General features: G+C 35.0%; 3 protein-coding genes across 3 annotated transcripts in view; all 3 read right to left on the bottom strand.

Moving 5' to 3' along the window:
- The window catches only part of LOC129228314 (clotting factor B-like), a 12,776-nt gene extending 1,918 nt beyond the window's left edge, over positions 1-10,858 (bottom strand). Inside the window, exons 1-4 of the mRNA XM_054862990.1 lie at positions 10,779-10,858; positions 6,048-6,157; positions 3,574-3,824; positions 1,142-1,317 (exon numbers count right to left, since the gene is read on the bottom strand). Coding sequence (XP_054718965.1) covers positions 1,142-1,317; positions 3,574-3,824; positions 6,048-6,157; positions 10,779-10,820 — 579 coding nt within the window. The 5' untranslated portion in view covers positions 10,821-10,858. The remainder of the gene's footprint in view (positions 1-1,141; positions 1,318-3,573; positions 3,825-6,047; positions 6,158-10,778) is intronic.
- Positions 10,859-35,255: 24,397 nt separating this feature from the next.
- Positions 35,256-58,646, bottom strand: LOC129227291 (clotting factor B-like). Its single transcript, XM_054861829.1, has 7 exons — positions 58,496-58,646; positions 51,874-52,134; positions 44,015-44,112; positions 40,304-40,413; positions 38,697-38,941; positions 37,688-37,863; positions 35,256-35,530 (listed from the first exon to the last, which is right to left on the bottom strand). Exons 2-7 carry the CDS (start codon positions 52,097-52,099, stop codon positions 35,360-35,362), a joined length of 1,026 nt encoding a protein of 341 aa, XP_054717804.1. The 5' UTR covers positions 52,100-52,134; positions 58,496-58,646; the 3' UTR covers positions 35,256-35,359.
- A 10,692-nt stretch (positions 58,647-69,338) lies between these two features.
- LOC129227290 (venom protease-like) overlaps positions 69,339-72,089 on the bottom strand; it is a 27,836-nt gene continuing 25,085 nt past the window's right edge. Inside the window, exon 7 of the mRNA XM_054861827.1 lies at positions 69,339-69,581. Coding sequence (XP_054717802.1) covers positions 69,411-69,581 — 171 coding nt within the window. The 3' untranslated portion in view covers positions 69,339-69,410. The remainder of the gene's footprint in view (positions 69,582-72,089) is intronic.

Below are 72,089 nucleotides of genomic sequence, written 5' to 3'. Positions count from 1 at the left end.
TGTAGTGGAACTTTTGCATGATTTTGTTTGATATACACAGCATAGCAACCATGACATGCTTATTACGTTTTTGTATGCATAGGAAATAAGTATTTGGGTTATGTTTCTACCTTAACCAACCCAAATTCATGTTGGTGTCAAATATTGCAATAGAAAATTGCAAATATATTTTTACTCTATTTTTTCACAATGAACGTAATTTTAATCGCTGGTAGCAACCTGTAAATTTTGTTCAAAATCTAGGAAACTTTTAGGTGGGTGTTTTTTCATCAAAAGGAAGCAATTAAAGGGGTGCCCCATAAGAAATTCAAAAAAATTTCAAAAAGTGCATTATAAGACGAACCCTAATGGTGAATTGTTCTTGAGAAGAGGGTATATTGCAAAAGTAAGAACTCTTACTTTTCAATTTTAAGCCAAACTGCCTCGAAGCCATTTTGAGCAAGTGATGTTCTCAAAAGTAAGCAATTTTGTCTCAATTCTAAGAAACATGTTTTAACAGTGCACGTAAGTGCATTCATACCTCGCAAATAAAAAGTTAACCGAGACGAACAAAATACTAAATATGGAGCTAAAGTGCTTATAAGGATCCATATGGTACAAAATTCCGTCAGCAATGATAATGAAATTGTTCTTTTAGGAGAAAATAACAAATGAATATGTTTGAAAAATAAGTTTTGTTTCGTTATACGTTAACTGAGTAAGCTTAGTTCTAAAAAATTTCTTCATTGAACTTCAAACTTAACCAAATTTGAAGCAAGTTTAATTTTGATTGTGCAGATAATGGAAAAATTTTGCTATTAGTAACCATCTTCACGATTTTCCTTTCCTAAATCTGTAAAATACAATGAGAATAATTGAGAAATTATCTACTGGCAGTTTGGAGACGAGTCTTTAATATATACTTTAAAAGGAATTTATCCTTTAAAGGAGTTTGGAAAGTAATATAAATTGAATGCGTGTAGCATTTTAAATTTTAGATTGTCGATAACTCATATGTAAGTAGAAATTACTTAGAAAAAACGATTTCTCATTTTTAAGAACATGATTTCTAACAGTGTGCGTTCTAGTCTCGAACGTATTTATATAGCATTTCATTTTTTCCCAGCACAGTTTTATTTCCTTTAAGAAGAAAGATGCTTACATTGCAACTGTCCTTGCCCCCTTGAGGAAATCCGGCACATAAGAAACCAGCTGTGACGCCTCTGGGAAATTGATCCCGGAATCCGGTCAGTCGTTCTCGAAACGTCCTGTTGCATTCTCTGTTAGAAATGACTGGTATGGAAGACAATCGCATCAACACGTCACTCATCATGCCTCCTACGGAAAAGTAAAAGGCTCATGAATAAACATTGCTTCAAATAGGTGATTGTATTAGTCAAATGTTCGCACATCTACAAAAAGGTAGATTGCATGGAAGTTCATTTCTTGTATCTATACCTCAGAGCAAGACAGACGCAAGTCTGATAATTTTACAGAAGAGATATATATTTTTTTCTGATACAAAGGATGGGACGCGCGCTCTTCGAACCGTGGCAAAAAATGAAAAGAATTTTTTCATTTTAAAGAATGACGCTCACATGGCTCGATGCGGAATAGGCTTCTTCATACAACGCCCTATTAAACAGAAAAGCTCAGTTTTTGGACTTGCGTTACTCTGGCTTTGAGGTACAGATATGTAGATTATGTTTCAAAGAGCGACTTTAAGAATCTACAAAAACCATCGAACCTAAACAAACGAACGATATTTTAGTGATAAAATGGTTATAATAACCATTTCAGTTACAGAATCATTCAAACAAAAATTTTAATTCGTTCATTTGAATGCTGAAGTAGTACTTGAAAAACCTTAGCACCTTCCTCTTAGCTGTTATTTTTCTTGACTGACACAGCAGAAAAATATTTTAACACCTATCCAAGCCAGGCATTCTTATTTTTTTTTCTGATTAATGCTTTTGAAAACACACCGCATTGTAATCCTCTCAAACTCCAAGGCAACTATACTAGAAATAAATTGTGAACTTGTACGAAAATAATATTTCCAGTACCGTTATGATATCCGTATGGATTTTCATTTTCCTTACTTAGGTCTTTGAAAAGGACACCATAGTGGGGAAAAAAGGAAAGTGATGACAAGTGATGTAGCGGTAAATGTGAGGAATCAGACAGTGAACCAACTTTTAACAAAACGGTTTTTGATGCACAGAAAACCCCCAAATTTTTCTCGCAAACAGGGGTTGAAATGACAATGTTTTCACCCAAAAAACATTGTCATTTCAAAAATATGAGTATAAACGAAATCAAAATCACAAAACAGTTACAAGTAAATTAATCAACTTCTTTGATACTGGCTTTCGAAACTATTCCCCGAATAGTTGCCCCGGAGTTTGAGAGTATTACAATCAGGCGTGTTTCCAAAAGCATTAATCAGGAAAAAAGGAAATAAGAAAACATGGCTAGGATAGGTGTAAATTAATTAACTTCTTCGATATTGCACAGGAAAAAAAAAACAATTACTTCTGAGGAATAAATACAGTGCTGGTAAAAAAAAAAAAAAACTGCATAGCTCTCGCATTTTCACAACAATGGGACTATGTGAGAAGTTTTGGTCGACCGATTAACGATGAATGTATGTGAAATTCTGCAAAACTTATAAAATAAACATTTGACAGCAGATATCCGATAATTGTTTACGTAGATCGGGACTGTTTGCGGTCCAAGGCAAACTGCTGACCCCATGCTCATTTTTCCATTTCTGAACCTGCGTGTGAGTTTAGAGAAAAAAAAAATATATACTTAACCCCATGACAATTTAAGTCTAATGACAGAATAAATGTTTTTAAACTGTTACTTTCCGGTTTTGCCGTATGACGCGGAGCAGGATCATTCTGGAAAATAACGTTTGGAATTGAAGTAAAGTGATCCCGGATAGTAGGAAGCAATTTTTCCTCCAAAATGCCAATATACACCTGAGCGTTTACTGTTCTTTGCACTAAGTGAAGCCCACCAACTCCTTGATCAGAAATACATCCCCAAATCATCTGAGATACGGGATGCTTAACTGTGTGTTGAATGCAGTCGGGATGATATTTCTCTCCTTTGCGGTGCGGGTGATGCAATTTTTTTTACCACCACTGTAAATACCCATGTGCAGAGAAGTAAAAGGAAATAACCAACGTTTTATCACAAAAAACTACACATCAGATACGTGTTTCGAGGTTTTGAGAAACCCCTTTTTGAACGTAAACTAGTGAGCTTTTGGATGTAAAGACATCCTAGAAAGGCACTGGATATCTTTACAATTTGTAAACTTGTGCGATAAAACGTTAGTTATTTCGTTTAACAAGTATGCGTATTTTTTTTTACGAACTCTTTTTTGACGAGAACTCGATCATTACAACGAGCAACTATTGCAGTCCCTTATAATTAAGTTCAACTGTAGAAAAAATTGAAAATGCTTGCATAGTAAAAAATAAAATAAATAAATAAAAATAAAAGATCGAATAAAATTAAAATTAGAATAAGATATCAAACATTTTAAATGAGTTATCAGGAGAAGAAGTTCTTCCGCCCTACCTGCTCTTGCGGCTCCCCAACCAGCAACTGTAGTACCTTGTGTTTCCAAATTTCGTCTGGACATCTGTTCGTCTGGCAAGCAGACGGGATTGAAGCCAGGAAATGTCACATCCCTGTCGAGCGTAAGCATTGCAATGTCATCGTAATAAAAACGGGGTCTATATCCCTGATGTTTGACAACGTTTACGACGTCGTACCGAGTTCCTTTGGCATGATAGATGTCCCCAATACGGGTAGAATAAAGTCCTCTCCTATATAATATGAGAACTTTCATTAATTGTATTTCTGTTTCGGTTAACCTGTTATTGACATCAGCTGCTCATGCAGGTTTATCAGGGTGGTTCAAAAATGCATGCAACAATTTCTTTTGCTCCTAGATAACAAAACACCCCTTAATATTTTTAGACGTGTGGATAGTAATATTCAGGAAGAATTTCAGCTTTCTATTTCAACGGAAAGAGGGTGCTCAACCCCCTCCCCCAAACATCATAAGTATGGGGAGGGGGATAAAAATACATTGAACTGAAAAAACAATGCTACATATACATTGCATTAAAATAATTATTTACAAAAAAAAAAAAAAAGCTGGGGGCATTAAATATTTCTAAATCTGTGGTATTTTCTATACTACGGCTAATGTTAAACTGAGGAGTCATTGAGCACCCTTTTAAAATAATAGGCGCAAAGACTTTTTGATTTTCCCTCGTAGCTTTAGAAAATGTGATTCCATGGAATGAAACTGTATATGGAAGCTTTTCTCTGGCCAAAGCTCCCAGAGTTCATGTAGTCAAAACCAAAAATTCATTAAAATAAAAAGTGAATTTAGAAAATAATTATACACAATCTTTTTGCATATCAATCTAAGTACACAACTTATTTAAACAAGCCTGAAGCCTTTTTTGCTTCAGGCCTTTTTTGCCTGAAAAATACATCGCATGTGATGGTTCCTTGGTTCTATTTAAAAATAGCCAAAAATCATAAACAACTTTTGGTTTTACTTGATAGCACGCTGATACTCAGCAGTTAAATGAGTATTAGAAAACTATAAAATAAGCAAATTTAACTATAAAAAAGAGAAGGTAGTTTCCCCAATGTTCTATAATTTTCCTAACACTCGTAGAGAAAAAGAAGTTAAAATGTAGCGTATTCAGGTACATGCTTCAGTAAAAGTTGTAAACATGCATTTAATAGTTTTTGTTTTTACTATCCAGTAGCAATGTCCAAGAACTGAAGAAAAAAATCTTATTGCCGCTAAACGCGAGTTCATTTCCTACGGCGTTGATTGTCTCCAACTCGAAAGTAGTTTAAAATGAACATTATATATTAACCTATCGTGTTTTATAGTAGGGGAAGGTGAGGCACCTTGGGACACAGTTTAGATAGTGATTTTTAGAAATTTATTTTTAAAACCAATTTTCACCAAACTTAGCCGAACATGCAATTTAGACATTTTTGCTTCAATTAAAATTTTATTTTACTCCATTATTTCATCCAAATTAAATTTTCATAGAAAAAATTTAAAAAGTCATTACAACGTCCCAACCTGCCTCACTAGGTGGGGCACCTTGGGACACCTGCAATAATCCTTATAATTGTCATCTTAAATAATTGAAATATATTACTAATAACATTTTCTGCTGCTGCTTCAACTACAGACGCATTAACAGCAGGGAGCTTCCTATTTTCTGTTCTAGATCTCACCATTTCTGTTATTTTAATATTTTAATACTTTACATAGAAAGAAAAATCAATTTTCTGTAAAACAGTAGCCATTTTCTCAATTTAAGTTCATTTAAACTCATCAGATTTATAAAGTACAATAAAATAGGACTTTTCTGTACAGTGGTGGAGCATTTTGGAACAGTGTACCAACCTGCCCCACCACTGTGTGTTCCAACCTGCCCCACTTAAGATTGTTATTATATATGAACTTTTTAAAAGTTAGAGTTAGTAACACAAACCTTATTCAACATAAAAATTATTATGAAAGGACATGTTTTAATTCCCACATGCTCTGATTGAAATTATTTAAAATTTACTTGAAATTTTTAATAATGAAACCACCTATTAATGTTACTCCGAACCTTTCAAAACAAAGAAAATGAGATCAGTCTTTTCCTGTTCATGTGAGAAATTCCAAAAGAGACTGAAGAGTAGATTCCGCTGTCATTGATAATGTCCAAAGAAAATTAATTTATGTTTACAAAATTAAAGCTGAAATTTATGGTGTCCCTAGGGGGGCCATGTCCCAAGGTGCCCCACCTTCCCTTACTGTATTTTTTTAACGAACAGTCAGATTTAGCTTGTGTTAAATTTAATGCTACGCAACTTATTTGCAGCTAATGTTAAAGAATTTAGTAAAAAATAAACAAAAGGAAAATTCCTTTTTTTGAAATACATTAATTAAATCCATCCGTTTCATAATTGTTTTATGCATGGATGCAGTGTCGGTTAAAAAGAAACTCTATACTTACTCAATTTTGTCAAAACAGTGGGCTGCCGATAAGACGTGACGACTGTCAATTAGAAAACCTGTGCACCATGGTGAGAAGTTGCCATTATCCTCCCTTATCATCACAGCTACCTGCAATGAAACAAAGAAGGGAAACGCTTGTTTTATGATCTATCTGAGGTTTAATGTAACTAAGTATTTCAAGGTTTTAAGCACGATAATGAATCCGGTTAAAGTGAATGATCTGTTTACTTTCAGAATTTTGTTTTAGTTTTATCCTTCAAACTAATTCAGTCATAGACCATGGAGTAGAAGAATCCCATGACATGAGTCTGGATTTCAGTGTATGGACGACATTAATCGGTTAAGCAGTTCTTTTGATCATATCCTAGTGATTTGAAAGTCTCTTAAGCATGATTTTAGAAGCTCTTCGTGCTCAGTAATTATCACTTCGGGGTACAATTAAAGGGGGGAAAATACATCTTTTAAATAACTCCTAGAGGATGTGCTTTAATGTTAGCAGTTCTACTACAAATAACAGTTCACACCATTAATACATTATGTAAACTTCATTTTAAGTAAATACAGTGAAGTCCTAAAAATCCTTGACACATTTAAAAATTCATAAAACATCCACAAAATGTCGTAATACAAAGCGGCTTGCGCAATAATACTGCACAGGTTCAAAGATGTTCTACGACATCGTAAAAAGAAGAAGGGGGGGGGGGAGAAAGAAAAAAGTCTAATTATAGGTGATCGCTGTATCGTTATAGTAAGAAAATAATCAGCATGCCAGGTGTTTAATCATTGTATTAAACAGAAAGCAATATCTTTCATTACCAGAGTTCAATGTGTACTCCGTATGTTGCTCGAACCAAATCTAAACGGTACTCAAGTTTATCCCATGTCCTCAAGTGGTACACACATTAAACTCTGGTAGTATTGCTTCATGTTTAATTAAATGATTAAACACCTCACTGTAAAAAAAATCCGAAACGTTACTGGTTATTTCCGTGGAACATTTCGTGATTTCAGAGGTTTTCACCTATTTCCCCAAATAATCAAGTATCTTCGCAAAAAAGTTTCCTGAATTCCTGAAAGATGCACGAATGTAGACCTTGCACTAGTGTGAAAAATATCTTTTGCTACCAGTTTAAATATTGACGGAGCGTGTTTATTAAGTATATCGGCTTTAGATTGTTTATGGCCCGTCCGGATTGACTAAGCTTCCAGTGGGAGCAAATAAGTCACTGGGTAGCTCCAGCTTTGCGAGGCAGGAATTGCAGGCAAAGAATATGCTTGGTTCTTGCTTGCAATTTTCGCGTAGCTATGACGGTGGTTGCTCTAATACTTCTGGAGCTTTCTTGGTAAATCAGGAAGGTTCTAATCAAATAAATTAAACCTATTTAATTTTTCTAGAAGGTTCACGACTAGCTTTAACAGGGGAGATTTCCTAATATTTCAGAAAGGTTACTGACTTTTATCGGAAAACGTACCTGGTTTTTGTAAGATATGTTAATGGTTGAAATTGGGCACATCAGCTGCCTATTATTTTCCAGGAGCGTTTCTGAATCATTTTTACAGTGCTCATAAGGTAGTGAAAAACAAAGGGATGTACATTTGGAGATAACCAGTATAAATAGTAGGGGAACCTTTCCTTTGTCTTGGAGCAAGAGATAGAATTTATAGCCCTGGTAGGTGCTACTGTACAGCATGATTTATATAAAAAAAAATCAACGAAAGTTGACCTAGGACGTTATCTTTAAACTCGTTTTACTCAAAATTTGAATATGTCCACTTACATCCCTTTGCTTCTCACTGCCTCCATATGACGTTTGCTTCTCTTACTGTGACGATACAGCGATTACCTATAATTACACCTTTTTGTCTTTCTATCTTTCCTTTTAATTTTTTTATGATGTCATAAAAAATTCTTGAGCCTGTGAAATATTATGGTGCAAACCGCATATTCATACGTCAATTCATTGCTTTTCTATAAATTTTTAAAATATGTCAGGACTTTGCAAACAACCTGTATAATGCAGAAAAAAATTTAAAAATAAAAGGCGTATTTTTTAAAGCAGAAAAATTGAAGACTAAAAATGGAAAATACAGTAAGTGCCAAATAAAATTCTTTACGGGGCATCAAAAATAAGATTTCAGGCCGATTAAGGCATTTTTTAACCTACTTTCCCAGTAAAAGTCAGAAGAAAAAGAAAAAAGCATGAAAGAAGGCTTAATGCATCTTAGAAATATCGCAGAAAACAAAAAAAGAAAAAAAAATCAAAAATAAATAAAATAATTAAATAAACATCGAAAAATTAAAAGTTGGAAAGTAGAGTATTGAGATGGGGAAAATGTCTGTCGGTCTGTCTGTCCCCTCCCCCCCCCCCCTCCCAATAACTTTTGAATGAATTGTCAGATTCGAACAAATTTTTTTTGTGTTCGGAAGATCTCGGCGAGTACACCTCATTCCTTTTTTGGTTAGAACTATTTTTTTGTTCAATTTTGAACAGTTCAAAAAAACTTAACATTAGCGCCTACGGGGAAATTCAAGGCAATTCCGAACTGTGAGGCGAATTTGCTCCAACCAAATTTTGTAGGAAAAAGCTTTTGATGAAAAACTTGTATATAAAATATCTTTTTGATTTAAACAATTTTCCGTTCAATTTTGAACAGTTCAAATCCGTTAACATTAGCGCCTACGGGGAAACAAAGTCAATGTAGATTCCGTACTTGTAGGCAGATTTACTTCAAACAAATTTTCTTGGAAATAGCTCTTGACACCAGAATCCAGACTCCGACTCCGAGAATTTAGGGGCACCTGACTCTGACTCCGACTTATGTGCCCGACAATTAATCGGACTCCGACTTCTACTCTGACTTCGTAGCTTTGGTAAAAATTTATACACGGAGGACAAATGACTGACTCCGATTCTTAGATGTTCGATTATCTCAAAATGAGATTGACTCCGACTCCAACGCTATGGTTTTAACTGTGAAATAATTATTATTAATATGACTTGTTTTTATTTTCACGCTAAAGTTTTAATTTAGTTATTCAGTTTTCGGCGAATAAACTCGAAATCATTTATGTTTCTACAGAAAGATATGCGCAGACAATTTTTTTTTACAATGAAAATTATTTCTTTAAGTTGACATTTTAGTGTTTTTATTTATTTTGGTAAGTGCATGAATTAATTTAAAAATCATTTTTGGCAACAGGGGAAAAAGAAACGATGTTTTTTTTTTTTGATATGATGTATTTATTTCAATGAGCTTATTAATTTTAATTATTATTTTTTCGTTTAGAAAGCTGTTAAAGAATTTTTTTAATGGAAAAAAGTGTATTAGCTGCTTTGTTTAAAAGGTGCTGCTATTTTATTTGTTCGTTTATTTATTTATTTTACGCATTTAATTTTTTAGATGAGTGAGGAATATTTTATTCCTAGAAATCAGCTTAAAATATTAAAAAATATATGTTTGAAACAATTTGCGATTTTAGCTATTTTTGAGAATATTGATCAGGTACTAGAAAGTAGTATGGGTATACGGGAAAGTAGGCTCGTTTAGTTCTAGACGGAACTTCTTGTTTGCAACATGGACTTGGACCAACCAAGATAAGTAACTTCCAAAAACCTTCAATGGCACTTACTGCGCTTTCGAAAGCACGGGCTCTTGCTCCACTGGCAGACCCTAACAATGTAATTTTAACTTCTTTTAGGGGGGAGGGGGAGACAGGCACATAAATCGTATACCGCAGTGAAATGCTTGCCATTTACTTTGTTTTGACGGGGGAAAAAAATTTAGCGCTTAATGCGTTTTCCAATTTTAGTCTGCAATTACTTCGATTAAACCTAAATTTAAAACTTGGCCTCCGTCACACTAGGCAACTTACAAAGCAATTTTCGAGTGGACGGGGCAGTTATTAGTGCAAATAGGTAGAAAAGTGAAGGAATCATCTGGCATCCTTCGCACGACAGTCAACTGTGCCTGGTGTGCCCGACACAGCAGGCACATGTGCCGCTACAGTTTTCATCAAAGATTGATTAGCGGACGTGCCTGATAAGCTGGCACACCAAGCACAGTTGACTCGTGTGAAAGATGACAGACGATTACGTCATTTTTCTACCTGGTTACACTTCCTAATAACTACCCCCCTTGTTCGAAAGTTGATTCAACTAAGTTGACTGGTGTGAAAGAAGTCTAGTAAGAGAATAAGACAATTTTAAGCAGGCACATGTGCCACTACCATTCTTATCAAAAATTGATTAGCGGATTTGCCTGATAGCCACACCAAGCACAGTTGACTGTCGTGTAAAGGATGACAGGCGATTTCATCATTTTTTTACCTGGTTACACTTCCTAATAACCACCCCGCTAGTTCGAAAGTTGATTCAACTAAGTTGCCTCGTGTGAAAGAAGCCTAATAAGAGGATAAGACAATTTTAAAAAGTTTGACAAGTAAGGAAATGATTTCGTTTAGTCCTATGAAGCCTTGAAAATTAAAGATATGAAAGTATCCTTAAGTTTTCTCAAAACCTGCTTTAATTTTTTTTTCAGAAGCATATTTAATGTTTTAATGCTCTCGACATACAATGTAAAAATAAATTCAATATAGTTTTACCGAAAATCAGTGTATTTTGTGATAAGCGCGGGGAACGAAATGATTCGCACCAAAGACATATAAAATTCACTTAATTCTAGATAAGAAAGGTTAAATGTTATTCACACACTCAATGGTCAACATTACCATCCAAGGAAAAGCGCCTTGTTCCACTCTTTCTCCGTTCATGACGAAAGCACCAAACGTTTTTTGTACAGAAGGGACTCCACAAGCTAAAGTAAGAAGTAAATAATAAAAATTCATTAATTCTTCAATCTAAATCTCACAAAATTAAGCTTTTATTCCATTCCTATATACAATCCTATACAGTGCCGCCGCTTATATGAATCACGTTTGTTCGAAACCGCTTTGATTCCACAAAGCGGCCGATTCAATGAAGCGGCTTATTCAATAAAACTGGATTTTGTTCTGTTTTTGACGATTTGATTCATTGAAGCGATTAACCACTGATTAAATTAACCGGCGTCCTCTGTATTCAAAACGTGTTACAGTGTGCTCAGCAGCAGCTCAATAGGTTTCTCTATCAGTTGAAAATGCAACAAATTAACGGGTGACGACTTTGTAAGAATCAATAGAAGTGTGATGAGTTAGTACGACATTGAATTGATTGATGCATAAGGGGCAGTTCATACTACGGCCGCCTCTACTCTCCTTTTTGGTGGCGGAATTCAGCCATGTTATTAATCTAACGGATCCGGCGAGACTTCCAACTTTCTTGAAACGATGACACAGTTCTTGATTAAAAACACAAAGACTTTATTTACACTATGTACAGGAAAGATCGTCAACAACTGCTAAATTAATCATCAGCAATTAAGCAAATATCACACCACACCGTAAACTCAACGGTTACACACGTATTTACTTCCAAATACGAAAAACAACACAGCGAAATGCCTCGCAATAAACAGAGCAAATACGCTCTCAGTTCGAATTCTCGATCGAAACTAAACTTTTTATCACGCGGGACGCCTTTATAAACATCGAAAGAAATCTCTCAAATATTCCAAACGCTTCTGGAAAATAGTAGACCGTTATCAAATTTTATCAATGAACAAAAAAGAAATAGGGGGTTGTATACTTTAGCCATGTGTATAGGGGTTGTATATTCATTACGGGGAACTATTTACAGGTTACGTTACTACAATAATTACTATTTAAAGAATTTGTAACATTGCCCCCTTCCTAAGGACTGCACGTCCCGGGCAGTACAATCCCCAGAAAGGGTGCCAAACTTCTATCACAAGTTCACAAATACACACATTAAATAATAACCAATAGTGCATAGGAAACACAATAATCAAAAGAAATATTACTAAACATTAAAAGCAAAAAAATTATCAACAACTTTTATGTTATCAACCATGGTTGCTTACGTAATACTCATGAACTATGGCCATAGTATTGGGCTAACCGATCATAATGTACAACCCTAGGTTTTGCATTAGGTGATTTTTGGATCCTCACTACGACGTCATTCAGTCGGTTAAGGACTTTGTAGGGTCCATCCCAATGCGACTGTAATTTGGGTGACAGACCTTTCCGTCGGATGGGATTCCATAACCAAACCTTGTTTCCTTCGTTGAATTCATGTCCAGTAGACCTTGTGTCGTATCGGGTCTTCATCTTCTCCGCCGTGATGCTGATTCGCTCTCGTGCGAAGTTATGAACGTCTTCCAACCGGGCCTGGAGATCCTGGATGTACTCCTCAGGTGATGAAGGCGCATCCGGAGGACGACCGAAGACGAGATCACTAGGTAGCCGAAGCTCTCGTCCGAAGAGCATCTGAGATGGGGCATATCCGGTAGTCTCGTGGACAGCACTGCGGTAGGCCAGCAGGAACAAAGGTAGCTTCTTGTCCCAATCCTGTTGATTTCTGGATACAATAAGCGAGAGATTATTCAGGATTGTGCGGTTAAATCTCTCCACCATGCCGTCCGATTGTGGGTGTAGTGGTGTTGTCCTAGTTTTCCCAATTCCGAAAATTTGACATAGGCCCTTAAACACAGCAGAGATGAAATTCCTCCCTTGATCGGAATGAATCTGCAAAGGTGTTCCATATCTCGAGATCCAATGTTGGACTAGAGTCTCTGCTACGGTGGTAGCTTCTTGATCTGGAATGGGATACGCTTCGGGCCATTTGGTGAAATAGTCGATGGAAACAAGAATTTATTTGTTCCCATCAGCAGTTCTTGGTAGAGGACCCAGGATGTCGATCCCAATTCGTTCGAAAGGAGCTCCAACGTTGTACAGATGTAGCTTCCCTCTGCTTCTTTTCTTCGGTCCTTTACGAGCAGCACAGGCGTCACAAGAATGGCACCACTTCTCCACGTCATCCTTCGCCTTGCTCCAGAAGAAGCGCTCCCGAACTTTATTGAGGGTTTTCAAAACACCAAAATGTCCTCCAGTCGCACTACTATGTATTTCTTTCAGAACATCTGAAATCCTTGATCGGGGAAGTAGTAACTGTCACCTAGATGCTTTGCCGTCATCAGATTCCCATTTTCGGTGTAACACGCCGTTACGTAAATGGAGCGAGTTCCATAAAACCCAGTATCTTTTTGTTGCAGGACTGAAGATGGAAACGTCCTGCCAGCTAGGTCGCCGACTGTCACTCTCCATGAACTCCAAAATTGGTTTTATGTCGGGGTCTTCAAGTTGATCTTTTCGAACTTGGTCGTCACTCCATGGATCAGGTTCTGATGATGTTGGAGTCATTGTCACCTGATAGGCAGTAGAGCTAGTAGTCGTTCCATACTGTTTCTCGATTCGGGAACAATAATTGCAGTTCTCAGGACAGGGTCTCCTTGATAAAGCGTCTGCATTACCGTGAGACAACCCTTTTCGGTGCTTGATCTCCATGTCATATTCCTGGAGCCGCTGTATCCACCTGGCTATCTGACCTTCCGGATTTTTGAAGTTCAAAAGTCAAGTTAATGAGGCATGATCTGTCTGAAGCAGAAATTTTCGGCCATAGAGGTAATGATGGAAGTGTTCTAGAGCTTTCGCTATGGCCAGTAACTCCTTTCTGGTGACGCAGTAATTTCGCTCCGACTTTGATAAGCATTTGCTCCAATAAGCGATGACGTGTTCGTTGCCGTCAATTTCTTGGGATAAAACAGCTCCGATGCCCTCGTGGCTCGCATCAGTGTCTAGGATGAAGGATTTTCCGGACTGAGGATATGAGAGAATAGGCGTTGATGTTAAAGCCTCCTTTAGTCGTAGAAATGCATCTTCGCATTCTTTGGACCATTCAAACTTTTGCTTGCTCTCCGTCAGCTTATGCAAAGGTCGTGCAATGTTGGAAAAACCCTTCACAAACTTCCTGTAGTACGTGCAGAGCCCCAGGAAACTTCGCAGCTGATGGATGTTTTCGGGACGACTCCAACTCTTGACCGCGGATACCTTTTCTGGATCGGTTTGTACACCCTCAGAAGAGATGATGTGACCAAGGTAGTTCACTTCCCGGCGGAACAAATTACATTTGAATGGGCTTAACTTCAGATTGGCTTCCTTAAGCTTTTGCAGCACCTTCCTAAGATTTGCCAGATGTTCTTCGAAACTGCGTCCCACGATGATGATATCGTCTAAGCAGACCAGACAGGATTCGTAGGAAAGTCCTCTTAACACTGTCTCCATAAGACGCTCGAACGTAGTTGGTGCATTGCAGGGACCGAAGGACATCACTGTAAACTGCCATAAGCCTTGTCCAGTTGTAAACGCTGTCTTCTCTCGGTCATCAGGGTGTATCTCAACCTGCCAGTAGCCGCTCTTCAAGTCCAGGGTCGAAAACCACTTGTGTCCGGAAAGAGTGTCCAAGGTGTCGTCTATCCGTGGAAGAGGGTAACTGTCTTTCTCGGTGATTTCATTCAGCCGTCGGTAATCGACACAAAATCTGGTGGAGCCATCTTTCTTTCGGACCAAGACGATGGGAGAGGCCCAAGGACTGGATGAGGGTTCGATTACATCATTCTCCTTCATGTCTTTCAGGAGGGTTTCAACCTCTTCCTTCTTAGCGAACGGTAGTCGTCTTGGATGCTGTTTAATAGGGGGTGTTCTCCAGTGTAAATCCTATGCTGCGTTAAATTCGTACGGCCAACATCCTCCGATGTAGATGAAAACAGATGCTTGAAGTCGTCCACCAATTGTTCCGCAGCAGTTCTTTGATCTTTCGATAATGACGCACTCCCAATTAACTTCGATGTCAAGGACTCAGAAGACACAATCTCGGGGGAATTGATTCTTCTAATGATGCAGTGTCCTGGAGTACAAGTTGCCAACACTTCACCTTTTCGGATATTCCTTGGCCTTTCACTCACGTTGGCGACTCTCACAGGAATAACATCCTTAGAAAGGTCCACAAGCGTAGATGCTACCAGCACTCCTTTTAGGCTATTGCTTAGGTTAGGGTATTCAATGAGTCCAAATCGAAAACTATTGCTTTCTTCAATGGAGCCAGGTATTAATGATTCTGACCTTGAGGGAATCGATAAATCTGTTTGGGCTATTATTTGATGAGCGGATTTTACATCATTTTCAACGTTGAAGATGGCTATGTCTTCTCTCATCGAGTGCAGTTCATTAGTCTTGAAGTCCAGGGTGAAGTCATATTTCTTTAAAAAGTCCAATCCGAGAATGAAGGGGTCCGTGATATCAGCGACGAATGCCGTATGATGGTAGGTGGCATTCTCAAACACTATTTCCAAATTCACTTTACCTTCAATCTCGATTTTGTCACCTGTCACAGTCTGGAGACTTACGTGTGGCGATGTCCACAACAGTTTCAATCCAAATTCACGAGCCACATCTGTCCTAATGATTGTCACATTGGCTCCAGTGTCGACAATTAGTCTGCAGGGATTCCCATTTACATGTGCGTAGATGAAAAGTCCATTACTGCCGCTACTAGAAGAGGAAATCTGCAGAGCTCTGGTGGTGGTGTTTTCCTTCCCTCGCGTAGCTTGGCGAGCCGGACAACTCATTCGCAGGTGGCCTGCACTACCGCATTTCCAGCACTTCTGCTCTTGTTTCTTTTGGGCTGTTATGCTGTTCAGATGTCTTGCCAAGTCACCGAGTTGCCTCTCAAGTTCAGCGAGATGGGACGACCTGGAATCAGACTCATCAGCTTCCAGAGTCCGGATGGGATGGCGATCCACACGGGTTGCTCCTTGGACGGCCTCGTATCTCATCGCATACACCGAAGCAGATTTCAGGTCGTTTACATCCGCCATCCGGAGGGCTTTCTGGATTTCAGGATTCCGAACTCCGTCGATGAAGTAGTTGAGTGCCAAGTTGTCTCGAACATCCGCAGGGCAGTCGCAAAAAGCAAGATGAGACAGTCTTTCGATATCCGCCGCAAGCTCTTGCAGGGTTTCCCCGGTTTTCTGGAAACGGGACTTCAACTGGAGTCGGCTGAAATCTTTCTGGCACTTCTCACCGAAGCGAAGCTCCAACGCAGATGTAAGGGCGGCGAAATCCAGGCGCTGGCTGTCCGGAAGGGTCTGGAGAATGTCCGCTGCGTCACCTCTCAGGGATGCTGCAAGATGACAGGCCTTGGTAGCAGAGTCCCATCCGTTCGCTTCCGCCACTATCATGAATTGAGTTTTGTAAACCTGCCACGAAGTTTTCCCATCGAATGTGGCAAGTTTAATGGACGGTCGAGCAACCGATGTGGGAGCGCCAAACTGTACAGAGCTGCTTTCCGCGGTCGCCAATCTCCTTTCCATATCTTTAAAGATCTCTTCTTTAAGTAGATGAAATTTTCTATCTTCTTCTTCAAATTTATTTTCTACAGCATTAAATCGGCTTTCAACGGTATCAAATTTTTCTTCAATAGCATCAACTCGATGCTCTATGTCATTAAATTTGTTTTCCATCACGGTCTTTACCGAAATAAGGTCGTTTTTAATTTCTTCTTGGTTAGACGTTAAGTCCTTTTTCAGCACCGTTAAATCGCTTTTTAACTGGTCTTGATTTGCCAACATACTTGCTGTCAGATCACTTTTTAATTGTTCTTGATTAGCCGCCATATCATTTTTTAATTGTTCTTGATTAGCTGCCAAATTTTCAGTCAAGTCACTTTTCACAGCATTAATTGCTTCCAAAAGTTGTTTTAATTGGTCATCCATTGCGCGAGTAATCACCATAAAAAATAAAGTCCAATTCAAAGTCTTTATGAAAAAAAAATGTCCAAAGTCACACTTACTCCAAGAAAGTCCAGAAGAAGTCCCACGTTGGGCGCCAATTGTAACGGATCCGGCGAGACTCCCAACTTTCTTGAAAGGATGACACAGTTCTTGATTAAAAACACAAAGAATTTATTTACACTATGTACAGGAAAGATCGTCAACAACTGCTAAATTAATCATCAGCAATTAAGCAAATATCACACCACACCGTAAACTCAACGGTTACACACGTATTTACTTCCAAATACGAAATACAACACAGCGAAATGCCTCGCAATAAACAGAGCAAATACGCTCTCAGTTCGAATTCTCAATCGAAACTAAACTTTTTATCACGCGGGACGCCTTTATAAACATCGAAAGAAATCTCTCAAATATTCCAAACGCTTCTGGAAAATAGTAGACCGTTATCAAATTTTATCAATGAACAAAAAAGAAATAGGGGGATTGTATACTTTAGCCATATGTATAGGGGTTGTATATTCATTACGGGAAACTATTTACAGGTTACGTTACTACAATAATTAGTATTTAAAGAATTTGTAACATTAATGTACGGCGACCATATGTGAATGCTACTCTGTTTTTGTCGGCAGTCGATCACATCAAAAAACGGAATGGACGGGGCGGGCGGCCGTAGTGTGAACTGCTCTTAAGCTGTAGCATTTGACGTAAAACCGCAACTTGATGATGAAAGTTGCAATTCATAAAGAAGCCAATAAGCCCACACGTGGCGATAAAACAGTTGAGCTAATATTTTCTTATTATGTAGTTTTTCTTCGGTACATACGTAGTGTATACCTGGTTTAAATGATCATTAGAACGAGCTCTACTTAGATCCAAACAGGGTAGTTTTAAATATAACCTCCCTCGTGATTTAAATTTGCCTCAGTCACTTGACATAGGAAAAATCCTTACAAAAACTACTCTAATTTTTATGGTGTATCCTTCTACCAATAATAACTTTTATCAAATATTAGGTAAGAAGGCTTCCAATGAGCATTCACGTGTGTTTTACGCACACAACAAAATAGCTGACTAGTATTACATAACAGAAAGTCTACTTTTAAAAGCTTTGAGCAAATTACGAGCTTATAAACCAAATTATATTCGTAGTTGCAGAACATTTTGCAATAGGATTAATTTTCCAATACTGAAATATAAAATGGAAATTTACGTAACTATAACTAACCAAATCGAAAAGAAAAAATACTATTTTCTAAAACAGTTGTTTATTCTTTTTCAGTTAATGTTCATTTTCTTTGAAGGAATTAGTTATTTATAATCAGTATATTATGAAACGTACATTAGAGTGGTAAAAAAAAGAGAGAAAAATTATATATTTAAAGTCACCAGACAGCGGCAGTATAAATATACCATAAACAAATGCTCTTAAAAACTTAGTTGTGTTATTAAATACGATTTTACGTCAAATAATAAAGCTTAATGCTTCAGAGTCAATTCACCGTCATACCAACTCGTCGCACTTCTATTGATCTTAATACAAAATCGTCACCCGTTAATTTGTTGCATTTTCAATTCTTGGTGGACGCGCGATGTGTTTTTCATTATTTTTGAAGAATGTTTTACTGTATATTCGCAGTTTAAACTACGCAAAAGAAAGAAGGGTGATGTACATTAGGGTGTCTCAAAAAAAAAAAAAAAAAGTCGGTTTTTTAAGTCGCAGATCCTTTTATATTTTCCCTTTTTGGTCAAAACAATTGTTAAAAGAAATGTAAAAGACCGAATTAAAAAAAATTTTTTTTTGTAAGTTCAAAATTTTATGTTGATAAAGCGTTGCCTCTTTAGCCCCACATGTATCACAAAAATATTTATCCAAATTAAAAAACATTTAGATGTCCAGCAAAAGGCCTAAAGTTTAAATTTTTCTTCAAAAAAAATTGTTTTTTTCAATTTTTGTTTTAAAAAATTACATATACATTTAAGTAAAATATCAAGTTTAAGAATTATTAGCGAACACAGTTTCAAATCAACTTTTGCAAATCAATAATAAAAAAATAATACATTTAAAACGAAAAATTTAACTTAAAATTAAAAAAATCCACATGTGATTTTTTTAATTTTAAGTTAAAACTTAATGACTTAAATATTGAAAGAGAACAAAAATTGCTATTTAACGCTAATTACCGACTCTACTGTTTATATTTTTCAGCTTGATAGCTTCTTAAAATTTACCTTTAATTTTTTTGGAAAAATATAGAGAAAAAAATCAATTTTTGAAGAAAATTAAATTTTAGGCACCCTGATTGACACCTAAATATTTTTTGATTTGGATAAATATTTTTTTAGTACATGTGGGGCTATAGGGGCAATCTTTTACAAACATAAAGTTGCGACCTTCCAAAAAATTTTTTCTCTCGATTCGGTCTAGTACACAGTGCTGGTTTACACTTTCAGACGCAAGTCGGCACGTGTTGCCGCTGTTCAAATTACATGAAAATTTTTTAACAATAGTTTTGACCTAAAAGGAATAATATAAAAGGGTGTGCGACTTGAAAAATGGAGCTTTTTTTTTAGGACGCCCTAATGTACATATGAATTCAAAAGAGAATATTTGGAACTCTGTGTTCTACTTTATTTGCATGGCACAGTTACAAATTATACGTATAATAATTAATAATTTAAATAGCATTCTAACTGTTCCAAATAACAATTAAAAAGTTTCTCATTACGAGAGTTTCATTTTATTTATTAATTTAATAATAATAATAATAATAATAATAGTAGTTTTTACAATCATAATAGTACAAAAATAACAACAATAATAACAATAAAAAATAATTATATTAATAATGAAAATAAAAATGTAATTATTACAATAATAATATCATTAACAATTATTACTACAGTGATGACGATAATGATAAATGAACTACTCCTGCTACTACTACTACTACTACTAATAACAATAACAAGAATTACAGCAAAGCCAACAGTAATACCAATAACATCATAAACAACAACAACTAGGATAATAATAACAATAATTTAAAAAAAAAGAACAATAACAAATTTTGCAGAAATTGATGCAATATTTTTCTCTTTTAAAATCCTTCTGATTCAGTCTTCAATGTGTCCGACAAAGCAATTTATCGTTCCAAAAATAGCAGGAGATGGTGGCTCACATTTCAGAGACACGACGTCACGATAATTCGCACCGTGTGACATCATTTGTCAAGCAACATCACTGAATCCAGTCGAAACCCGGAACCATTATATGTACAATACTGTGGTTCAAAAATACATGTTAAAAAAAAAAAGTTTCTCCCAAATAACGAGACACGCCTCAATATTTTGAGACTTGTGGATAGTAATATACTGGAAGAATTTTAGCTTCCTATTTCAACTGAAAGAGGATGCTCAACCCCCTCCCCTAAACTTCATACGTATGGGGAGGGGGGTTAAAAAATACATTGAACTGAGAAAAAACAATGCTACATATTATAACATACAGTAGTAATATGTATATAAATTACAATAAAATAATTATTTACAAAAAAAACAGCTGATGAAATTAAATGTTTCTAAATTTGTGACATTTTCTATGCTGCGGTTAATGTTAAATTGAGGAGTCATTGAGCACCTTCTTAAAATTTGAGTAAGAAGCTAAAAGTTTTACAGCATAATACTATTAGCAATTCTAAAAAAAAAGAGGGTTTCGTGGACTACAGATGAAAAAAAAGGTTTTTTGAACCAACCTAATGGATAATCAATCCGCCATTTGCCTTCTTGTGCAATGCCTTATCATTTTTACAATTGTTTTTCTTTTTTGTTTTGCTGTATTTTATGTATCACATTGCATTACAGAGTTTTTAGTGTAATCTTCTGATACGTAATTAATAGTTAGGTTCTCCATTTTTTCCATCAATTAAACACTTTCCTTTTTTTTCCGCTAATGATGCATAAACTGACAGTGATATAAAAATGTTGCTGCTGCGATTATTGCAAATGTTATACGCGCGGTAGCAGAAACAGCTTGACGCTGCGACGCATGTCGCAGATTCTTGCGATAAGCTGCAGACTATTTCTTAGTTGAGGCAGTAAAAAAACAAAATTTGTGATGGAAAAAAAAACTTAAAGTTCAACAAAGATTTGCACTGTATTTCCTTGGTTCTGTGGAATGTAATCCACAGGCAGCATGTACATATAGTTTTACCGTTTAGCATCTCATTTTTATGCATTTTGCGAATAACATAATGCTGGTTTATCTTGCCGAATATTTTGAAGGCTCTTAATCTGTAGCAGATTGATTGAAAAAACTTACTCCCGGGGTCATATGTTCTTGTCTCTGCTCCTATAAGGCTTCACTGAGTCGGTAAAAGCTTTAGATCACTGATCTAGTCTTGTCGACGGAGTTTGAGTTCTTTTGTGGTTACGCTTTCACGGACTTGGTATCAAGAGGAGGTTTGAGAAGATTTTATAGATCGTTAGTGCAGGTGTTGTACCATTTTGTCAAAAGTGAATAAATACAATTGAGGCAGTGAGAAGCAAAGGGATGTAAGTGGCAAAATTAAAAATTTGGAGATAACCATTATAGATGGTAGATGAACCTCTCCTTTATTTTAGGACAAGAAATAGTACTGGTAGCCCTGGTCGGTGCTGCTGCACCGTATGATTTAGGGGAAAAAAATTAATGAAAGCCTACGCAGGATGTTATCTTTAAACGCGTTTTACTCAAAACTTCATGATGTCCACTTACATCCCTTTGCTTCTCACTGTCTCAATTGAACAAACAAAAACGAGCTAATAACCAATGATAAACTTCGTAATATTGATGTTACACTAACAGTACAGTGAATTTGGCAGTGAGAAACGAGGAATCATGACATGGAATGGAAACTACTGTTTTCATGGAATGACTGTGCTAGCATGTCGCTAGGACCATACCAACGGTATCTGCAGACAACTCATGTTCACTAGTTTCTAACTTAGTATTCGCGTCTTTATTTTATTGGAGTAAAAGCATTTATTTTTTAATTATATTTTCAGAATTTTCGGTTTAATGATAAAATACGGTGCAATTATTGACCAACATGGAGCTAATAACACGTGGAAGATTTCGTAATATTGCTAAGAGCTCCGTGGATTTAACAGTGAGAAACACGGAATTACAAGAGGGAATGAAAATCTATTCTTTTCGTGGAACCTATGAGGCAGTGAGAAGCAAAGGGATGTAAGTGGTAGAATTAAAAATTTGGATATTACCAGTACAAATGGTAGGTGAACCTCTCCTCTGTCCTGGGGCAAGAGTACTACCTAGGACCGCAACATTAAGCCCGTTTACTCAGAACTTGAAAATGTCCACTTACATCCCTTTGCTTCTCATTGTCTCAATTGAACAAACAAAACAGAATGCTGCGTGCATAGATATTCTTACTTCCACGACTTTCCGGATCTAGTAGTAAGAAGCCTGGTGTTGTTGGTGCTGGATAGGGAACAGGGAACCCCGATCGTCGTTGAGATAAGCAGCAAAACATCTTTCTCCTCTTCCCGCATCGGACGGCTTTGTCGGACCTCATCTGGATGTTGACGCACTCCCTTCGTGGCGTGCATTGTGCGGGTTCCTCACACCTCAAGGAAACGGGGCGCATCCATGTTTGACCTCGTGGAAGAAGAATTCCTGCAAGAAAAAAAAACATTGTTTCACTAAACTAATGGTAATTTCACACAAAACGTTGTTGATAGATTCTCTAAGCTCTTCAGGGAAATCCTAATATAAATAATAGCCGATGATCGAGTAACCCGCGTGTTTTAACAGTGAACGGCATGATAATTTGATAATGTGTTTTGGCAATGTTTTACATGCAAAGAAAGGCTTTATCCGACGAGGCTGAACTCGATCCGGTAACTTAACAGTTTTACAGGTAAGACTGTCATTTCAGGGGAATGAAGAACGAAAACAATTAACGCCATTTACTGGAGTTTAGGGTTAATCCACATGGTGTAAGGGTTAAAATTTCAACTGTCAAAGTATCATCAAACAGGCAATTGCTTCGTTTAAATGTAGAAGAGTGGAACCAATTTTCACCCGTCATACCTTGACGGGCGATTTTCTATTTCTGTAGTAATAATCGTACCAATTGTTACACAAAGCATCCCATTAGGACCCCCAACTATGAGAGATTCTTGTTCAATTGCATGAACTCTATGAAGAAATAGGCTCTACTTCCATATTATGCAGTATTTTGAAAATTACCCCAGACAGTTTCAAACAACACTTTTTGACTTATGAATACAAAAAATCAATTCTCATGTTTATATAATAACCAATTCACTGATCGAGTAACGCTGACGTCACTAACAATAAAACTCGCGCGGGTCGGCATTATTTCGTTGTTTCATTAATCAAAATTCAGTAATATTATTTATCATTTCATATTATATTTTGGCAACGTTTGAGAAACAAATAAGTGCTTTGTTTTGATCTACTGAGCAACTGTTTTTTGCTGGTCAGACATTGAATGGAGATGCAGAGACAGATGAACATAATTCAATAAGACAGAATAATAGCACCTATATCCCTAAATCATAGGCAGTCAAAGAAAAGAATGAAAAAGTAAACTAATAATAAGAATGAAAGCCACACAGCAGATAAATACGAAATGACTTTAGATCGTCAACTAGATTAGGACTTTTTTTCAGAATGGGGAAAAATCATGATCTGACGAATTTGGCCATTTTTGGAGAATTTTATAAGAGTTGAAATCAAAGGAGTGATTTGATTCCGAACAATGTTGATCGATAGTATACCTATTCATGTCTTATTTTTCCACATAAATTTATATTCACTTCAGTGAAAATTCAAAGAACGACTTGTGTGCTCGATATAGGTATAGGCTGGCCAGATTTCTGAAATGTTCAGCCCCCCCTCCCCTCCAACGTTGCGAGTATTGAAAAGGGTACACACACACACCTGGCAGGTTTTCAGAATGTTTTAGATGGGTAGTTCATTCTCAATGATTAAAATAAATGGTTACTAATTATGAACCTGAACGAATAATAAATGGCACAAGCAGATAAATTTAAGCATTTCATTTCTTCCATGTTATTGTTTACAAGTTAATTCAGTAAAAAGAAACACTTTGAATGATGAATGAATACTTGAAAAATACTCACATGTACATTTCATGACTTCTTTATGACTTTTTTTAAAAGTAAAAGTATTTTTTGTTTTAATCTTGTAAAAATTCTCACACACGTCAATGTTTTGAATGACAAAGTAATTATCCTAGATAATTCATCCCAGTTAATTATTTTTCGACTTTTTTGGTTAGCTGTAGTTAAATTTATCTTTTACCAGTACGTAAAGTAAACCGGCCGGGACACGGAGATTTCGTTTGAAAACCGGGAAGTCTGGCAAGCCTAGGTAAGGCCGCAATTACAATTATTTTTTAAAATTCCGCAATAATTAAGATGATTAGTACAATTCTTAAGTGATTAGAACGAAAATTAATTAATCTGAGAAAAGACCACCTAGAATTAGAAACGTTTAAGAATTTTAGTGTCTTGAAATCTGATAGAAGAAAAAAAATGGCAGAATGATGAAATTCTTAGTAATGAAAGTTCTGTTAAGAAAATTAGTTTGGGATTTTTCAAAAAGCTTTTAATAAATGAAATCAGTTATAGTAGGCTGGTAGTCTCTATCAATGGGATCGTTTCCAAAATTTTAAAAATATTTTTTTTCTGAAAGAGCATGCTTTAAAACATAGGACCTGACAATTTTTTGATAAATTTGTATACGTTTAATATTTTTGAAAAATTACTGAAATCGGAGCACTTTTATGGTTTACGGCTTTTGCCGATGACATCACAAATGATGATGTTGCCATTCACAATGCAAAATATTTAATTCGCATCTTTACTCACGTGTATTGGCAACGATGTGGTTGACAACAAGCGTAGAGCGCAATATTTAATTCGCTGCTTGATTATCATAACGTGGAAACGTAGTAGAAGATGCAGCAAAGTGCATATTTTGTGACGTCATCAAGACCACGCCTTGTTTGAAAAATCGGACATTTAAAAAAAATAATTAAAAAAAACACTGTTGGGAAAATAAAAGTATTTTCTGGGTATAGTTTTTTTTTGAGCAATCACGATTGCTTATTGCTTTCATTTGACTGTTTTGGCATCCTATCATTTTATTTTCCCACCAGCACCCTCTGCCAGCACCACCGTCGACCGGCCTCACGATGCTGCTCCTCTAGCGAAAAACGTCTCCAGGTTGCGCCCATATCCTACACGCTCACGCATACATACACACACCTGCACAGACCTGCAAACACACATACATACACACACCTGCACACACACACACTCATGCCTGCACACACACACACACACACACTCATGCCTGCACGCACACACACACACACTCATGCCTGCACACAGACACAAGCACACACGCATACATACACACACACCTACACACACACGCACACACACTCATGCCTGCATACAGACACAAACACACACGCATACATACAAATTCCTAAACACACACATACCACACACTCCTGCCTGGGCACAAACACACACTCACACACACACACACACACTCGTGATTGCGAGAAACATAATTTAAATTCAAGAAGCCAAAATTCAAATTAATTTTTTTTTTTTTTTGCTCATTCTATCCATTTTAATAACTAAAAGAAGTACTTCTGACTGAAGGAAACACGAGGAAATAATTCATCAAAAGGGAACATATTCATTTTCTAAAAATGTTCAGGAGGTGAGAAAAACAAATTACGGCAAGAGCAAAACAGTTTTATCAACTTCTCTAGGTACAGAATTGAGCACGAAAGCACAGCAAATCATGGTACAGAGTAAGAAATGTTTCTGCAAAAAAAAAAAAGAAAAAAAAAAAAAAAAGGGAGATATTGCCATTTTAATTTTGGACATGTGCCCTTTTGAACGAAAACCTGAAGGTTGAGAAATCCAATTTCACCGAAACCCTAGTATTTCACCTTCTCATATTCTCTTATCGAAATACATGAATCTAAAACTAGTGGAGTAAAATTTGAGGATTTTGGGCAAGGGTTCCTTTGAATCTAAAAGTCTCTGTACTACAGATTCTTTCAAGTATGTTCACTTTTGTTCAAAAGACAACGTGCACAGGACGGATTTGTTACCTTTTGATTAAAAAGCCACTTTACCTTTAAATAAAATAGAATTTTCCACGTTTGGACTTCTTGAGAGTAAATGATTTGATAAATGTCATCTGAAAGATTTAGAAAATGTCATAAAATGATTTTTTCTAAAAAGTGGATACGTTCCTTTTGATAAATTACTCCTCAATTGCAGAGCTCAAAGATAGTTAAGTTATGAATAAAAAAGTTCCGGTGAAGAACAGCACGATAGACAAAAGCATTAAACGCGGAATATTTTTGATTGGAGGAATGAGACGATAGTCTAGAAGGAGGTAAAGCAATTGCAAAAGGTTTACGATAAGCAGTAGTTTCAAAACCAGACTCGGTACGAGAAAGGGAAGGATGCTTTTTTTTGTTCTAGTTTATAAGATAATCGAACACAGTTACTCGTTACAAATGTTTTCAAAAAGGAAGTGTATTGCTAATTTATTAATTAGCACTTTCATTTACTTAGACAACAAAACTTATAGTTACGTGAGTTTGGGAGAAATTTATTGCTTAACGGTTTTGTTTCGAAGGGAATAATGTAATACATTTTGTCTCTAAGTTCCATTTTGTCTTGTTTGTTTTAATAATTGCTATGTTTACTATTTAACCTGTATACTGTTCATTCATGTTGCCTTTACTGGTTATATTTACACACAAAAATTCTCTATTTTGCATTGAAAAAGAGGTTCCTTGAAACTCCAAAACGGTTGCATGCAGTAATGCTTATTTTGTGAGATAAAAAATTGTTTATTTCCTTGTCTTTTTCTGCACAAAGATATTTATTTATTTCTTAGCACTGAATTATTTTGAAGCTGAAACCTTCGTAATTGCATATAGGCTCCTCATTTCATTAATAAATTGTCTGAAACTTTTGACTATTTATTTGTAAACTTGAAAATCGCATGTATGACGGGTGAAAATTGCTTCTATTGAATGAAGCCATTGCCTGTTGGGTGATATTTTGATAGCTGAAATGGTAACCCTAACTCCAGTGGATTAACCCTTAACTAAAGTAGGTAGCGTTCATTGTTGACCATTTTTTCATTTCTTCATTCCCCAGAAATGAGTCCTACCAGTACAGCGGTTAAGTCACCGGATCGAGTTCAGCCTTGTCACAGTAAAACCTTTCCCTGTATGACAAACATTATCAAAACGTATTATAAAATTATCATGCCGTGGCGCGAGTTTCATTGTTGAAACATGCGGGTTACTCGATCATCGGCTATTATTTATGTGAGGATACTGCTTTAAGGGCACAGTGGGACATGTTGATAGAGGTACAGTGAGTACTCTTTCCCTATTGTACCTCCAACATTCTCTACTATAAAGTTAACATTTATGGTAATGTTAAATATTTTATCATAGAACATCATTGTATTTTCAATTGCATTTGCATACATTTAAAGAGAGTATTTACTAGCCTTTTTATATAGTTACTAATGAATATTTATTATGAACTGTAATCCGTCTACATTGTTCCAACAGTGCTGGCCAAATTATAAGACTGAAGAGTTTTTTTTTTTTTTTTTTTTGTACACTATTTGTACTAAAATACTATTTATTTTACTGTTAAAGTACAGCACATACTGTACACTGATTATTACGTTATTTTAGCATAATTTACTGTTTGAGGTGGCAGCACTGTCTGCTTTGTTTATGTTCTTTGTTTACCTACCTACCAAGAACATAACCTCAATCAGCTTAAACAGTTCACTAGTTCTTTTTATTAGTTATTGCTGACCATTTTTTCGCTTCTTCATTCCCCTGAAATGACACGGTCTTACCAGCAAAACAGTTAATTTACCGGATCGAGTTCAGTCTTGTCACGATAAAGCCTTTCCCTGCATGATAAACATTACCAAACCATATTATCAAATAATCATGCCGTGGCGCGAGTTTCATTGTTGAATCACGCGGGTTACTCGATTATCGGTTATTATGTATAAGATGAGTTTATGTCTTGTCATGCTACAGCTGATTTTTATGAGCCTTTCTAAATTTCCCACTGTTCCCTATGCTTTGCTCTACTGTGCCCCCCGCATAGGGTCCAGTGGGACTAGAGAGTCCTTTAAAATTCTTTTTATTAACTATAAAGAAGGGGAAAATAATGAAAAGAAATCATTGACAGCTAAAGAGTTCTGTAATCATGTTTTGCAATTGAATTTTTTATTTAAACTAAAACTGAAGAAATAGAAAAGAAATTAAAACTGTAACGTGGTACCCTCTTTTTTTTACTCACCGACGATTTGAAATTAGAGTAATAGAACAAAAAATTTACTCCTACATTCAAAGTAATTTCTTTTCAACCCCAAAACCCCTTCAAACAGTTGTAACTAGTCCTAACATTTAAAAATATCACAGCATCGTTCTTCGTTTACAGAAGTTATTCTTTGATGTGTATATGCATCATCTTAATAATGAAAAGAAAAGTAATAAGCAAAAGCAAAAAAAGTAATTAAAATACAAAATACACCCGAACCTGGTTTTATGCTGTCTTTTTTATGCGATTTTTTTTGTGCGATTTTTTTGTGTGAATTTTTTTTGTGCGGTACATTAAGTTTTCAATCAGATTGGGATTTAATTGACGAAATTATTTATAAAATGAGTGCGACGTACTATCTTCTAAGTGACAACATAGGCACTACGATGGGAAGTCACTGTGACCTCCCAAAAATGTCTTTATTCGGGAAATTTTTTCCGACTGCTCGGCAAAAATTATCATCACTTGGTTTATTTTGATTTTTTTAAATATTATAATTTTGTAAGTTTGTGGGTTATTTTCTATGTGAAACTTTTTTTTATGCGGCTCCTATGCAACGAATAAAAAATTATTTTTAACTGCGTTGCGAAAACAACTTTTTAAAGCTACTCCTGAATTTTCGCACATTTTTTTAATGCAATTTTATTTATGCGGTCCCTATCCATCGCATAAAAACAGGTTTGGGTGTATTCTCAGAAATTGGAAAACATTGTGTGCCGTATAAAAAAAATCAAAAACAGCTTTTTGCAAAATATTTCACTAAAAAGTAATCCTGCTCAGTACTTAATCTGTAAACAAGGAATTAAAAGCATTAGTAGGAGTTACTAAAAGTATCAAACAAAACACTACTTACCTTGATTAAAAACATCTTGAATCAACGTGAGCCCGAAAACCAATACTAAAATTGAAGTCAACATTTTTCGTATTTAAATGAAATATGTTGATCATTGAACCTCATCCAGCAAAAGAGTTAAGTCTTTTGGAAAGGAACTAAATGTTTCCTTTCCGGATATCCCCGTTTCAATGAAAAAAGCGGATTCTGGAAGTTGCGAAAGATGAATATTCAAAAAAATGTTCCTCACTAATAGTATTGTTCAGAACAGGAGAGATAAAAGTAGTGATAATTTTTGAAATGCCTTGGCATTTCAACTTAATAATTTAATGCAATTGTAGAAATTTTACTTCAAAATTAAAAAGGTTTAAGTAGATTTTAGCAGTGGAAAGGTAAATCGCAGCATCAACATTTTTTTTTAAACATTATTTATTTTTCATTTTTATTTGTCATTCCGATAGTGAGTTACTTACACTATGGCAAAATAAATTCACATTCTAAAATGAATTTGCTTAAGTGCATGTGGCTAATTGAAAAAATCTGAACGACGTTCGAATTTTCCTTAAAACAGTATTGTGTGCCAGAACAAGAAATAACGCCTATTTCCGGAATTCAACAAAACAAAGATTTTGTAACTAAATTTTTCCTGTTTTACTTAATTGCTCACAAAATTAGAAGAAAAAAAATGTTTCGTTGCATAAATCGGCACTACAATAGCGAAATTTGTAATGTTTATACAAAGAATGAAAGTAAAACAATAGCAAAATTTTGTAAGTAATCTTTACTAGTTAAATGCTTTCCGCTATGGTTTTTAGTCACAGGTTCAAATTTCTCAGAAAAATCTAGTTTTTGCAAACTGTTATTGGTATTCTCTTAAAATGTATGAATTCTCAATGATCTGGCAAATATTTATTTAAATGTTATATAACATTTAAACACATAAACATTTTAATAATTTTTTTTGAGTAATTCTTCCTGTATTTTTGTGTTTTCAAGTGAATCATCAAGTAATATCAGAACGTTAAGTTAAATATACCCAAAACACAAACAATCCCAAATTTATATTTTAATGCAATATGTAGGGGAGGTTGGGGATACTTAATCTCCACTTTGGTTTTCAATCTTTTTCTCGCTACATATTATCAGTTTTTTCTAACTTTTTGAGTGAACAAGTGTAATTTTTATCTATCTAACTGTATTTTTATTAGTTGAAATTTAACAGATAAGTTTGGTTTTAATTTTTTTTTTTAATTTTTTTTAAAGAAAGGGATAATGTTTCCCCACATCAAGGGCTCACTGAGAAAACACGTAGACCTTTCATTAAATCAGCAATTTACGTATGGACTTTAGTTTTCTATATAATGTTTGTAAAAAATAGCGATATTTCTAGTTTGTTTGCTTTTTTGGATGAGAAAAATATGAAAACAAAAATAAAATTGTTTTAAATTCAACTAGAATAATTTTTAGAAAAAAGTGCATCACTTTACGATACACCCCAGCATCCTGTTATGATACTTTTGATCCGTTACTTATTCTCCAATACAGTTGTAAACAATATATTTTAAAAATAGAACTATAATAACTTTTTAAAAAAATAACGTAATGAAGCTAAAATTACAACGAATAATAAAAGAATTACGATGATAACTGCAAAAATCAACTTATTTGCTTCTTGTCTTACAATAATAAATTAAGAATTTTATCAATCGAATTAATATAAAACAAAAGTAAAGCGAAATTGTATGTACCAGTAACTTATGAAAAAGTAAAGAAAGCCTAGCAAATGTTTTCAAAACCTGAAAAGTCAAATGTAAACATTACAGTTGATGTAGTTCTTGAAGTCCATTGAATCTATTTAGACGTGGCAACTTTAAACAATCATTTTCATCTACTACATTTTTGTCATTTTTTTTTCAGAAAAAAATAAACTGATTAAGCGTACAATGTACCTTTTCATTTTAAAAAACTTAATGCAAATTCTTATAATCCAACATTGTATTGTATTTGACCTCTACATCGTCGCCTCAGAGCAACAGTAAAATATCTGATCCCAGAAATAGCACTAAGATATCTAACTGTTGCTCTGAGGCGACAATATAATGGGTAAAACTCTCTTTTTCGCTTTAAATCTAAATATAGCAAAATCAATTTTTAATCAAACAAAGATCATCTATTTCAACTTGTCTCAGACGTATTTGGCTGATAAGAGTATAATATTCATCAGTAGTTTATGTTATGTTTGAGGTGTCATCTTTACTAATAACAAAGCTGAAAGTCTCTCTCTCCGGAGGATGTCTGGATGTCCGGATCTTTGTGACGCGCATAGCGCCTAGACCGTTCAGCCGATTTTCATGAAATTTGGCACAAAATTAGTTTGTAGCATGGGTGTGTGCACCTCGAAGCGATTTTTGAAAAATTCGATGTAGTTCTTAAAGTTTTAATGTAGCAATTGATTTTATTTCGTTGAAATGAACGTCTGATATTCGAAGTGTAAGCTATTCAGAGTGAATAATATGGGAAAACCAATATGGGACTTGTACTTGAAGAAATTGGGGGTGTCCGTAAAAGGAGGCTTCACATAAATTTTATTTTGTTATTTAATAAACATACTTTTTGATTTGGGCTTCAGTTATTTTGTTATCACTACAGTTGCATTTTAGATTACCCATGAAGAAATTCATTTTATAACTCTCCTGATGCTGCTTGTCAGTTTCTTGCTGTAGGAAAATTTGACCCCCTTCTTTGAGGGTGTAACATTGTTAAAGTGAGTTCCCTCCATTTTTCTCTTAATAAGTTTCTAACAAAGAGTAAGTATAACTTTTTAAGCATTTTTATTGTTTTTTAAATGTGATTGGAAAATGTCAGGTTTTTGGAGAATCACCCATATACGTGAAAAAATATATCTCTTTGATAAAGGTATGAGTGAAAGGTAATACAGTATCCTATAACTATGGATCTACTCATGATTTGGGTCTTTTATCATGAGTGTTACTGTCTTCTAATGAATGTTTCCTGTTAAACGTAACACTTATGAGCGATAACACTCATGAGATTTATAGAAGAGTTCTTCGCTGGGATAAATTCTATCGCTGTTTTGAAAAATTTAATTAGGTCTCTTGTTTTCTGAACAAAAAATACATTACTGCCTAACTGTAAATTTCTATACTTAAAAAAATATTACAAAATAAATGCGTAACACTTATGAGGTATTATTAAAATACTCTTGACATTGAATTGTGTATTTCAATATACAACATATAAGGAATCAATGTATCTATTTTTAGTCTTACACATTCTAAGAATAAACAAATATGACTTTCCCAACACTGCTGCTAACTGCGATAAAGAAATATTTTTCACGTAACGATACTTAGATCCTGGGGTAACACTCATGTGAGTTGCACATAAGGACACAAACAACATTGGGATTTTAAACTGTTTGATGAGCAGTTCAGTAAAATCTATTTCAGCTGAGTGTAACTAGCAAATATTACTTAATTCTTCAATTCACAAAAAGTGAAACAAAAAAGCGTACAAGAAAGATTTAGGAAATGTGAATTTTCTAGTCAGGATAAGGAAATTTCCGACTCGACGCTAAATCCCGGTTATCACAAATTTGCCATTTCAACTGTGCTTGCGCGCGGACTTAGCTGATTTCAAAAATCTTGCTAAAATTAATTACAAACATTTTACATTTATTAATAAATACGAGATGGCAATAGATAAAAATTAGAAATCACAAAACTTTCTCTGATTTAGTTTTTAAGCCTCGGTAAAGATTGAGTTTTACTTCTTAATTATTAATGGATTCGGTATCTGATTTTTCTGCCCCTTTTCAGAGCCAAATTTTTAACCTCATAGGAGCGTACTAGAATTTCAGCATTTCTAATACAAAGTCGAACCCTCAACTTAAATAAAAATGTATAATACTAAGCCTAACGTAAACTATCCGCAAAAGACGGATATCTGTACTCATTTTCCAATCATTTTTGAAGTACGCAATGTGTATTACGTTTATGTTAAATATAATATTTCCAAGCCAATAAATATTGAAGTTTCATTTTTCTCTTTACATTATAAAGATTATCAGTTATTCATATCGGTAGTTTCATATAATCTATTACGAAATCGCTGTGAAGATATTCTAATCGCATTCATTAATTTGTTGGTACTCTAGCTCAGCCTAAATGTAAAACAAGCAACACGAAATCTTAAAGCAGAAAGCCCAAAAATCTAAGTCCGCGCGCAAGCGCAGTTGAAATGGCAAATTTGTGACAATCGGGATTTAACGTCGAGTAAATTTCCGTTGCTTGCCAACTGAAGTAATAGAAAAAGCTTATTAATCTACACGCACAAAAAAGCACTGAATGCAACGAATTAAGTGTAAAACAATGCCTTACTAGATGCTTTTGCCCCCCAATGCCAAAATCTACATAAAAATGAGCGCATAAAAACAGGACACCAAATTGTCATTCGTTTTGAAAAATCACCCACATAACAGACAAAAAAAAAAAAAAAAAAAAAAAAAAAAAAAAAAAAAAAACTGCTTAAGGCTTTCACATCTGGCGTCAATATGAAGAAATAACATTTCCGGTCTAAATGGCCGTGGTCTAAATCGAAAAGAAAATCCAGACGTTTCGTCAAACTCTGCGGCTGACATCCGTTAAATTTCGTTAGAAAAGAAGATAACTTCAATTTACCTAAAACATGGCACCCTGCCCTTAGATCTGCTCGCCACGACGGCGACGGTTCAAAACAGACTGACGTCCGCTCTCATTTCGAATCTGAAGATACTCCCACTGATAGATACACCCAGATCTGAAGATACACCCATAGTACCAATCAGAGGAGGACGCCGTCCAAGAAGAGAACGCCACCCAATCAGGAACCAAAATCCACCAGCAGCTTGAGAATGCCATCCAATCAGGAACCGGCGCCCACCAGCAGTTTACATAAATACTAGAGCGACCGGAGCAGCTCATCACTCAAGTGGAACTCATCCCCTGATAATGTCAGCCGCAGAACTTCAGAAAACATCTGGATTTTCTTTTCCATTTGAACCACGGCCAATAAGCCCAGAAATGTTATTTCTTCATTTAACAGATAATGTTAACGTCAGAATACTGTCCCTAAAAAAAGTTTCCATTGACACATTCAGACAACCTTTTTTTTGAGCTAAAACAAAGGCTGAAAAAGACTAAGTGTTGCCAGTATTTCTGTACAAGTTTTAACCTTAATCTTGTTGCCAGGTTTCAAATCTTTACTCAATGATTTTTGGTACTTTTGGTTGAGGGTCAAGTACTCCTAGTCTCCCTAAAAGAACTCTCTGAATACATTTCATACAGAAAATACCATTTTATTACAAAATATACTTAAAGTAACGACGATAGAAATTTTTAAACATTTACTCTTTTTACTCGTCCTTTTTACATTGAAAGATGATTAGTGCAGCTCAACTCCTGGTTGCGTTTACTGTCGAATCCAGTACAGGTAACTGGATATTCGAATATATCCTGTTGGTAATTTACGTTTGCGTCCAAATTTAAAGGATAGAATACCCACAGCAATCCAACGGTTTTCCTTTTGGCACATAAGTGGGTAAACAGAATAGGACTTGTAGGAACCGAATTATCTAGTGATAATGCAAACTTCCTGACACATTGAAGCCCTGATTGCATGGTTTACTTATTATCCATGACGTATAGATATCAATCATTAAGTAACTCTGAATGCATTTGATTGAGGAAGTACCACTTTATTGCAAAATATTCTTAAAATACCTTTTGTATAGATAATTTTAATAATTTCCTTTTTACACTCGTCATCTTTAATTTGAAAGATGATCAGTACAGCTCGACTCCTGGTAGCGTTTCCTGTCGAATCCAGTCCAGGTAGCTGGAGATTCGAGTATATCCTACAACGATTTTACGCCTCTGTGCGAATTCAAAGGATAGAATACCATCAGCAATACAATGGTTTTCCTTTTGGCACATAAATGGGTCGCCAGAATCACCCTATTAATAAACCCCTCAGATTAAGGACTTGTAGCGACCGAATTAAGCTGCAATCGTTAAAACTTCCTGACACACTGAAGCCCTGATTGCATGGTTTACTTATTATCCATGAACTATAAATATCAATCATAAAATAACTCTGAATGCATTTCATTTAAAAAATATCACTTTATTGCAAAATTGTCTTAAAATAATGATTGTAGGTAATTTTAATATCCTCTTTTCACTCGTCGTTTTTACTGTGGATGATGATCAAAGCAGCTCAACTCCAGGTTGCGTTTTCTGTCGAATCCAGTCCAGGTAATTGAATATTAGAGTATATCCTTTTGGGTATTTTAGAGTGCGTTCAAATCCAAAGGATAGAATACCTTCAGCAATCCATCGATTTGCATTTTGGCGCATAAGTGGGCTGCCAGAGTCACCCTATTAAAAAAAAATTCAGATTAAGAACATGTAGCGGCGATTTAAGCGGGGGGGGGGGGGGTAATGATCAAAAATTTCCGACGCCCTGAATCCCTGATTATCTGGTTTGCTCAATCCACGTGAAATTATAAAACCACGTAACTATTTGGTTTTTTATATTTTCCGTTATCAAAAAACTCCCGTTGTCACAAATCGTTCACGTATTTTCGTGGATTGCAAGATGAAGAGAAACTTGTCATTTTCGTAATAAAAAAAATGATTAAAAGAAGCATAAGAGATCTGACCGAAACACCCTAGAAAAAATCCTGTTTAAGGACTGTTATCGACCTATTTACGCAGTATTAGTTCAATCTTTCTGATGTACATACTGAATCTCCAATTGTGTTATAAATATATCCAAAAATTCCTCCATATTTTGGTTTGCTTATTACTCGTGCAGTATGCAAATCACTAAACCCTTATTGAACTTACCGTCTTTGAAAAAATAAATGAATAAATAAATAAAAAACTTAAAAGAACCTTTGCTGTGCTTTCGCTGATTGCAAGACGAAAAGTAAAAGAAAACTGCCGGATTAGTTAAATTCAAAAAGTAGCTTAGGTGGAAAACCAGAGTCAACCTTTAAAAAAAGTTTCAGATTAACCACCAGAAGTTATCAGTTTAAACAAGTTCCAGTTTGTATTTTTTTCTTTCTTTTTTTTTTTGTCAGTTGCTATTTTACTAGTTAATGTCTGCTGTTTATTTTCGTTGCTTTAATCGGATGTCTTTACATCCAAAAGCTTCCAACTATGAAATGAGAAGGGGGATCCTGGAAACCTCGAAACACGTGTATTCTGTAATCCGCATATTTGTGCTACATAACGATGTATATTTCTTGTTTCACCATTGTTTACATCAGTCAATTCAAAAATTTCTATAAACAATTCCTCAATTATTTCAAGTACTCAGCGGGAGACAATATTTTTTAATTTTAATAAAAGTTTTTGAAGTAGAAGAAGAGTGGGTTCAGTGAGACACGAAAATTCAGTTACATGTTTTATCATTAAAAAAACATAGAAATCAATTTCGTTCTGATGGGACAATATTTGGGTAGGGTATTTTAAAATAAGATCTAGAAAAAACTACGAATTCGCGTAAATGAAAAAATGAATTAAAACAAAGTGCAGTTTTGCCACACTGTTCCCCCGGTAAAGTGGGAACAGTGAGAAACATTTTTTTTTTCTTTTTGAGTAAAAAAACTGTGAAAGAATCTAATTTACGTAGTAAAATATAAATGACTAGCTACGTCGCCCGGCTTTGCACGGTCCACCTCGAAAATAAAAGTTACGTCAAGTGACGCGAGTTCAACATTCAGGCTTGAACCAAAAAGCTAAAATAAACGTTAATTAATAGATTAATAACCCAGTCTGTAAAAACTGCTTAAGGCTTTCACAGTCAACGTCAATATGAAGAAATAACATATTTCCGGATTTATTATCCGAGGTCTAAAGGAAAAAGAAAATCCAGACGCTTCGTCAAGCTCTGCGGCTGACATCACCAGTGGGTGAGTTCGATGTGACTGATACTGATGGGCTGCTAGAGTCGCTCTGGTATTTAAGTAAACCGCTGGTGGGTGCCAGTTCCTGATTGAATCGGGAATTGGGGAAATAAGAAGTAACACAAGATCTGCTTTCTTCATCTTGAAAATCTCTTTTTTTTTAATGAGCAACATCAATGGAGTTTATCAACCCTTCTCAAACTATAGAATGCAATCCGAATTTCGAAAACATTTGTTTTATCAATTAGGTTTATTTTCGATTCCGAGTCACAACTGACTACAACTGTATTTATGTCGAGGACTGCATACTAAGTGCCTTGCCTCCATTATTTTTATACCGATAGATGGCAGCACCATCACCGGATCGAACAGTTAATGAGAACTTAGAACTAGTCCAGGAGCTAATAGCTACCTGGGGCTAGCACCCCCAGAGGTACCGTTTCACTTGGAGGACATTGAGACCACGAGCATATTTAACGTCGCCCAGTCCCCTTTAATAACGACGGTGGGTCTTCGACCATCGAGGTTCGAACTCAGGACCCTCCGACCCCGAATCCGACACTCTACCGATCGGGCTACCACGGCCCAATTAGGTTTATTGGAATTGGGACGGAACACTTACGTGGCAGGTGCTGCCTTTTGCATCCGAATATGCAGTACATCGAATATCATCTGTTACACCTTTAGGAAGACGTTCCGGAAATCCACCCAATCTTTTGGAAATGATTTCGTTGCAAACGTCATTGGGGACGATTGGTATACAATTAAGATGCAGAAGTACTGGACTCATAAAACCTCCTGGAAAACATGCACAGATGATTGGAATGATTTTACATATGAAAATAAGAAAAACTTAAGCAAATAAAAATAATTGAATTTCGACATTTTGGATTCAAATTATTTTTTTCGCAATCACAAACTGCGATAGGATCTTACTCGTTGAGTTTCTATTTTCTGCAAAGCCCTAAATCGTAGCTCAAATGACGGCACTTCCGCCATCTTGAGGCTAAACGATGCTCTCTTTTATGTCTGATGTGGTGAAGTAGCGTGTTTTGCTTCTTGATTGTGGCTTCTTATTAACTCCATGTTAATCCACTATCAAGATGCACCACAATCAGGAACCAAAACACGCTACTTCACCATAGCAGACACAAAAGAAAGCATTATTTAACTCTAAGACGGCGGACGTGTCGTTATTTATTCTGTGATTCAGTTATTTATTTTCTAACTTGAGAAAAAAGTAATGTAGTTCAAGACGTCGAAATTCAAATGAATGAAAAACTTCACCTGGTCCTAGAGCATCACCACACTAGAGTCAGTGACTCTAGTACGGTGATGCCTAGAGTCGCTATATAAACAGGCCGGCGCATCAGCTTAAGTTTAGCCATTTTGGATTGGATTTTTCATTGTTGCACAGCTAGGGTTACCACAACAAAGTTTCGGGTTTCGCGAAATTTGCAGAAAATAATATTTTATTTAATAAACAAATCACGTGACGCTAATAATCGCTCGCAGTGAACAATCACCAAACGCAATACCTCGCCAGAAAAGACAACCACTCAAACGCGCGCTTCTATTCAAAATGGCTGATCTTAAACTGGTGCGTCGGATCGTATATACAGGAGCCTTACCTGATCCCGTAGCACCCCACGAGGCCGATGTATAGCTAGCGTCTTCCAAATTCCCTTCAGCCGCGTTCGGCAAGCATATTGGGCTGAATCCTGGGAAATCCACATCTTTATCGAGTGTCAGCACAGCAATGTCGTCATACATGGCACCAAATTTGTACCCTTCGTGAATTGTTATGTTAGCAATGGTGAATTTCAGTCCTTCGGCATAGTAGATGTCGCCAATTCGAATGGAATATAAGTCCGGCCTGTAGGGTGAAAAATTTATTAGTGATGCGAGTATTCGACTTTATCTTATATTTTATTTCATCTATAAATCAAATCGTAATTTCCCCTTATTTCATAACTAGAAAATCGCCCGTCAAGGTATGACGGGTGAAATTTGCATCTACATTTGAACGAAGCAATTGCCCGTTTGGCGATAATTTGATAGTTGAAATTTTACCCTTTACTTCAGTGGATTAACCCTAAACTCCGATTGATAGCGTTCATTGTTTGTTGACCTCTCTTTCGTTTCTTCATTCTCCTAAAAGGAAATTCTTACCAGTAAAGTAGTCCAGTTACCGGACCGAGTTCAGCCTCATCAAAATAAAGCCTTTCCCAGCATGTCAAGCATTACCAAAACATATTTTGAAATTATCATGCCGTGGCGCGAGTTTCATTGTTGATGACGTCGTTTCTCGATCATTGGCTATTATATATATGAGTATATGATAATTTGTACTCGTAAATAGTATTAGCTTTAAGCGTTATTTCCAACACAAATATGTGTATGCAAAAATGATTCCATTTGCGGCGGTTACACTCATAGACACACGTGAAGTTGCTTCGGTTGAATTTGCAACGAAAACTACAATTATTTTCACTGCAATTTTGAGCTAAAAAATTATCATCAGGCCAATTCTTCTAGCGATTATCAGGATGCATATTTACATTCTTAATTAACCTTTAAAAAACATTGAAAAATACTTTTATACCATTAAAATTCTTCTTTAAAGCATGTTTACCCAAGATCTTATTTTCACCACTACTTTTCACCTACCAAAGAATTACTTTTCTACAAAATATAACCCATAATATTTCCTGTGATAGTTACAATGATTATACACTTAAATAAGCCAGAATCCACACAAGCACAGATCTAGTAACTTTTCAAGGAGGGGCCATTGTTATTTGCCTGACCTCTTACTACGTAAAGTAACAAATAACAACGTCAAAAAGCAGAAATTGCAGAAGTGTTTCAGCGTTACAAGGAACGCAAAAAAGAAATTAGCTTATGGATGAAAAGACATCCGACAAAAGCTTTTGTTGGAGGTCATGAACCGAACAGGTTGCCATGCATGGACCACATGCTAAAATATTTATTTATAATTTTCATTCTTTATGGTTATATTTATCATGAAAGGGAATATTATTATTAAAGAGAAATATACTGAGAAATTGTTCCTATAATTAACGTGACATTTGAATTGAATTTCCTTTCGAAAAAAAATCGAAAACAGATCGATTGTTCATTGACCGGCAACCTTCCCTATAAACTTCTTCGTAGCTAAACAGAATTTTCGTTTCGTAGAAACATTTTGATAAACGTGCTTATTGACGTCACTTACCTTGTAGGCTGCTCAAAACAGTGTGCTGCAGATAAGGCTTGTCGACGGTTGATCATGAAACCATTACAAAACACAGAGTCCACACCGAGATTTTTAAACAACACGGCTACCTGCATTTAGAAAAATGAATTCCTTGAGATTTTTTTCCCGCAGGTATGCGAATAGAATATGCTTCATTTTCATCATTCAGCACATTTACAAATTGAATTAATTTCAAAACCAGCATTTAGCGTTTTTATAAACTAAATTTGTTTCAGATTAATCATTTCGTGCATTTACAAATCGTGTTTTTTTAATTCAATAACATCATTGTGACTAAGATAAATAAATACCTTTGTGCGGAATAGTAAAGTCAGACCAAACAACGTAAGTAGAAGCACAAATTTGTAAATTACAGCAGACACGTGTTTCGGCGTTACAGGGAACGCCTTTTTCAATGCAAAAAATAATGAGCTTATGGATGAAAAGACATCCGACAAAAGCCAAGAGCAGATAAGCATGCAGCTTAAAAGATAAAAACAGCGGATTAGCCAAACACCAATGACAAAGTTATAAGAAAGAATAATTCTTTCTTTCTGGGTTCGTACCTAAGAGAAAGCTCCTGGCCTTTGCTTGCATTCCTATTGGTTCCTGATCGGTTTATAACTTTGTCATTGGTGTTTGGCTAATCCGCTGTTTTTATCTTTTAAGCTGCATGCTTATCTGCTCTTGGCTTTTGTCGGATGTCTTTTCATCCATAAGCTCATTATTTTTTGCATTGAAAAAGGCGTTCCCTGTAACACCGAAACACGTGTCTGCTGTAATTTACAAATTTGTGCTTCTACTTACGTTGTTTGGTCTGACTTTATCATTGTGACTGTTAAAAACATGTTATATCTTAATGCTGCTATCGGTCTTCAACCCATCTGGTTTCAGTCGCGAAGCCTTGTTTGCCACCTATGACAACTAACTGAACATTCTGCTTTCGGCTGTGCACTTTAGCGACCGAATTGACTGAGAAAGATGTCAAGACCGAAAGAATGTCTATTGACGATTTAACTAATATCTCTGCTATTAATGTTATTCAAAGATAGAACAATGCGATTTTTTTTTTTTTTAAATTTCGAATTTTATGGTACTTTGTTCGATTTTTAACTCCCAATGATTTAAGAGGAGATTCTTCAGACAGAAAGATCCACACAGGTTTGAATAGTATAGCTTCATTAATTGTTTACTCACAGATAAACAAGATTTCCATCAAAGCGTTGTTTGATAATATCCTTTAGAAAATAGTGTCCCAATTCCACTTACCTTTCATGGAAATCAAAGAACTAATTGTATCGAATTGTTCTGTTTAGAAACAGATTTAACTAAGCATTTGGGAACTTTTGGTAAATCGAAGATAGTGTTTGGCTCACCAAAACTTGCAGCATTGATTAACATGCTTGTAAAGTAAGTTTTACATGAAAATAATTTTTTGTATTTAATCATTAATTTAAAATCCAAGCAAACATATTCCGTTACCTGGTATCTGCATAGAAACTAGTTTATTCCCCTGAAAAACGTAACGTAAAACTGGGCGTTTTTTTTTTTTTTTTGAGAAGGAAGATTAAAAGATAAAACTGACTTATATAGTCGACCACGAAAAGTTGAGCTTTTGTTCCGCCTCGTTTCAGAATTGTCCATTTTCGTAAAAAGGCGATATGGAGAGAAAAGTTGGAACAGAATTTGCAAGTGCGTCATTGGTTCTATAGATTGAATACATCACCTTGGAATTTAAGAAAATAGCCAAAGAGGTAAAACATTTTAATTTTGTGTGGTCAAGGCAGTGGTCTCATTGGACAGGTCACATCCTACGTAAGTGGGTAGGTCTTGGTTTTACTTCTTTCAGCAGCCGTTCGTCAAATATAACAACGCCCCCGATAATTAACTTCAATTGAAAATTGGCTCGAGTAGGGTTGCAAGAGAGAATGCAAGGCTTGTCATTTCTACTTTTTCGCCAATTCAGCGCGGTTATTGCTGTAGCTTAAATCTTTCAGGTCTAAATAATCACATAAAGAAAATAGACTAGGATTTTTTTTCATGTCACCAAAATGTTTTCAAACTCCAAAATATGGCACATGTCCTTTCTTTCTTAGCTACCTATTTTAAGGAATAGACCCTAAGGTCATTTATTCGCGGTCGGACTATACTAACATTAGTATTTTATCTCTTTATCTCTTTATTGTAAATAAAAGTAAGGTTTCAAAGAAATTCTGGAATGAAGTCTGTAGCGGATTTGCGTTCAGGAGACCCCATTGCACCTGCAGCCTTGAAATTTTGAACAAAATTATTTCGAATCCCGGTGGTTCGCATCTGGTTTTTTTTTTTTTTTAATTCGAATTAGTTTTCTTCAAATTAATTTTTTAAGCTAAAATTTCGCGTAAATTGCCTATTATTGCCTATTAAGAGGACGAAAAATTACTTGCACATATTAATATTATATATCGTTGTAAAGGGTAAAATTTTACCGTTCTACGCAATTTGTTTCAATGCTCTAACTTAAATACAGCGGGGGTTATTTGCGTTTTTACTTTGAACTTTTTAAGGTTTAGCTAAAATTTGGGCACTACTTTTTTCATTAAATCTATCAGTAAAAAGCGAAGGCATTGTCCCACAATTTCTTTTTGTAACCACTGGAAAGAGCGATTTTTTTTACTCCAGATCTAACTCGATGCATGGTCGGAAAACTAAGCCAAAGGAAAAAAAATCACAAGCCATTAAAAATCAAGTTCTACTAATATCATCTCCATCAAAATTATTGATGTTTTACTTGGCGTTTCCATAATTACGTCTTTTCGATTCGCTTGTTTCTCCTTCTTATTCACAAACTTCCAGGGTTTCGATTTTAACAGAAAATCTTAGGCTCAACTCAATTCAGGCCCTAAGTTAAAGAGCAAAATATATTACTAGAGACCACAAATATGAAATCAACTTTTCAAACGTACAAAACTGCAGTTATGAAATGCTCAGGAGCCCCTTAGCACTTACGACTCTGCAAGTTGGTACAAGGTATTTTGAAACCCGGAGAAGGGGTACATTTTGTTCCAGACGGACGTTTTCAATCTGTTTTTTTCTAATTGACGATTTAAATCTTTCTGAATCAAATAAGATGGTGAAGCAATCTTCGGGGGTTGGTGAGCGTTAGCGAGCAGGGGCGGAGCTCCCTTGTATAATAAAAAAAAAGTAAAAACATAATTTTCTATAATTTTTCATTCATAACAAGATTTTAATGTGCTGTTACAAATATTAAATACGACATCAGTGTCTTACAAGAGATAACAGGTACTATGCTGCTGTGGGCAGGTAAACGGCAGTATCTGCGGAAATGACTTTTCGAGACAGTTGACGAAACGCGTTTTGGATTCAATGCTGAGAATAGGGAAATGTTGGAACTAGACGTTATTGTTCGTGCTTTTTTTTATGGGAACCAAAAAGCAAGATTTTGCAATAAAGCTAAAGTAAAATATATGAAAAAAAAAAAAAAAAACTGAAAAATTTGCAGTTACTGCCCGTTACCTGCACACGGCAGTTTAAGTGCTATGTCCTAATGAAACATCAAATTAAAAAACAAAAAAATGCAAAAATGTGAAAATTGAAAAACAGAGCGTCGGCAGTTTACGTATTATTTTTGTACTTACCCAGAAATTAAAAAGAAAAAATTGGAATATAGTAACAAAATGCAAGCAATACCATCCAAGGAAACTGGCCTTGTTTCGTCCCTGTGTCGTAGGCTGTCTTCAGGAGTGAATTTTCGGATCCCTGTGGAAGTGGCTGACTCACACCGCAAACTGAAGGGGAAAAACATGCATACATATTCATGTAACAAATGTATAAAGTCGCCTCAGAGCAACAGTAAGACATCTACAACCAGGAATAACAGTAAGATGTCCTTCTGTTCCTTTGAGGCACCTCAGAGCAACAGTAAGACATCTAATCCCAGGAATAACAGTAAGATTTCCTACTATTCATTTGAGACGCCTCAGAGCAACAGTAAGACATCTATACCCAGGAATGACAGTAAGATATCCTTCTGTTCTTTTGAGGCTCCTCAGTGCAACAGTAAGACATGAGGACTAATTTATCAAAAGGGAACATATCCATTCTCCAAAAATGTTCAGGAGGTGAGAAAAACTGATTAGGATAAGAGCAAAATAGTTTTATCAATTGCTTGGGGTACAGAATTGAACATAAAACCACAGCAAACACTGTAAAAGAATTCCGAAACGTTACTGAGTATTTCCGTGTAACGTTTCGAGATTATAATGGTTTTCATACACTTCCTGGAAAAATCAAGTATCATCGTCAAAAAGTTTCCTGAATTGCTGAAAGTCGCACGGATATGGACTTTTCACTGATGTGAAAACATTTTTAGCTCCCAGTCTAAAGATTAACACAGCGTATTTGTAAAGTGTATCGGCTTCAGTCCGGTTGCGGCCTGTCCAGACTGATAAATCTCCCAAAGGGAGCAAACAAGTCTATGGATTGCGTAGCTTTGCAAGAATTGTAGGCAAGTAACATTCTTGAAACTTGCTAGCAATTCCAGCATAGCTTTGGTCATGTTTGCAATACTGCTATTGGAACTTCCCTGATAAATCTGGATTGTGCCAAGCCAGATACACGACTGGCTTTAAACGGGAGAATTACTGAATTTTTCAGGAAGCTTCCAGGATAATTTCAGAAAGGTTACTAAATTTTTGCGAAAAACGTTCCTCGTTTTTGCAAAATATGTTACTGGCAAAAATTGGGCACATCAGCTGCCTATTATTTTCCAGGAACGTTTCTGAATCGTTTTTACAGTGAATCATGGCCCAGAGTAAAAAATGTTTGTGTAAAAAAAACAAGGAGATGTCGCCGTCTTAATTTTAGGTATGTACCCTTTTGAACGAAAACCAGAATGCTAAGCAATTCAAGTTTCACCAAAATTCAATATTACCTTCACACACTGTAAAAACGATTCAGAAACGATGCTGGAAAATAATGGGCAGCTGATGTGCCTAATTTCTGCCAGTAACAGAACTTGCAAAAACCAGAACGTTTTCTGCTAAAATTCAGTAACCTTCGTGAAATTGTCCCGGAAACTTCCTGAAAAATTCAGAAATCTTCCCGTTAGAAGCCAGTCTCTGAAACTTTAGATTAAACTTAGGAATGTATAATATAATAGCTCGGCATCTTGCTGATTTACTAAGGTAGTTCTAAGAGCATTGTTGGAAACATGGCCAAAGCTAAGCCAGAATTGCAAGTAAATGACGATAATTTTACCCACCTACAATTCTTGCAAAGCAAAGTAGTCCACACTTATTCGCTCCCTTTGAAAGCTTAATTAGCATGGACGGGCCGTAATTTAACTGAAGCCGTTGCACTTTATAAATACGTTCAGTTGATCTTTAAACTGGGAGCTAAAAATATTTTTGACAACACTGAAAAGTCTGCACTCGTGCGACTTGTAGCAATTCAGGAAACTTTTTGACACGGATACTTGATTTTTCCAGGAAGTGTTCAAAAACCATTAAAATCCCGAAACGTAACTCGGAAATACTCAGTACCGTTTCGGAATTATTTTACAGAGCACATTCTCTTATCGAAGTGCTTGAACCTAAGACGAGTGAATTAAAATTTAAGCATTTTGGACATGTGTTCTTTTGAATATAAAAGTTTTCGTACTACAGATTCATTCAAGATATATACCTTTTGTTCAAAATTAAACGCGCAGAGAAAGGATTTGTTATCTTTTGATCTAAAAGTCAAACTTTACCCTTTAATAAAATAGGACTTGTTTGTGTAAAAAAAAACAAGGAGATGTCGCCGTCTTAATTTTAGGTATGTACCCTTTTGAACGAAAACCAGAATGCTAAGCAATTCAAGTTTCACCAAAATTCAATATTACCTTCACACACTGTAAAAACGATTCAGAAACGATCCTGGAAAATAATGGGCAGCTGATGTGCCTAATTTCTGCCAGTAACAGAACTTGCAATACTTACTTTAATGCATTTACCGTTTAGGCTTCTTGAGAATAAGTGATTTAATGTCATCTGAAAGATTTAGAAAATGTCATAAAATGAATGTTCTAAAAAGTGGTTGTGTTCCCTTTTGATAAATTGCTCCTCATATCTACTGCAAGGAATAACAGTACAATATCCAACTGTTCCTTTGAGGTGACGATATAATCTGTAGTAAGTTAACACCCTTAATACTTTAATGCATGTTAAAAAAAAACACTTGAAACTATGTTCTTTGGCTTTAAGCTTCTGCTCTGCTCAAATCATGAGAAAAATACTTTTACAAATCATAGTTTATTTAAGGGATTTTTTATGGTACTTACCAACATCGGGCTTCAACAGAAAAAACAACAAATAATTTACCGTCAAATGTCCCAAAACATTAACGAAAATTGTAAAAATGCCTTAGTTTTTAAATGGTAGTAAAATTTATTCGTCATACAATTGAGAGAAGTAGCTATTTTCAAGCGCACTGAACTAAATAATAATTACAGTCGGATCCCGACTTACGCGAGAGATGCGTTCCAAGACTCCTCGCGTAAGTTGAAATTTCACGTTGTAGAAAAGTGTTTTATATAAGATTTTTTTACTAACATACTTTTACTAACATTTTAGACATTTTTAAACACCTTTTAAACTGTTTTAGACAATTCTTTAACTATATATTACCGTTTTTTACATAAAGAATTGTTTTTTCCGTATTTTTGAAAAAGCTGCATTATTCAGCATAAATACTGCTACGATGCTCAAAATTGATGATCAGAGGGGAAGAGAGAGAGAGAGAGAGAGAGAGATGAAAATAAAGCAGTACGGTACGTACAGTATGTAGTAATAATAAAATACTGTACTGTAAGAGTGCTTTACAGTAGATACAATAAGTTACATATATAACTGAACTAGTATGTTGTGGCCATCACGAAACTTTCTTCTATATTTTTCCTTTTTCTGATCCCTCCCCATGCTTGACGAGGAAGCAATATTCCTAACAAAAACAAAATGACACATGCAAAAACTTGACGACCATCCCAATGTCTGGATTATTGCAAAAGCAAAGCAAAGAGCGAAAATTGAAAGTTATTTTAAAAGCCTTGCTTGAATTAATTACAAATATTTTATTTGTTAACAAACATAAGATGGCAACAGTTAAAAATTTTAAATCATTGAGACAATATTTCCGATCATTTCCATACAATTAAAATCACGAGAAATACGCAGACGACAATCTATTACGATTTATCTTTCTTATTGTTGCATTAATAAAGCTATTTTTATTCGCAAAAAAAAAAAAAAAATCAACACCTCTTGGAGCGATTGGCGTCAAAATTGAACCAAAGCCTGTTTACATATGGATTCACATATATTCCAAATTTCAACCAGAACGCAGCATTACTTCTTGAGATAGGGCACTCACAATGGAAAAAAAGAACGGGCGATTGCGCTACCCCCTTTTTAGCTGTTGACACCAAAAAAAAAAAACAGCTCTTATACCCACTAAGGGCTACTTGTCAAAAAAAATTTGTTTGATTCCGTTCGTTATTTCTTGAGATACAGCAGTCACAATTCACGACAAAAAACGTTCTATAACTCAACCCCCGTTTGAGCTATTGACACCAAAATTGAATCAGCACCTGCTCCAGTTAGGGGCAACATATGGACCAAATTTTGTTTGATTCCGCCCGTTACTTCCTGAGGAAAAGCAATCACGCATAACTCAAAAAACGTCCCATTGCTCCACCCCCCTTGGAGGAATTCGCGCCAAAAACCAATGGGCACAAGTTCACATAGGGTCACATATGTGTACCAAATTTCGTTCAATTTCATGCGATAGTTTTTGCTGTAGAGCGGCCACAAAAAACTGGTCACACACAGACGTGACACACACACACACACATACACACACACATACATACACACACACACATACATACACACACACACATACATACACACACACAGACAGACAGACATTTTCCAAAAATAGTCGAAATGGACTCAGCACACCTCAAAACGTTCGAATCCGTCAAAATTCGAAATTCGAAAATTTGCACGAATCCAATACTTTCTTCTATATATTAGGTATAGAAGACAGTAAAAATTGAAGATGATGATTTACGCTGCGCAATCTGATCGTTTTTCTAATATATTTTTAAATACAGTAGCTTCGCATTTACTTTTATAACATTTACATCTATGATAACACCCCTCTTTCAGGGTCTCCATATATTCTACAATACAAGAGCAGATTCTAATTTCATTTTATTTGCGATTTGCTTAAACACTACTCTGCGAGCTTCATATTAAAATTAAGGTCTGGACTTACACAGATCGCCTTCTCTTTACTTTTAATTATATGTATGAAAGATTTACTCAAACCTAATTGTCGTGCTACCTTCGACCCAGTAGTTGCACAAGCGTATCAAGAATCTTAACCTTTTCTTAAATTGTCACAAATTTTCACTTTTTGTTTCCATCTTCAAACTTTAGAGGAAAGAGCGTGCCTAGGTGCCACAATATTTCATTACCTTTCATATTTAGAATAAATAAATAAAAAATGAGGAGTGGTGATAGATACATACTAATAGAGCTATGTCAGTGATGCTGAAATGATGAAAGTACATTCTCGAAGTCAATAACAAAGCCGAAACGTATTCCATTCCAAATATTTTTGTGTTGAGACCGAGAAATTCGCTTTAGCGCTATAATTCGTTGCTCCTGAAAAACTCGCGTTATAGCCATTTCGCGTAAGTCGGATCGCGTTGTGGCGGGAGTCGACTGTATTATTATAATAAATTCCCATATTTGCGAATTCCAAAAAAAGAAATCTCTTTTTGTTTAACATCAGATTGGTGCATTTACAAGTTTAAAATTGGTTAGCATGTTCAGTGAGTATTTTCTTGGTAGTTAGCAATTACAGAGTTTCAATTTGTTCTAAAAGTATTTATAAAGACTAACTTGGGTATGTTACCAAATGGCAGCACGATGCATTAAGGGTTAAACCAGGGCTAAGGCAGAACTACATGAAAAATACTGACAGCCCGGTTATGCACACAGAGACTGCAGTTTCGTCCTCGTTATGGACTTGACAAGTAGTCAATAACCGAGCTCGAGGCAGCTGTTTATCTCATTGAAACAGATATTACCTACAATCTGGCAACTAAAATAAATTTAAAATATGATAAGTCCACTGCAAAGACAAAAATGCAGCCTCTGGGTGTCATAACCGGTGCGTCGGTATCTCGCATATGCATTTATGCTATTGGGAAAGATTGACATTGGAGGAGGTCAATATTCATCGGCGAATGTCGACATTTGCCAGACCTCCGTCTTTCGTGTAACATAGGCGAGAGTGTTGTACATTGGGACGCTTTTCATATTTTAATTTTTAATGTCAATTATTTGGATCAAATTTAAAATATAAAAGTAACATTAAAGAACCCCCCACGTTCGTGAGAGTGTGTATATAGGCGTGTGTGTGTGTGTGTGTATATATGTATGCGACAGTGTGTAGGCATTCATGTGTCTAGGCATGCGTGTGTGTATGTATGTGTGTGTGAAGGATATGGACGTAACCTGGAGACGATTTTCGCTAGAGGAGCAGCATCGGGAGGGGCCGGAAAAAGGTGGTATTGCAGAGGAAGGGGGGGGGGATAAAATCGTAGGGACGTCATTCAAAGGTCAAATGAAATTAATAAGAAATTCGTGATTGCTCAATAAATAGATGATGTTTCGGTAGAGGATGTAAGTAGCTTTACAGCCAGAGGTACTGCTCAAGAATACGACTGGCTGACCTCAGACCGTTAAAACGTGAAAAATGCGGCACTCGTGAGAGCATCTATCCAGAAATCAACAAAGTGTTTAGCACTTAAACATGCAGCTGGCCAGCGATTTTCTGATAAGAATGAAAGAAAAATCCTGGACTGTGTGTATCTATATTACGTAAATATTGGTTTACTAGCTGAACAGCATAATGTCGGTCAAGTTGCAACCGAACACTAAATTCTTGTTTGATTCGATGATGTCGTGTCCAAGAAGAAGTCAAATGGATTCGTGAGCTTTGGCGACTGCTCTAACCATGGGCACTACATGCTCTGTGTATAGGTCTATATTAAATGGATATGCTCCAATGTTCTGGAGAAATGCCAGTATTTCTGGGCAGTTGAAAATATAGTTCTTTATCAGGACACTTTCAACATTTTACATAAGTCCTGGTATTGTCTGCATTGATTTTCATGCCATCAAAGTGACCTGTTCTTAATCTGGTTTAACAACTAATATTTTACTCCGTAGTAATAAAAAAACCACAATTTCAAAGTACGCATTAACAATACACTGTAAAAACGATTCAGAAATGCTTCTGGAAAATAATGGGCAGCTGATATGCCCAATCTCTTCCAGCAACATATCTTACAAAAACCAGGAAAGTTTTCCGCTAAAATTCAGTAACCTTCCTTAAATTATCCTGGAAGCTTCCTGAAATATTCAGAAATCTTCCCGTTTAAAGCCATTCGCGTCTCTGGAATTTTAGAGTTAACTTAGGTAGGTTTAATGTAATAGCTTGGCACCTTCCATTGTTTCCAGGAAAGCTCTAAAAGCAGTATTGCAAAACATGACCAAAGCTAAGATAGAACTGCTAGTAATTATCAAGAATTTTACTCGCCTGCTATTCTTGCAGAGCTACATAGTCTCTAGATTGATTTGGGCCCTTTGGGTGCCTTATCAGTCTGGACGGACAGCAACCGAGCTGAAGCTGATACACATTATAAATACGTTCAGTCAGTCTTTAAACTGGGAGCTAAAAACTTTTTTCACAACAGTGAGAAGTCTGCGTTGGTGCGACTTGTAGCAATTCAGGAAAATTTTTGACAATAATACTTGATCTTTCCAGGAAATGGATTAAAACTTTTGAAATCCCGAAACGTTACACGGAAATACTCAGTAACGTTTCGGAAATTTTTTACAGTGTACATGACGATGATCACAGCACCAGGCCATTGCTACTACTACAAATGGCACATATACCGCTATCTATCGATACTATTGTTTACGAGAAGGCACTTCGCCCCGCCTCCTCGAATGCAGATTTCCATTTTACACGGGGGTGATCGATAAGCAAGCCACGCGCTTCTAAATGAGGCAACCAGACAGCCCTAACTTGAGCGTGCATTTTAATGTGTTAAGAAGCCTTTGTGTCATTTACATCACTTGCTTCACTTGTCTGTTGTCATTTTAGTTATTCTTACATTTAAAAAACTGCTGCATAAATTGATATGATCCGATATACCTTCTGCCGAAAACAGCGAAATAGAATCATCGGATATCACGTGACGAAGAAGGAGTCAAGTGCTTTCTCATGGTAAACGGACACTACTTCGCCCACCGTACCCCAACCACAACTCTCACAGGGCCTTCCCCAAATCGGGAAGTTATATTCCGGACCTTGCATAAATCCACCTCCCTCACTAGGACCACGCCAGTTTAATTATAACTTAAGTGATCAGCCTGCCTTGTCTCCGATATAGTTAAGGGACATAAATGAAAAATTTTGCAAACCTGGAAACTCGCTCGGAGAAGTCGAAGCTGAAACTGGAGGAAGAGGATCAGGAGTTGGAGATGAACATACTTTAGAGGAGTTGGTGTCATTGAATCTCCTTCGCAGAGATACGCAACAAACCATATTAACGCCTCTTCTGCCACAAAAGACCTCTCTACCAAACTGCCTCAGGACCTCTCGGCATCTTTTAGGTCGAACACAACTTGCGCCGGCATCACACGTCATCGAAGATGAATCTGCATTGGTCGGGAAATTAATAGCTGGAAAAAATGAGGAATTGCCTGTTATGAGTTGTTTAAGTAATATTATATGGAAACTCACATAAATGCTTTGTATCAGCACGTATGTACTTATGTACTACTGAAGTTTAAAAAAAGGTTCCAGGTTTATCTAAAAACCTACAGAAGAAATTACCACACTATAAAAAAAATCCGAAACGTCACTGATTACTTCCATTAAATGTTCCAGGATTTCAAGGGTTTCACCAGTTTCCTGTGAAAAACAAGTCTTTTTGCAAAATGGCTTCCTGAAACGCATCAAGTTTCATGAATGTCGGTTGATACCTGAGCTGAAAATTATTTTTATATGCCAGTCTAAAAATATATTAGACATTCCTCCTTCAGCCTAGTTCCTGCCCCTACGGACTGACTGAGCCCCAAGAATAAGTGAAATGCTGGCTCTGGATACTGTACTTTGTACAATACTCTGGATCTTGGTCTTTAAAGGAACTGCAATTCGTAGCTTCGACCACATTTGCTTCTGAAGGCTTACATTTATGTACACTTAATTGATTGGTCAGCTAATGATATGACTGAAATGTTCCCTAAATATCCTTTTATGGCAAACATTCCAATGGATCAAGTCTTCCTTTTGGTCAAATATGGCATGTTTTTTTGTGTCAAAGTTTGGATAATGGTTAAATTTTCATAACCCTTGAAGTTTTCGACAAAACTTAATTTTTTTTTTATTTAAAAAAATAGGGCTGAACTACCATTGAGTTTCAGCGCATAATTTAAGGTTGTGTGGCTTTTTTGCAGCAGTTATTCAAAGAAATTATAAAGAACTAAGCGGTTCGTATCTACCAGCAACAATGACAATAGATTAACTGACATTAAGGAACATAAATAGTTAATCTTGATTGCTCAATATAATTTTTTTTGTTTGAACATTACAGCTTCAAAAAATATGTAAAATATTTTCGTAACCCGCACAAGTCCAATGTGAATAGAGTAAAATATTTAAAAGCTAGTCAGAAAAACAGTTTATCCGTGCGGCTCCGGTTAGCTGAGCTATGGCCTTGACCTTGCTTACCTCTTACTGGGGAGGTAAATAACAATAAACATGTTATTAGACTGGATTTGAGTTGGAAGGGATAAACAAAACTACAGTAAACTCCCAATGGGGTCGTTTCCCAAATTTTAAAAGTATTTTTTCCGAAAGAGCATGCTTAAAAACATACGATTGAACCATTTTTTAAATAATTTGGCTAAATTTAGTATTTTTAAAAAAATATTTTAATCGTTGCGCTTTCATTGTATACTACTTCTGCCGATGACATCACAAATGATGAAATGCAATTCACTAATGCCATTCACGGATCACAATGTTTAATTCGCATCTTTACTCATATGTAGTGGCAACGATTTGGTTGATAGCAAGCGCAGAGAGCAATATTTAGTTCGCTTCTTGGATGTTTCGGCCGTAGCCGGTTGGGTGCGGTGTCGACGTGGAGCAAAGTTCCGACGGAGGAGGTAAGTCACAATTTTGTCTTTTGATTAAGTCTTTCGACTCGTTTTGAAGCTTTTTTTTTTTTCTGAAAGCACAATACTTGAAAAACTCAAGTATTGAACGCTTTTTTTGGTTCTTTTTCTGTATTTGAAATGAATTTTTTTTTAATGACCAAGAGGAAAGAAAAAGCCTCTAACAACGACGAGAGTCTCGTTGTTGGAAAGCAGCTGAAAAGCGACACATTAGTGTATCAAAATAGTTTCTCAGACTCTGAAAAATTTAAAATTGCTATCAAAAATGGTTGCCCTAATATTAGAATAGCCATTTCAGGCATAGAGGATAAAATACCTTCAAATAAAGGGCTAAAATTTCATCAAGAGGTCGACCAATTCACTGAGAAAGGGGACATTGTAACCTTTTCCAGAAATGAAAACATAATTCTGACCACAAACTCTATAAAAACCCTGGAAAAGACCCTTAAAGTTAAAACCTTTTTAGACGTAGAAGTTAACAAAAGAATAATAGAAGATTATATATGCACTAAATATATTGTGTAAGACATTGATGTTGATATGAAACTAGATTATATTGCAGAAAAGCTAAAAGAAGAAAACGTCCAAGTGTCTCAAATATGTAGGTTCACGAAAAAAGGCACGAAAGATACTGTCCCGGTTATCCTAATAAAAGAGATAGGCAGAAGTAATAGGGATAGCACATATGTAGGAAGAATTAGATATCTGGTTAATAAATTTATCTATAGACCAAGAATTTGTAGTAAATGCCTTAAAGTAGGACACCCGGAAAAATATTGCAAAGGAGAATATAAATGCCCTGCTTGTGGCAAATTTCCAACATGTTTCAGATGTAAGGGTGACCATTCAGCCTTGGACAGTAAATGCCCCGCCCTAAATAAAAACATAAGAAGCACACAAGTTGCTGATATCAAAGATAAAGATTCGAACCCCAGTAAAACCTATGCAAAAGTTGCAAATGTTCAAACAACATATAAAAATATAATTAGTAACATAAGTGAGAAAGACATACAAATAAGTGAATTACAAAAGAAATTAGAAGGAAAAGAAAAAGATATAAAACTTTTAAAGGAAGAGATCATAAATTTAAAACTGGAAATTAATTGTATAAAATTATCTAATAACAAGGATACCCCTGTCGCCAATGCAAATGAATGTGAAAACATAAATAGATTCGAATAATTAAAAAAAAAATGTGTTTTTGTCTACGGAAGAGTATGATACACCTCGCAGTGAAGTTGAGGATATTATTGGAAACCCTTCTGATGTGACTAATGTGACGGAAAATAATCCGTCTGGGATTTTTCCCCATTAAATGTCCGTTTCGTTTCTTTTCCCTTGCTGGTGTGTGTTTGTTATGACCTTCTTTTTGTTGAACTGCAAAAGTATCTGCAGAAATCTCGATTCTCTAAAGTTTATTATTTCTTGGTCCAAGCCGGACCTTATTTGCCTCCACGAAACCTGGAGCGACGATTGTAAAATTTCAATTATTAACAACTATATATGTTACTCTAAAGAAAGAGTCCCTCTAAGAAAAGGAAGAGGAGTGTGTATTTACATTAAAAAAGATATCTCTTCATATGAAATAAAAATAAATAGTGGAGATACCGAAATTGAAATTAATAGCATAAAAATTAATATAAGCAACAAACTAATTCTAATAATAAATTGCTATCTCCCTCCGGGACCTATTAAAGACGATGTCATTGCTATACTTAACAAAATTAAAAATAAAAATCAAATTTACGTTGGCGATTTTAATGGCAGGCATGTTTTAATCGAGGACACGTGTAGCAATCACACGGCTTACAAATTATACGATTGGCTCGCTGATAACGATTTTTGCATATTAAATGATAAAACTCCCCCTAGGCACAATAGAGGGAAAAAGGATGGCATTCTGGACCTTATAAGTGTCAGTAGTAACCTAGTATTAAACTACAATATTCACTACTGCACTGAAACTGGTAGTAGTGACCATTTTCCCCTTCTGTTAAAACAAATTGAGAACAAAATACAGAAAGAAATAAAAAAAAGGTATACCGATTGGAAGGAAACCAAAAAACACATCGCTACGGAAATTAATAACGAGAATAGTTTGAAAGGAGAAAAGATTGAAAATTTAACAATTATCGACAAGTTTAACAACATTATTTACAAATGTACTAAAGAAAATTCAAAATATATTTCCTTCGCGGATAGTACCCAAAATCAAAAATGGTGGAATTATAGTTGCGCCAAGAAAAAAAGAAGAAAAAGAAAGCTTTTAATAAAGCAACTCACACCCAAAAAATGGAAGTCTGGATTCAATATAAATATATGCTGGCTGTCTTCAGAAGTTAGTCAAAAAAGCTAAAGAAAACTTTTGGTCAAAAATAAGTTCAAATCTTCAAAAAACAAAAGATATCTATAAAACTGTCAATAAATTTAAAAATAGCATTCAACGGGAAAGAATTGAGAACAACCTAGTTATAGATCATAATGGCCATAAAATCTTGGATGAAGGTAGCCAAGCAAATCTTTTCGTGGACTATTTTTCTCCAAAACCAGAAACTCGAATAATATCCAGATTAACATACAAAAAACAAATAATAGAAGTAACATATCTTATCCCTATACCAAAAATGAATTAAATACTGCTGTCAAAAATTTAAAAAATTCCTCTCCCGGCTCTGACAAAATTACAAACAAAATGCTGAAAAATCTGCCTGAAGAAGGAAAAAATTTCCTTGTAAAACTTTTCAACCAAAGTCTTGAAACTAGCAAAATTCCAGATCACTGGAAAAATTCCATTATTATATCTATAAAAAAAACAAATAAAGATAGTAGCTTGGTTAGCAATTATAGACCAATAGCGCTGACGCAAAGCACCTGCAAATTAATGGAAAAGATGATTCTGGACAGATTAATTTGGTGGGAAGGAAAATATCAAATTTTCTCTGACTTTATTTATGGTTTCAAAAAAGAGAGAGGAACAGAAGATTGTCTTTTTAAAATGGTTAACGAAATTTGCATCACCAGAGAAAAAATACATTTCACGTATCTCATTTCTTTAGACATTAAGGGAGCCTATGATAATATTCAATATAATATCTTAATTAACAAACTTTACAAAACTAATTTAGATGAAAATATTATAAATTGGATAAAGGAATTCTTCACGAACAGAACTTTCTACATCAAATGGAGAAATCATCTATCTGACGAAAAAATGTATGGACAAGGCTTGCCACAAGGCTCCATTCTGTACCCTGTTTTGTTTAACTGTTTTTTAATGGATCTAAAAGAAATACAAAACGACAACTGCATTTTTTTTTCATATGAAAACGATTCCATCATGAAGATAGTGACAAAACAATCGATCAAGTCCTCAACACGGTCGATAAGATATCGAAATGGGCTAAAAATAACTTTCTAGAATTTTCCCCAGAAAAATGTGTAACCTTAAATATGTCCCCTAGCAAAACCAAACCTACGTTTATTCTCAAAATTCAAGACACTAACATCCCATGGAAAACTCATCACAAAATTTTGGGCATCATTATTGACAACAATCTAAAATGGAATAAACACACGGATCTATTAGAAAAAAAGGTTAATAAAAGTATAAACGTCCTAAAAATCCTAAGCAACCAAAAAACTGGAATGAACAATTACAACCTGTTATCTATAGTAAAACAAATTATTATACCGCAAATTAATTATGGGAGTGTGATTAGAACTAAAGACACAAAAAACAACAGAAGAAAAATTAACGTTTTGGAAAATAAGACTATAAGAACTGTCCTAAAACTTAACTCATTTGCCCCTAACGATACTATAAGACACATGACTGAAATTGATGATTATGAAACAAGAATAAAATGGAATTTAATAAGACACATGCTGAAACAATATTCTAAAAAAAACAAAAATAATAAATTTATCCTCAATTTGCGATTTAAAAACCCAAAAAATCATATCGAAAGTGAAGCTCTCAACTATATTCAAGAGTGCAACAAAAATTTGACTGATGAAAATTGCAATTTCTTTAGCTGCAAAAACATGCCGCCCTGGCATGAATCAAAATTAGAAATCATTGTCAAAGAATAATTTTTATTAAACAACAAAAATGAAAAAGTGGTAAACCAGATTTTTAATCACTATATGGAAAATTATACCAATGCGGAAATATTTGCCACCAACGGGTCTAAAATAAAAAATAAAGTCGGGTTCGGCATTATAAATCAAGATAACGAAGTCAAAAGAAAAATAAAAATTCCCGACATGTGCTCAATATTCACAGCCGAACTAACAGCCATATTCTATCTCTCAAAATACATAATTACAAACAATAAACAAGTAATTATTCTAACAGACAGCTTAAGTGTGGTCAAGGCTCTTGAACATAAAAAAAGAAGGAAGATATTTCAATATACGCCACCAGAAATATTCTAAATTGGCTCGCAACAAACATTAACATCAAAATCATTTGGATTCCTAGCAACACTGGAATTCAACTGAACGAAAAAGCAGACATGCTCGCTAAAGAAGCAGCGACTACTGACAATATTCAGAGTATACAATGCACAACATGGAAAGATTGCCAACACGAAATCAAAGCAGACCATCAAATTGAAAGAGAAAGCAAATGGAAAGAAAGCAAATGTTACGACAAGTTCAAGCAAAGAAAACTACCCTCAAAAAATCTTATCAAATGTAGAAACAGAAAAGAGGAAATCCTTATAAACAGACTGGTCGCAAATAGTTATCTTACGAATGATAAACTACATCGCATGAAATTCGAAACATCTCCCATGTGCGCAAGTTGCAAAGAGATAGATACAGTTAATCATCGAATTCAACATTGCAAGAAATTTACCAATGCAAGAATTAATTTAATCAACAAGGTCCCTCCTAATCTATCCCACATCACAGACTTATTGGATTCCCGCATTATTTCGCTTGATGGTTTCTCATCGGCGATCTCTTCGTTTTTTCTCTGGCGTTCCTTTCATTTTCTTATCCCTCCTCCGTCTCAACACCGAACCATCTAGTGACCAATTTATACAACTTTTACAAACGATAGAGGCTAGGCCCAAGAGTACGCAGTCCTCTTATGAGATTTTGAGCTGATGGCTCATTGGATAAACATAGTTCGCTTCTTGACTATCATGACGTGGAACCGCCAGTGGAGAAGCGCAAAAGTACATCATTTGTGACGTCATAAAGACCACGCTTTGTTTTCAAAATGAGACACACTTTAAAAAATTAATTAAAAATTGAGCGTTGGGAAAAGGAAAGTTTTTTCTCGCTCCATGTTATTATTATTATTTTTTTGCTTATTCTATCAATTTCAGTGACTAAAAGTAATACTTTTGACTGAAGGAAACAACCCTATTATCTGCAGAATAGGGCGGCATGGTAGCCGCGGATAAGTGAAAACCGCGAATAATTCGAATAATAGGTAAAAAACGAATCTTAATGTATGCAATAGCTAAAAAATATAAATAACACTCACACAAACATTTAAATTTTAACTGAAAACATTGCTACATTGCATCTACTGACATTGAACTACTATTACATTGATCTACTAAAAGCGAACAATCACACATCATAAGTTTAAAAAAAAAAAGTAAAAAGACCCACAAATAATCCGAGTGCCGATAATCGGGAGTTCATTGTATTGCCATTTTTCCCAAGCTCAACTCAGCGCCAACTACCCTTATCTATTACCCCAAAAAGAGGTAAACATTTGTCAAAATTATAGCTGAACTAACCATAGCAGTACTATTATCTTACGCAGTAGTCAAAACGAAAACTAGGTTTTTTACCTTTAGAAGTAAGCAACATAAAACATATAATAAATGAAGTAATAACAAAATAATAACTTGTCTATTAGGGCGGTTCAAAAATACATGTCAAAGAAAAAAGTTTCTCCTAGATAACAGGACAGCCCTCAATATTTTCAGACTTGTGGATAGCTATATACTGGAAGAATTGTAGGTTCCTATTTCAACTGGAAGAGGGTGCTCAACCCCTTTCCACAAATTTCATAAACATAGGGGAGGGAAGTTAAAAAAATTTCATCGAACTGAAGAAAAAAAATGCTACCAGTAAAACAGTTAAGTGACCGGATCCAGTTCAGCCTTGTCAACATAAAGCATTTCCCTGCAAGTCAAACATTACCAAAAAATCTTATGGAATTATCATGCCGTGGCACGAGTTTCATTGTTGATAACGTCAGCGTCACTCCATCATTAGCTATTATATATATGAGAATTTGACTAATATATTAGCCAAGTCTGAAATATTTAAATATACACTTGTTATAATATACATTTGTTATACCTTGCAATAAAAAACTCATTCACAAAAAAAAAAAAAAAAAAAGCTGGGGAAATTAAATGTTTCTAAATTTGTGGCATTTTCTATGCTACGGCCAATGTTAAGTTACGGGGTCATTGAGCACCCTCTTAAAATTTGAATATGAAGCTAAACCTTTTGCAGCATAATACTATTAGTAAATTTAAAAAAAGTAGGGATGTCCTGGACTTTAGCTGAAAAAAAGTTCTTTTGAACCACTCTATTGGCCATGCAGTACTGCAATGAATAATCTGTTTAGTTTTTTTTAAAGATATTTTTATATTTAGGAAATTCATCAATAAAAACGCACATAATCTTTTCGTCAGGAATTAAATGCAGAATCATTCATGACAAAAATCTTACCTTTGACTTACTGTATCCGTAACCAAAACGAATGCGATAAAGTAAATAAACATCAAACGCGGCATTTTTCCCTATCGGTAACCGGGGACGACGCGTTGTCCCCTCAGAAAAATAATAAGTGTTTCTTTCCTGACTTAATCAGTTTCTTGCAAGACCGTACAACAGAAAGTGTTCTGATCGGATTTCGTGAGGCGCACTTTTCTGCAAATCAACAAACAATTACATTCGAGTAGTGACGCTTATTGCTTGGAAGTTTTGAAAATGCAGACGCCACTTAGTTGATCCAACCAGTTGTGAAGGGTCAAGGGTAAAATTGTGCAGTGCATGTTCAAGTTCATTTGTAGTGAGACGAAACCGCGAATGACCGGTTGTGTCCGCGAACTATAGCCGACCTTTTCGACATTTTTGCTCCCTGACGGCTTGAATGGAGTATTGCTTCGAGTACGGGAATGTGAAGGAAAGTGAAGTAATTAAAATTATTTACCTTATTCAAAATGAACAAATGGAAATTTGTTTTGAAATTGTCAGTGCATAAAGAAAGAACAATGTACTTTAAATGAAACTTGCATTGAAATATTTAAAAAAAAAATTTGGCAGTAAATTTGTGTTTTCAAAATAATAAATAAGTAAAAAATTAATTTGAATTTTGACATCTTGAATTCAAGTTATGTTTTTCGCAATCACGAGTGTGTGTATGTAGGCGTGTGTGTTTGTGTGTGGGGTATGTGTGTTTGTGTGTAGAGGGTATGTGTATGTGTTTGTAGGCATGTGTGTTTGTGTCTGTGTGCAGGCATGATAGTGTGTGGGTAGTTGTGTGTAGGAGTGTGTGGGGGGGGGGGGTATGTGTATGAGTGTGTAGGCATGTGTGTTTGTGTGTGTGTGTGTAGTTGTGTATGTATGCGCATGTGTGTAGGACATAGATGCAACCTGGAGACAGCTTTCGCTAGAGGAGCAGCATCGTGAGGACCTGGTCGACGGTGATGCTGCAGCGGGTGGCGGTGGGAAAATAAAATCAAAGGACATCAAAACAGTCAAATGAGAACAATAAGCAATCGTGATTGCTCAAAAAAAAAAAGAAGAAGTTTTTCCTCCTTTTTTTTTAATTTCAAGGACTACGTTCATATGACTCGATGCATAATAAAATTCTACGTTCAATTTACTAATAAACTGAAAAACGCAATTTTTGAGCTTACGCTAATCTGGCTGCGAGGTACAGATTTAATATAATTATAAATCCTTGCAGTTAATTTGATACCCATGGCAATAGTCTGCTAGAACAGACTTATTTTGTTGTGATTGCAATAGGCATGAGTCTCCATTAGAATGACTGCAATTTGTGCTTGTTGACGTTATTATTTCTTACTTTATTTTTCAGCACAAAGGTATTTATTTATCTGCTATGGATATGTTTGAATGGAGAAACCCGTTAACCTAGGCTCACCGGTGACTAATCAGAAGTGTTTTAATATATTACTGGTTACCAATTGCACATACAAACACTCTATAGACATCACCGGACTAAACATTGACGTCATCAAACGTTATAAAATCAACCACCCAGGTTAATCGGTATCTCTATTCGAACATGACCTATGAAAACCATTGAGGAGAGATGAAAACCATCTCAATCCGTAAACGTGTTTTTGTTTCTCCTGTAAAATTTTAAAAGGTGGATTCGGCAATTTTCGATACTAAAGGTCCCAATTAATTCGATAATAATTTATAATATAAACTTTGAACTTAACGCACACTCATGTTCCATAGCTTTTAAAAGATTGAAGACGGTCATTTAACGCAATTACATTAGAATATGCAAACTGTTAAGTATCGGGTAAACTCAAGCCCGGCTCCTGGGGTTGGTGACCTAGGTAGCCGCATAGGGCGGCAGATTTTAGGGGCGGCAAATTTTGAAGTTGAATCTTCTTTTTTTTTTTAAAGTATGAATATTAGTTTCAGCGCCAAAGATTCACTGCTTCAATGTTAAAAAAATATAATTTAAATTGTGTACCAGTGCTTGGACATGCAAAACATAAATCGGAATTTAACTAGAAATTCAGTTTAATTTTAGAGGCGGCAAATTGCGTGATTTAAAAGTCTTTTGAAAATATTAATATCTGTTTCAGTGCCATAAGATGCTGTACTTTAATGTTAAAAAAGATAATTTAAAGTGTGTACCAGTGCTTAGATATGCAAAACCCAGTCTGGAATTTAACTACAAACTCGCTTTAATTTCAAACACTTTACTATTATTTTAATTTTATTAATATATTATTCTTTTATATCATTAATACCATTATTATTCAATGTAGGGGGGAGGGCGGCGCTTGTCAATATCACCTAGGGCGGCAGAACTACTAGAGCCGGTTCTAGGTATACTGTTAAAGAATAGCACTTGAAAGTCAACTGCATTTTTAATATTTGCAACAAATGTTGATAAGAATGAACCAGAAGGGAAAAAAAAGTAAATTTTATTTACACTAAAAATAACAAAAATCAAACATACACAGTTACTTGGCAGTTTGAATGAATAGTGAATTCTGAATTGTACTTCAGCTAATTTTATTCTGATAGTGAGTTACTTGCAATATGGCAAAAAATAAATTAACATTCTGAAATGAATTCGCTTAATTGCATTTGGCAAACTGAACAAATCTGAGCGATGTACAAAATTTCCTTAAAAACAGTATCGTGTTTCAGAAAAAGAGATAACGTCTGTTTCCGGAATTCAGTAAAACAAAAATTTTGAAACTAGATCTTTCCACTTTAACTTAATCACATACAAAGTTAGAGGAAAAATTTTTTTTCGCATAAATCGGCACTACAATAACCAAATTTGTAATGTTTATACAAAGAATGAAACTAAGTAAGAATAGAAAAATTTTGTAGGTAATCTTTGCTAGTTACATGCTCTCCGCTATGATTTTTAGTCACAGCGTCTTTCTCAGAAAATCTCGTTTTTGCAAATTACTAAAAAACATTCTCCTAAAATATATAAATTCTCAATAATCTGGCAGATGTTCATTTAAATGTTACATAACATTTAAACAAACATTTTAATATTTTTTTTTTCAAATGCTATGTATAATAAAATTTAATAATTTATACATAATAATATATGTATAAGTTATATAAAATATTATGTATAACAATTTATGTATAAGTTATATAAAATATTATGTATAATAATTTATGTATAATAACATTTAAAATAATTCTTCCTGTATTTTTGTATTTTCAAGTGAATTATCAAATAATATCAGTATATTAAGTTAAATATACCCGAAACACAAACAATTCCTAGTTTATATGGTAATGCGACATGTAAGGGAGGCTGGGGATACTTGATCCCCACTTTGGTTTTCAATCTTTTTCTCTTTGCAGATTATCAGTTTTTTTCCAATTTTTTGGGTGAACAATTGTAATTATTTTCTATATCTAACATTTTTTTAGTTGAAATTAAATAGATAAGTTTGGTAAAATATTTTTATTCAATTTTTTTAAAGGAACCATCTATTCCCACATCAAGGGATACATGATCCCACTGAGAAAATACAATGACTTTTCACTAGATCAGCAATTTACCTATGAATTTTAGTTTATGTATAATGTTTCTAAAAAATATCAATCTTTCTAGTTTTCTTTCTTAGATGATAATAATAGGAACACAAAAACAACATTGTTTCAAACTCAACTAGAAAATTTGTAGAAAAATGTGCACCTCTTTCATGAACTTGTGTGGGAGGCTTTTGATCAGTTACTTACTCTCCACATCTCCAAATATTTTACAAATAAAACTAATAACTTTTTAAAAAGGAGCGTAATGAAGCTGAAATTACAACGAATAATAAAACAATTACGATAACAACTACAAAAATCAACTTATTTACTTCTTGTCTTGCAATAATAAAATTAAGAATTTTTTGAATTGAATTAACTTAAAACAAGAGAAGACAAATGTAAGCATTAGTATACTTATGAAAAAAAAATAAAGCCAAGCAAATGTTTTCAAAGCCTGAAAAGTCGAATGTAAACATTACAGTTGATGTAGTTCTTAAGGTTCCATTGAACTTAATTGAGCCTGGCAACTTTAAACAATCATTTCCATCTACTACAGTTTTGTAAATTTTTTCAGAAAACTCTTTAAGTCCAACTTTGTATTCTCCCCCCCCCCCCCACTATATAATGGGTAACTCTCCTTTTTCTTTGTAAATCTAACCATAGGAAAATCACTTTTTTATTCAAACAAGGCTCATTTATTTCAACTTGTTCAAGCTTATTTGTCTGATTAGAACATAATTCATCAGTAGAGTTAGTTTATGTTATGTTTGAGACGGGGTTATGGGTGAATTCCAGGAAAAAGGGGACATGACACTTGAATTCTAAAAAAATAATATTCTGTTACTTGTCACACACCATTTTCTTCAGAAATAAATGAATTACTTGAATCTCAACTTGTTTTTCGCAAATGGTTTAATGACTTTCAGAAGTTCAAGTGTAAAATCAAGTTTTCTCTGTGTTTTTACAGAGCAAAAAATCACTTTTTTGTAACATACTCTAATTTCAAGAAACTTGTTATCAGCATATAATATTTAGGTTAACTTTTTATCTTTTGAATGCCTAGCCAAACTTTTTGGTAAGCAATTTAAAATTTCTTTCTTTTTTTCAACCATAAAATAGTTTATCATTAAGCTGACACTTTGATGTCCTTCCTTTACCAAAATACTATATCTGAGTTAGTTTACCAAGAATATTATTGAGTATACGAATTGGGTGTATAAACTAAGGTTTTTTATGCAAAGTAGAATTATGTCCCTTGTCAAAGAGGCATAGTTTTAATTTTAATCTGTATTTAATTTATATGGTTTTTAATGGTAACTGAAGGACAAAAAATACGGTAACCGAAGGACATTTAACTATAAGCTGGTGCAGGGTAAAATTTTAGAATGCTAGTATAAAACAAACTATTTTTAACACATATATAAGTAATATGTGTACAAAATTTATGTGTGCTTTTATGTAAAAAATAAAATTTTAGTTCATTTTTTAAAAAAATGTTTCGTGATTTTATTTTTTCTCTTGTATGTGATGAAAATCATGAAAACTACACTTAAATTTCTTAAGTATGTGAAAATCATTTTGGTATGACATGTTTGTGACATGACAAGCAAATTCAAGCGACACATTTTCTTAAAATCTTGAAATTTACATTTGAGCAATACAATATTGAAACTGCTTTCAGATTTGTTGCCACAGGTCAAGGGAAATGATTGTGGAGAGCGGTGCTTTAACCGTTAAACGTACTCCGAGGAGATCAGCAAAATCAAATATCAACATTTAAAAATATGGAGTAGTATTCATTCTCATCCTGACACACAAAATATGCACTATTTGAACCCTGTAACAAGTTGTTTCATTGAATATAGTAGGTACTTCAACAAATCGAAGGAGATTTCATTTAAAAGTCAACAGACTGAAGACAGTTATAAAGAATATCATAAGAATATGCCAAGGAATTCATTAACGTTTTGGTAAGTTTTGTTAGTTGAAAGAAAGAGAAAGAAATTAACAAAGAGCAATGTTGGTCAAATAGTTCATGTAGATGATGAAGGAATAGAAATAGCCTGTTCAAAAATGCATAATAATGTGGGAATGATCTTTGCGTTTCCTGAGAAAGAAGATAAATGTTCTATGGATTCGGATAAAATTATTGAATATTTAATGAATTCAGAATTGTAGCAGATGACTCAGGAATTAGATATCATTGTTTCAGACTGCTGTATTAGATGAATAAATGTTTGGAAGTTGAAATTTGTCAAGTTTAATTATTTGGAACTTCTTGTCCTTCCGTTACTGTCCTTTTGCTATCCTTAACAAATACATAATTTATATGCTTGAAATAATTATTTTTTGAAACTAGAGGTGAAATTGTAATGATTGAACACTCCCGTATATGCTTTAATTTTTATAGAATTTTTCCTTTTATAGTTTAGCTTAATTTTTGGGGAGAACATGATAGCGTGAAAATCATGTCCCAAAAATGCTATTCCGTTACCATTTTTAGAATTGATTGAAAAAAACAAGTTATCTTGGCTTTGGCTTTTTTTAGGAACTTTCCATTATGTGTATAAAAGTCTATGCATCAGCTTTTAAAATATATATATATATATATATATATTGATATGCTCACAGACAGAAAAGCATCGATTTTTTTTGTTGTAAAAACTGTCCTTCTGTTACCGCTGGAATTCACCTATATGTGAAAATAAAACCCTGAGTTTTCGTTACAAGTGCGAACTGATACACTGTAAAAAAAATCCGAAACGTTACTGGTTATTTCCGTGGAACATTTCGTGATTTCAGAGGTTTTCCCCTATTTCCCCAAATAATCAAGTATCTTCGCAAAAAAGTTTCCCGAATTCCTAAGCGATGCACGAATGTAGACCTTGCACTAGTGTGAAAAATATTTTTTGCTACCAGTTTAAATATTGACGGAGCGTGTTTATTAAGTATATCGGCTTTAGATTGTTTATGGCCCGTCCGGATTGACTAAGCTTCCAGTGGGAGAAAATAAGTCACTGGATAGCTCCAGCTTTGCGAGGCAGGAATTGCAGGCAAAGAATATGCTTGGTTCTTGCTAGCAATTTTCGCGTAGGCTGCTCTAATATTTCTGGAGCTTTCTTGGTAAATCAGGAAGGTTCTAATCAAATAAATTAAACCTATTTAATTTTTTAAAACCCACAACTAGCTTTAACAGGGGAGATTTCCTAATATTTCAGAAAGGTTACTGACTTTTATCGGAAAACGTACTTGATTTTTGTAAGATATGTTACTGGTTCAAATTGGGCACATCAGCTGCCTATAATTTTCCAGGAACGTTTCTGAATCGTTTTTTCAGTGTACTTTAATTATTTAGCAAATTTAGTGCAGTGACTGTTTATATCTATCACTTATACTACACTTTTAGTCATAATGTTTTCATTGTGTTTATATTGTTATATGAATACTTGATCAATTGAATCATGTATCCCTGAACACGAAGGGATCAAGTATCCCTAATATGAAATTTTTACAAACATACACAGTAAAAACGATTCAGAAAGGTTCCTTGAAAATAATAGGCAGCTGATGTGCCCAATTTCAACCAGTAACATATCTTACATAAACCAGGAACATTTTCCGATAAAAGTCAGTAACCTTTCTAAATTATTGGGAAATCTTCCCTGTTAAAGCCAGTCTTAAACCTTCTAGAAAAATAAAACAGGTTTTATATATTTGAATCCAAATTTCCATAGAAAGCTTCAGAAGCATTAGAGCAAACCATGGAAAAAGCTACGCGAAAATTTCAAGCAAGAAGCAAGCATATTCCTTGCCTGCAATTTCTGCTTCGCAAAGCTTCGCAAAGCTGCAGCTATCCAGTGACTTATTTGCTCCCATTGGGAGTTTATTCAATCTGGACCAGCCGTAATCAAATTGAAGCTTATACACTTAATAAACACGCTCAATCAATCTTTAAACTGGGAACAAAAAACATTTTTCACAACAGTGAGTGAAAAGTCTGCACTCGTGCATCTTTTAGCATGTCAGGAAACTTTTTTGCGAATACACTTGATTTTGCGGGGAAATAGGTGAAAACCTCTGAAATCCCGAAACGTTTCACGGAAATAACCAGAAACTTTTCGGAATTTTTTACAGTGTAGTTGCTGTATCATTAACAATCAGTGGCTGTTTATAAAAAATAGTCTCAATTATTAAAGACTGTCTATATTTTAAAATTACACTTCACTAAATTTTAAGATGTATATAACAGACAGTGTTAACTTCAGAATGCTTTCCTTAAAAAAAAGTTTCCATTGACACATTCAGACGACCATTTCTTGAGCTAAAATTGAATGGATGAAAAAGTTTTAAGTGTTCTCAGTTTTTGTGTACAAATATAACTATAATATCCTTGCCAGGCTTCAAAACTCTACTTTATTATTTTGGTACATTTTTGGTTGCGTGATTATGTATCCCCAGGGATCAAGTATTCCCAGTCTCCCCTACCCTCTTCAAAAAATGTTCAATAATAAAATATCTCTCTGAATACACTTCATTTAGAAAATACCATTTTATCACAAAATATATTTAAAGTAACGACCACAGAAAATTTTAATCATTTCCTCTTTTCACTCGTCGTTTTACACAGAAAGATGATCAGCACAATTCAACTCCTGGTTGTGTTTTCTGCCGAATCCAGTCCAGGTAACTGAATATTCGAGTATTTCCTACTGGTAATTTACGCCTACGTCCAAATTCAAAGGATAGAATACCCTCAGCGATTTAACGGTTTTCCTTTTGGCTCATTAGTGAGCCGCCAGAATCACTCTATATTTAAAAAAAAAATCCGTACTAAAGAATTGCTGGGACCAAATTAAGTAGCAATATACAATTATTACCCTGTATAAATCAAACTTCCTGACACACCGAATTCCTTATTATAAGGTTTGCTTATTATCCATCAAATATAAATATCAACCATAAAAAAACTCTGGGAATGCATTTGATTTACAAAATACCACTTTATTGCAAAATATTCTTAAAATGACGACAAGTAAATAATTTTTATTATTTCCTCTTTTCACTCTTCATTTTTACTTTGAAAGATGATCAGTATAGTTCAACTCTTGGTTGCGTTTTTTGTCGAATACAGTTCAAGTAACTGGAGATTTGAGTATATGGTACGGGGAATTCACGCCTGTGTCCAATTTTAAAGGATTACTTTCGGCAATTCAACGTTTTTCCTTTTGGCACATAAGTGGGCCGCCAGAATCGCCCAATTAAAAAAAAATCTAGATAGAGGACTTGTAGCAACCGAATTAAACAGTAACAAGTCAAACTTCCTGACACATTAAATCCCTGATTGCATGGTTTACTTATTATCCGTGAAGTATAAATATCAGTCATTAAAAAACTGAATGTATTTCATTTAAAGAAATCACTTTATTGCAAAATATTCTTAAAATAAAGATCGTAGAAAATTTTAATAATGTCCTCTTTTCGCTCGTCGTTTTTACACTGAAGAATGATCAGTGCAGCTCAACTCCTGGTTGCGTTTTCTGTCGAATCCAGTCCAGGTAATTGGATATTAGAGTATATCCTTTTGGGTATTTTTGAATGCGATCAAATCCAAAGGATAGAACTCCCTCAGCGATCCAACGGTTTGCATTTTGGCGCATAAGTGGGCTGCCAGAGTCACCCTATCAAAAAAAAAAAAAAAAAAAAAACAGATTAAGAACCTGTGGTGACCGATTTATTCAGTACTGAGTCAAAATTTCTGACACCATGAATCATACAAATACAAATACAAAAGTGACGACCAGCAACAGACTCTGGGACCAGCTAGACTGATCCTAGCCAATTTACAATCCCCCGTGAAGATCAATGGCCCTCTTAAAACTATCTACTCCCTTGCTCATTACCACCTTTTCCGGTGAGCTGTTCCAAGGTTCCACTACCATGCTATAATAATATTTTTTCCTAATATCCATGTTAGCCTGAGAATTAAATAGCTTAAAACAATGACCCCTTGTCCTGTTTTCAGTGCTAAACTTCAGCCTCGTAACATCTTTCATTTTAATAAATTTAAACAACTGAATCATGTCCCTTCTGTCTCTTCTTTGCTCAGGACTGTACTTTTTTAGCCTTCTAAGCCTGGAATCACAGTCTAAATGAGAGTGTTCATTTATTAGCCTTGTCGCCCGCCTTTGAACCCTTTCCAATACATTAATATCTTTCTTAAGATAAGGAGACCAAAACTGAACAGAATACTACAAATGAGGTCTTACCAAACTTCTATATAAGGGCGGAAGAACTTCTTTAGATTTGTTTGAAATAGATCTATTGATAAACCCAAGCATCTTATTGGCTTTGTTACTAGCTATGCTGCACTGTTGGCTGAACTTTAAATCCTGACTTATAAAGACGCCCAGATCAGTAACTATTGACTGAACCTTGCAAATAATAACTTGTACACTTATTTCCATGCCCTAAATGTAGCACTTGACATTTCCCAACATTAACAGCCATACCCCAATTATCAGCCCACTCCGTAATATAATCTAGATCCTCTTGCAGCTGATTTGCTTGTTCTTCATTTTCTACACTCCCCATAACTTTGACATCATCAGCAAAACAATTCATGTTCCCAGAAATATTTTTATAAATATCGTTCATAAAAACAATGAACAAAACAGGCCCTAATGCTGATCCTTGAGGAACCCCGCTTAAAAGCTCACTCCAATTAGAATAACTTCCCCTTACAACTACCCTTTGTTTCCCTCCGGTGAGCCAGTTTTTTACTCAAATGAAAGTTTTTCCTCCTATTCCTATATCAGCTAATTTGCTAAGTAGAGCAGCATGCGGTAACTTATCGAAAACTTTTTGAAAATCAATGTAAACAACATCTACAGGCTTCTTATTGTCCAAAGCCATGGTAACTTCGTCATAGAAATGTAATAAAAATAGTTACACAAGATTTACCTTTCCTGAAATCGTACTGAAAACTAGTCAATAGATTATTAGTCTCTAAAAAATTTACTATCTTAATTTTTATAAATGTTTCAAAAATTTTGCAAACCACCCAAGTTAGACTCACAGGTCTATAATTTCCCGCACTCCCTTTAGACCCTTTCTTGAAGAGCGCTGTAATGTTAGCCAGCTTCCAGTCCTCTGGCACTGTCCCCGAGTTATAAGACGCATTGAAAATATTTACAATTACGTCTGCTAATTCCTCTGCAAATTCAACTAAAATTTTTGGATAAATATTATCTGGTCAAGGAGCCTTAGTCTCTTTAATTTTTTCAAATGAAGTAAAACGTCATCCCTAGAAAATACAAAGTCCTCAAGCTGTACTATAGCTTGTGTCTTGTTGATGTCAACTGTTGCGATGCAGTTATCGTTAAAAACACTCGAAAAAAAGTTATTAAGAACATTAGCAATATCACAAATCAAAATTCCGTGCTCATCAACCAGTGTCCCAATATGACTATTTCGAACTTTTCCCGAATTAGCGTATGCAAAAAACCTCTTAGGATTCCTGTTAATTATCCGTCAGTCTTTGCTCCAACTCTCTTTTCTGAATCCGTACCAAATACTTAAATTTACGCCTTGCCTTACAATATTGGAACCTATCTGCATTGTGAGCAGTTTCTTTAAATCTATGAAAAACGGCTTGCTTGTATTTTAGAGCGTCTTTAGTTTCCCTGGAGAACCACATCGACCAAATTTTAGTGTCGACACCCTTTCTCCTAATAGTCGGGGGGCTACGGGGGAAGAAACTGCAAATTGTGATAAAATTATGAAACTCGGCATGCATGTAGACATTGTATAAATAAAAATTTTAGGAAGGGGAGGCATTCCGAAATCCCCCCCAAAACCCCCCTGGCGGCCATTTTTGGTCCAAAACCAAAAACGGCGATTCTTTTAAATTTTCGTTATTATAATTTTTTAAATCATTGGTTGTGTCATTCCATGGATGTTTATTACATTTTTTACTATTTTAAAACTCCAAAAAGTCTAATTTCAAAAATAACTTCACAAAAAGTGGTTTTAAAAAAAAAATCGATATTTTTAAATTGTGAGTTCCCTGAAGTGATCCCCCCCCCATAACAGAATTACAGGTTTCTGAATTTGAAGATACATTACATTAGTGTTATATCAAAGTAGGGTTCCAGTTATCCGAACTCTAATTGCCCGAACTGTCCAAT

This window comes from Uloborus diversus, chromosome 8 (genome assembly GCF_026930045.1).
Source record: "Uloborus diversus isolate 005 chromosome 8, Udiv.v.3.1, whole genome shotgun sequence".
Lineage (NCBI taxonomy): Eukaryota > Metazoa > Arthropoda > Arachnida > Araneae > Uloboridae > Uloborus > Uloborus diversus.
Note: the sequence above shows the minus strand (reverse complement) of the source record. Positions and strands in the feature narration are given on the sequence as shown.

Bases quoted from the DNA above. Each gene is read 5' to 3' on its own strand.
- LOC129227291 (XM_054861829.1), bottom strand. From the start codon at position 52,099: ATGACGTGTGATGCCGGCGCAAGTTGTGTTCGACCTAAAAGATGCCGA. The intron at 38,942-40,303 runs GTAAGTGACGTC...TTCACCCTACAG, and splicing joins TGTTTTGAGCAGCCTACAAG to GCCGGACTTATATTCCATTC. The intron at 37,864-38,696 runs GTAAGGCTCCTG...CATGTTTTCCAG, and splicing joins GTGGGGTGCTACGGGATCAG to GAGGTTTTATGAGTCCAGTA.